General features: G+C 48.9%; 1 protein-coding gene and 1 pseudogene across 2 annotated transcripts; both read left to right on the forward strand.

The window, feature by feature from the left end:
- Positions 1–16012: 16012 nt before the first annotated feature.
- LOC139267580 (U2 spliceosomal RNA) lies at positions 16013–16246 on the forward strand (annotated as a pseudogene).
- An 11457-nt stretch (positions 16247–27703) lies between these two features.
- On the forward strand, positions 27704–54160 carry LOC139266948 (netrin-G1-like). Of its 2 annotated transcripts, XM_070884585.1 has the most exons (8): positions 27704–27946; positions 41236–41879; positions 43795–43971; positions 44537–44548; positions 45159–45172; positions 49697–49864; positions 51844–51978; positions 53931–54160. In XM_070884585.1, exons 1-8 carry the CDS (start codon positions 27704–27706, stop codon positions 54158–54160), a joined length of 1623 nt encoding a protein of 540 aa, XP_070740686.1. The 2 variants fall into 2 exon arrangements, with proteins under 2 accessions (XP_070740686.1, XP_070740687.1); XM_070884586.1 differs by lacking the exons at positions 44537–44548; positions 45159–45172 and adding an exon at positions 45065–45084.
- The last annotated feature ends 17929 nt before the right edge of the window (positions 54161–72089 follow it).

A 72089-nucleotide genomic window follows, 5' to 3' on the forward strand; every position in this document is an offset into this window, starting at 1 on the left:
ATGCGGTGAATGTTTATGGTGGAGGACCGGCGAGAGATTGTGGCGGAGGTGCGACAAATGATGGTACGGGGCCCAGAAGAGCCGAGGGCCCAGGGGCAGCACGGGCCAGCCCACACTGTGATATGTGCGCACTAGGTCCGTGCAGGAGAGCAGGTCTCCAGTCGTCTTGGTTAATCCTTGCCACTGGACTAAGATATAGCTCTGTCAAGCCCGTGTGGTGCCTGGTGTGCAACAGTCACAACATGTTTAAAAAATTCACGCACAGGCATCTTCCATCCCCTTAATTGGAGTTCAAGACTGGAATATCGGGTCCTTCATCGAAACACCTCTGAATTTGTGGAAGCAAGTCATCCTCGTTCGAGGGACTGCCTATGACGATGATGACTGAGGGAGTGCTGCACTGTCGGAGGGGCAGTACTGAGGGAGTGCTGCACTGTCAGGGGAGCAGTACTGAGGGAGTGCTGCACTGTCGGTTAGGTAATACTGAGGGAGTGCTGCACTTTCAGAGTGCCAGTACTGAGAGACTGCACATGCACACGCAGACTCACATGAATAACGACTCACACTAAAACAAACACACAAAGACGCTGCTCCATCTGACACACACACTCACTTACACACCCACACTCACACTCAGACACACAAACTCACACACACTCACACTCAGACACACACATTCACACACACCCACACCCACTCTCACACACCCACACTCAGACACACACCCACACTCAGACACACACACACATTCACACACACTCACACACACACACACACACTCACACACACACACACACTCACGTCCACTCACAACGACTGACACACTTATACAAACACACAAAGACACAAACACACACAAACAGCTATCTACAAATCGACACAGATACGCTCGCAGACACAATAAACTAACGGAGAATCAGGCTTAGTATTTCATGAATAAAGATGATTTGTCGCTCTCTGAACCTTCTGTGAACTCCCCGAAGCAGCTCATCCATCCCAGGAAATATTCATGAGGATCAGGTTGGGGTCCAGAAAGTCCATATCAGGTGGGATTGATTCTCACTTCAAATATCCTCTGTAAACAATTTTCCTTTTGCGATGCGCAGATTGAAATGTCACTCCCATCAATCTGTTTGTCTCAATATTGCTGCTGCTTTGATTTTGCTGATGTTGGGTTGTGGTGAGTTTGAGATGTCCCGGGGTAAAGATCGCCCCCTTTAGATGTGCCCGTGTCCCTCAGCTGGTCAGTAAACCCCAATACCTCAGGAAGATGATTGGGGAACACGGGAGGAGCAGGACGTGTGGAATGTCTCTATTCCCGTGTCGTGGTGTTCAGAGATACACAGAATCTCACAGAACAGAAGGAGGCCTTTCGGCCCATCGGGCCTGTGCATGCTCTTTGAAAGATCTATCCAATTAGTCCCACTCTCCTGCTCTTTCCCCATAGCCTGGAAATTTTTCCTTTTCAAATATTTATCAAATGCCCTTTTGAAAGTTACTATTAAATCTGCTCCCACCGCCCTTTCAGGCAGTGCATTCCAGATCACATCAACTCTCTGCATAAACAACATTCTCCTGATTTACTCTCCTATCAAAACCCCTCATGATTTTGAAAACCCCTATTAAATCACCTTTTTCTACTCTCAGGAGAACAATCCCAGCTTCTCCAGTCTTCACTTAACTGAAGTTTCTCATCCCTGATACCATTCCAGTAAATCTCCTGTGCACCCTCTCCAAGGCCTTGACATCCTCCCTAAAGTGTGGTGCCCAGAATTGGACACAATACTCCAGCTGGGGCCCAACCACTGATTAATGGTGTGTAACAGAAAGGCAGTGGATATTAACCCTGGATATTAACCCTGGATATTAATCCTGGATATTAAACCTGGATATTAACCCTGGATATTAACCCTGGATATTAACCCTGAATATTAACCCTGGATATTAACCTTGGATATTAACCTGGATAGTAACCCTGGATATTAACCCCTGGATGTTAACCCCTGGATATTAAGCCTGGAGCATCTGTGATGCTGACGATCTCGTGAATAGCATGTTTAGTGAGTTGGTCACACCGCAGGTAAAGTTTACACAGGCAGATAGGGAATGGGTGACCATCAGGAAGAGCACTGGAAGGAAGGTAGTGCAGGGGTCCCCATCGGGCATCTTCCTCCAAAACAGATACACCACCTTGGGTATTGTTGGGGGAGATGACTCATCAAGGGAAGGCAGCAGCAGCCAAGTCCATGGCACCAGGGGTAGCTCTGCTGCACAGGAGGGCAGGAAAACGACAGGGAGAGCTATAGTGATAGGAGATTCTACTGTAAGGGGAATAGATAGGCTGCAAACGAGACTCCACGATGGTATGTTGCCTCCCTGGTGCAAGGGTCAAGGATGTCTCGGAGCGGCTGCAGCACATTCTGCAGGGGGAGGATGAACAGCCATCTGTTGTAGTACGTATAGGTACCAACAATATAGGTAAAAAATGGGATGAGGTCCTACAATCTGAGTTTAGGGAGCTAGGAGATAAATTAAAAAGTAGGACCTCAAAGGTAGTAATCTCAGGATTGTTACCAGTGCCACGTGCTAGTCAGAGTAGGAAATGCAGGATAGCTCAGAAGATTACGCGGCTTGAGGAATTGTGCAAGGGGAGGGATTCAAATTTCTGGAATATTGGAAACGGATCTGGGGGAGGGGGGACCAGTACAAACCGGACGGTCTGCATCTGGGCAGGACCAGAACCGATGTCCTAGGCGGAGTGTTTGCTAGTGCTGTTGGGGAGGGTTTAATCTAAAATGGCAGGGGGATGGGAACCGATGTAAGGAGACAGAGGGAAGTAAAATGGGAGCAGAAGTAAAAGATAGAAACAACAAAAGTAAAAGTGGAGGGCAGAGATATCCAAAGCAAAAATCAAAAAGGGCCAAATGACAGCAAAATTCTAAAGGGGCCAAGAGTGTTAAAAAGACAAGCCTGACTCTGTGCCTCAATGCGAGGATTATTCGTAATAAGGTGGACGAATTAACTGCGCAGGCAGCTCTTAACGAATATGATATATTTGGGATTACAGAGACATGGCTCCAGGGTGGCCAAGGCTGGGAACTCTACATCCAGTGGTATTCAACATTCAGGAAGGATAGACAGAAAGGAAAAGGAGGTGGGGTAGCATTGCTGGTTAAAGAGGAAATTAACGCACTAATAAGGAAGGACATTAGCTTGGATGATGTGGAATCTGTATGGTACAGCTGCGGAATACCAAAGGACAGAAAACGCGAGTGGGAGTTGTGTACAGACCACCAAACAGTAGTAGTGAGGTTGGGGACAGCATCAAACAAGAAATTAGGGATTTGCGCAATAAAGGTACAGCAGTTATCATGGGCAACTTGAATCTACATATAGATTGGGCTAGCCAAACTGGTAGCAGTACGGTGGAGGAGGATTTCCTGGAGTGTATTAGGGATGGTTTTCTGGACAAATATGTCAAGGAACCAACTAGAGAGCTGGCCATCCTAGACTGGGTGATGTGCAATGAGAAAGGACTAATTAGCAATCTTGTTGTGCGAGGCCCCTTGGGGAAGAGTGACCATAATATGGTAGAATTCTTTATTAAGATGGAGAATGACACAGTTAATTCAGAGACAAGGGTCCTGAACTTAAGGAAAGGTAACTTCGATGGTATGAGACGTGAATTGGCTAGAATAAACTGGTGAATGATACTTAAAGAGTTGATGATGGATTGGCAATGGCAAACATTTCAAGATCACATGGATGAAATTCAACGATTGTACATCCCTGTCTGGAGTAAAAATAAAACGGGGAAGGTGATTCAACCGTGGCGAACAAGGGAAATTAGGGATAGTGTAAAATCCAAGGAAGAGGCATGTAAATTGGCCAGAGAAAGAAGCAACCCTGAGGCCTGGGAGAAATTTAGAATTCAGCAGAGGAGGACAAAGGGTTCAATTAGGAGGGGAAAATAGAATATGAGAGGAAGCTTGCTGGGAACATAAAAACCGACTGAAAAAGCTTCTATAGATATGTGAAGAGAAAAAGATTAATGAAGACAAATGTAGGTCCCTTGCAGTCAGAATCAGGTGAATTTATAATGGGGAAGAAAGAAACCGCAGACCAATTGAATGAATACTTTGGTTCTGTTTTCACGAAGTAAGAGACATATAACCTTTCCGAAATACGAGGGGACCGAAGGTCTGGTGAAAAGGAGGAACTGAAGGAAATCCTTATCAGTCAGGAAATTATGTTAGGGAAATTGAAGGCCAATAAATGCCCGTGGCCTTATAGTCTGCATCCCAGAGTACTTAAGGAAGTGGTCCTAGAAATAGTGGATGCATTGGTGATCATTTTCCAACAGCCTATCAACTCTGATCAGTTCCTATGGACTGGAGGGTAGCTAATGGAACACCACTTTTTAAAAAAGGAGGGAGAGAGAAAATGGCATTATAGACCGGTTAGCCTGACATCAGTAGTGGAGAAAATGTTGGAATCAATTATTAAAGATGAAATAGCAGCGCATTTGGAAAGCAGTGACAGGATCAGTCCAAGTCAGCATGCTTGACAAATCTTCTAGAATTTTTTGAGGATGTAACTAGTCGAGTGGACAAGGGAGAACCAGTGGATGTGGTGTATTTGGACTTTCAAAAGGCTTTTGACAAGGTCTCGCACAAGAGATTAGGGTGCAAAATTAAAGCACATAGTATTGGGGTAATGTATTGATGTGGTTAGAGAACTGCTTGGCAGACAGGCAGCAGAGAGTAGGGATAAACGGGTCCTTCTCAGAATGGTAGGCAGTGACTAGTGGGGTGCCGCAGGGCTCAGTGCTGGGACCCCAGCTATTTACAATATACATCAATGATTTAGATGAAGTAATATCTCCAAGTTTGCAGACGACACTAAGCTGGGTAGCGGTGTGAGCTGTGAGGAGGATGTTAAGAGGCTGCAGGGTGACTTGGACAGGTTAGGTGAGTGGGCAAATGCATGGCAAATGCAGTATAATGTGGATAAATGTGAGGTTATCCACTTTGGGGGCAAAAACATGAAGGCAGAATATTATCTGAATGACGGCAGATTTGGAAAAAGGGAGGTGCACTGAGACCTGGGTGTCATGGTATATCAGTCATTGAAAGTTGGCATGCAGGTACAGCAGGCGGTGAAGAAGGCAAATGGCATGTTGGCCTTCATTGCGAGGGTATTTGACTATAGGAGCTGGGAGGTCTTAATACAGTTGTACAGGCATTGCTGAGGCCTCACCTGAAATATTGTGTTCAGTTTTGGTCTCCTAATCTGAGGAAGGACGTTCTTGCTATTGAGGGAGTGCAGCGACGGTTCACCAGACTGATTCCAGGGATGGCAGGACTGACATATGAGGAGAGAAAGGATCGACTGGGCCGGTATTCACTGGAGTTAGTAAGAATGAGAGGGAATCTCATAGAAACATATAAAATTCAGACGGGACTGGACAGGTTAGAGGCAGGAAGAATGTTCACGATGGGGAAGTCCAGAACCAGGGGTAAGGGTAAGGGGTAAGCCATTTAGGACCGAGATGAGGAAAAACATCTTCACTCAGAGTTGTTAACTTGTGGAATTCTCTACCGCAGAGAGTTGTTGAAGCCAGTTCATTAGATATATTCAAGAGGGAGATAGATATGGCCCTGACGGCTAAAGGGATCAAGGGGTATGGAGAGAAAGCTGGAAAGGGGTACTGAGGTGAATGATCAGCCATGATCTTATTGATTGGTGGTGCAGGCTCGAAGGGCCGAATGGCCTACTCTTGCACCTATTTTCTATGTTTCTATGTTTCTATGGATATTAACCCTGGATATTAACACTGAATATTAACCTTGGATATTAACCCTAACTATAGCAGTGCAATCACACAACACACAGAAGCCAGATAAACACATGAGGGAAAAAGGAATGGAAGGATATGCTGATAGGGTGAGATGAAGAGGGGTGGGAGGAGACTGAGTGGAGCATAAAGACCGGCATGGGCCGAATGGGCTGTTTCAGTGCTGTACATTCTACGTATATTTGATTGATTCCAACACACGACTCATTCCCTCAGGTGCCTCCGATCAGCGGCGGAGGATGATTGGAAGTGGATTTATTCACAAAGCTGACTGGAGAATGTGATCAGTTCACACAAACAGCGACTGAATATGGAAATATATTCACTGAGGAATGTGGAATAATCGTCAGCTGGTGAAAGAGAGATTGCACTCAGTGTGTTCATTACAAACTCCAGACACACTCAACAGCCCATAATCAGTGCTCAGCGCGGTAACATTATCCTGTCAGTGTTATTACTTTATTACATGGTTTATTTTAATGGATAAAAGCAGCTTTTGAAACTGCGCTCCCTGACTTGCTCAGTAAGGGGACTCAGAGCCACATTGACTGGGCCAATAGGAGGCTTGTGTCCCTGATCTCAGTTCACCCGTAGCCCAGGCCCAAAGGCTGGGGGAGGCCCATCTTTTCCTGCTCCGTTTTCTGTCCAGAATCTTCGGGGAAGAAATTGCCCCCTGCCCAGAACCCCGATTCTGTGGTTTTTACCGCAGCTGCGATTCAGTTCGTCTGTTGAGCGACATTTGACTGGTTTTGTTTGTTTTGATCCGGAAGTCGGTCTTAGTGGGGGCAGTGATTACATCTGAGGGGCAAAGACATGGCGGTGACAGCAACTGAGGGGTGGAAGTTGGGGGCGGTGCGGAGTCACCACCGCGATGACATCATCATGGCGCTGCTTCACCACGATTTCAAAACTTCGACCCACTGGGCCACCAGGGAGGGTTTCAGCCGGGCCAGCGACCTGACACTCAAGAGGGTGTATCAGGCTGCCTGTTGGTGGCCCTGCTGAACCCGGGGACATAATTGTCGGGCCAACATGTTCGTCGGCTGACAAAAAAAACATGGTGGCAGTGCGCCCTCCCCTTTAACGGAAGCCGCACCGCCGCTGCAGAAGGCCACAGCCTCACTGGACCACTGGGAAAAGCTTGTTTTGTCACCATCAGGCAGGCCGAAGATTTTCCGAGGGGATTGTCGCTGTCGGGGAGGTTAGATCGGCGATGCACACGGTGATGACACGTTTAAGATGGATCGGCAGCAGTGGAGTGGTAAGTGGGGAATCGTGGCACCGCCAGGAAAACTCGGGAGGGCAATTGGGCTATCAGCGGCCATTCCACCAAAAGTCAGCGGACATTCCACTCCGCAGCCTGGCCGCTGATTTGCGGTGGTAACAGGCTTTAAGGAAAGGGGCAATTTCGTCCCCTTTGTGTTAAATCGATGGGCCTCAATCTCAGGCTTTGGGCCTGTGAAAAACAACAACTGACCCTCAATAGGAGCTGGTTGGAGCGAGCTGGAGACCAGGCCCACAGATAAAGGCAGCCACACTGAGATTTCATTCACTGAAATGTCAACAACATTGAGAAATATGAAATTACTCGGCCAGACGCATTTTCTGAGAGCGAGTAAGATCTCGGATTTCCTTCTAATGGTCGGATCAGTCACTTGCGGAAAGGAGAATCTGTTATTTAAGATTCTCCGTATCATTAACAGCGACTCTTATCTCCTTTTTGGCCTTTAGATTCGCTAGTTGGTGAAAAGTCTCGTAATAGAATTGTAATGTAATATAATTGTAATGTAATAGAATCATAGAATGATACAGCTCAGGAGGAGGCCATTCACCTTCAATCTGTGTCCAATGGTTACCAACTCTCCACCGTTTCCGGGAGCTTTCTTGCGTCTTCTTCCGTGAACACAGATACAAATTATTTGTTTAATTTCTCTGCCATTTCCTTAGTCCCCATTATAATTTCTCCTGTCTCAGCCTGCAAGGGACCCACATTAACTTTTGCTAATCTTTTAATTTTTACATACCTATAGAAGCTTTTACAGTCTGTTTTTTGTCTCTTGCCAGTTTACTCTCATATTCTATTTTCCCTTTCTTTATCAATTCCTTTGTAGTCCTTTGCTGAATCCTAAAATTCTCCCAATCGTCAGGCTGACTACTCTTTTTGGCAACATTATAAGCATTATAAGCCTCCTCCTTTGAGCTAATACTATATTTAATTTCTCTTGTTAGGCACGGTTGGACTACTTATCCTGTGGGGTTTTTGTGTTTTAAAGGAATGTATATTTGTTGTAAATTATATATTAATTCTTTAAATTCTATCCATTGCATGTCTACCATCATACATTTTAATATAGTTTCCCCATTTACCTGAGCCAACTCACCCCTCATACCTATGTAGTTGCTTTGTTTAGATTTAAGAGCCGAGTTTCGGATTTAACGACATCACTTTCAAACTTACATAAAATTCTATCATATTATGGTCACTCTTCCTGAAGAGCCCCATTAATACAAGGTTATTAATGAACCATTTCTCAATGCACTATACTAGATGTAAAATACCCTGTTCCCTAATTGGTTCCTCAAGATACTGATCTGGAAAACTATCTTGTACACATTCCATAAATTCGTCCTCCACATTATTACTACAGATTTGGTTTGCTCAGTCTGTATGTAGATTGAAGTCCCCCTTGATTACGGTATTACCCTTGTTACATGCGCCTCTAATTTCCTGATTTATACTCTGCCCTACATTACAACTACAGCATCGGGGCCTGTAAACAGCTCCCACCAATATTTTCTGCCCTTTGCTGTTTCTTAGCTCCACCCAAACTGATTCTACTTCTTGATTTTCCGAGCTAAGATCCTTTCTCTCTACTGTCTTTATCCCATCCTTTATTATCTTCGACAATTTTTTGAGGGTGTAACTGGTAGAGTGGACAAGGGAGAACCAGTGGATGTGGTGTATTTGGACTTTCAAAAGGCTTTTGACAAGGTCCCGCACAAGAGATTGTTGTGCAAAATTAAAGCACATGGTATTGGGGGTAATGTACTGACGTGGATAGAGAACTGGTTGGCAGACAGGAAGCAGAGAGTCGGGATAAATGGGTCCTTTTCAGAATGGCAGGCAGTGACTAGTGGGGTGCTGCAGGGCTCACTGCTGGCACCCCAGCTATTTATAATCTACATTAATGATTTAGATGAAGGAATTGAGTGTAATATCTCCAAGTTTGCAGCTGACACTAAGCTGGGTGGTAGTGTAAGCTCTGAGGAGGATGCTCAGAGGCTGCAGGGTGACTTGGACAAGTTAGATGAATGGGCAAACGCATGGCAGATGCAGTATAATATGGATAAATATGAGGTTATCCATTTTGGGGGCAAAAACACGAAGGCAGAATATTATCTGAATGGTGGCAGATTATGAAAAGGGGAGGTGCAACGAGATCTGGGTGTCACGATACATCAATCATTGAAAATTGGCATGCAGGTACAGCAGGTGGTGAAGAAGGCAAATGGTTTGTTGGCCTTCATAGCTAGGGGATTTGAGTATAGAAACAGGGAGGTCTTACTGCAGTTGTACAGGGACTTAGCGAGGCCTCACCTGGAATATTGTGTTCAGTTTTGTTCTCCTAATCTGAGGAAGGACATTCTTGATATTGAGGGAGTGCAGCGAAGGTTCACTAGAATGATCCCCGGGATGGCGGGACTGACATATGAGGAGAGACTGGATCGACTGGGTCTTTATTGACTGGAATTTAGAAGGATGAGAGGGGATCTCATAGAAACATATAAAGTTCTGATGGGACTGGACAGGTTAGATGCAGGAAGAATGTTCCCAATGTTGGGGAGGTCCAGAACCAGGGGACATAGTCTGAGGATAAGGGGTAGGCCATTTAGGACTGAGATGAGGAGAAACATCTTCACTCAGAGAGTTGTTAACCTGTGGAATTCCCTGCCGCAGAGAGTTGTTGATGCCAGTTCATTGTATATGTTCAAGAGGGAGTTAGATATGGCACTTATGGCTAAAGGGATCAAGGGGTATGGAGAGAAAGCAGGAAAGGAGTACTGAGGGAATGATCAGCCATGATCTTATTGAATGGTGGTGCAGGCTCGAAGGACCGAATGGCCTACTTCTGCACCTATTTTCTATGTATGATTCAATGTATGTTTCTATGTATTATCAGGGCTCTCCATCCTTCTTTTCCATTTTCCCTATCTCTTCTAAAAATTAAGTATCCTGGAATATTTAATTCCTAATTTAAGTATCCTGGAATATTTAATTCCAAATTTAAGTATCCTGGAATATTTAGTTCCCAATTTAAGTATCCTGGAATATCCATCATCACTTCCTTGGTTTTGTATTCTATGCATCTATTGATGAAGCCCAGGATCTCTTATGCTTTTTCAACGGCTTTCTCAACCTGCCCTGCCACCTTCAATGGTTTGTCGACATATACCCCCAGGTCTCTCCCATTTAGAATTGTACCCTATAGTTTATATTGCCTCTCATCGTTCTTCCTGCCAAAATGTATCACTCCGCACTTTTATGCATTAAATGTCATCAGCCATGTGTCCACACATTGCAATTTACACAGACCATATCTATTATGTATGCAACCCTATGTAACCAGCATTCTACTGCCACCAGAGGGCATATCTGTTGGAGTCCTAAGGGATCCCAGCATCCCTTGGGAGCACTGTATACAAACAGGCCTCCCATGCTGTACCAACAATTTGGAATTAGAATAAAGAGATTAAGGTCACACTTACTCACGTCTACAGTACTCAATCACATTACTCTATTCGGGACATAACAACTGGCGACAAGATAACGCACCATCATGCGAAAATGCGGAGAACTTTTGGTATCCTGGAGAAATTCTCAGAAGAGGACGATTGGGAGACCTTCGTGGAACAATTCGACCAATACTTCGTGGCCAATGAGCTGGAAGGGAATGAGAATGCTGCCAAACGAAGGGCGATACTCCTCACCGTCTGCGGGGCAACAATCTATGGCCTCATGAAGAATTTTCTTGCTGTGGTGAAACCAACAACCAAATTGTATGAAGAACTGTGCACGCTGGTCCGGGAGTATGTAAATCCGAAGGAGAGCATTCTGATGGCAAGGTATCGATTTGTCAACGGTCTGAAGGCCAGGAAGTGGTGAGCTACGTTGCCGAACTAAGGTGCCTTGCGGGACATTGCAAATTTGATGGATTCTTGGAGCAAATGCTAAGAGACTTTTTTGTGCTTGGCATTGGCCATCAGGTTATCCTTCGCAAACTATTGACTGTTCAAACACCGAACCTGAGCAAAGCCATAACAATAGCCCAGGCATTTATGTCCTCCAGACAGAACACCAAACAAATTTCGCAGCATGAAGATGTTTCGGCAAGTACTGTACACGAAGTAACGTCGTTTTCAGGCAGGAATGCATATGGCAGAATGTACACGCCTGCAGCTGCATGACCTCAGATGACTCAGACACCACTATCAAGCGTTAATGCGAGGCAGTTAACACCTGTGGAGGTGATCATCGAACCCATCAATGCCACTTCAAACACGATGCGTGCAAAGGCTGTGGAACAATGGGACACCTTCAGCGAATGTGCAGACGAGCTGCAAACTCTGCAAGCCACCACGTTGCAGAGGAAGACAGATCCATGGCGGATCAAACTGAACTAGAGACTCAAACCGAGGAGGCAGAAGTGTATGGGGTACATACCTTCACCACGAAATGTCCACCGATCATGTTAAAAGTTGAACTAAATGGAATTCCAGTATCCGTGGAAATGGACATGGGTGCTCGTCAGTCCATCATGAGCAAAAAGGCCTTCGACAGGCTGTGGTGCAACAAGGCACTCAGGCCCAAGCTGAGTCCCATTCACACCAAGCTGAGAACTTACACTAAAGAGCTGATCCCTGTTATTGGCAGTGCAGCAGTAAAAGTCTCCTATGATGTAGCAGTGCACGAACTACCACTCTGGATAGTACTGGGAGCTGGCCCCACACTATTCGGCAGAAGCTGGCTGGGAAAAATCTGTGGGAATTGGAATGACATCCGAGCACTTTCGTCCATCTACAACGCCTCATGTGCCCAGGTTCTGAGCAAGTTTTCGTCGTTGTTTGAGCCAGGCATCGGAAGTTTCTCGGGGCGAAGGTGCAGATCCACTTGATTCCCGGTACATGACCCATCCACCACAAGGCACGGACAGTGCCATCTGTGATGTGAGAGAAAGTGGAGATCGAGCTAGGCAGGCTGCAACGAGAGAGCATCATCACGCCGGTGGAGTTCAACGAGTGGGTCAGTCCGATTGTTCCGGTTCTCAAGGGCGATGGCACGGTCAGAATTTGCGGCGACTATAAATAAACGATTAACTGTTTTTCGCCGCAGGACCAGTACCCACTACCCAAGGCAGATGACCTATTTGCGACGCTGACAGGAGGAAAGGTGTTCACCAAGTTGGTCCTGACCTCGGCCTACATGACGCAGAAACTGGAGGAATCTTCGAAAGGCCTCACCTGCATCAACACGCACAAAAGTCTGTTCATCTACAATAGATGCCTGTTTGGAATTTGATTGGCAGCGGCTATTTTTCAAAGGAACATGGAGAATCTGCTAAAGTCGGTTCCGCGCACCGTGGTTTTTCAGGACAGCATATTGGTCACAGGTCGGGACACCATCGAGCACTTGCAGAACCTGGAAGAGGTTCTAATTCGGCTAGATCGTGTGGGACTCAGGTTTAAACGCTCGAAGTATGTTTTCCTGGTGACAGAGGTCGAGTTCTTAGGGAGAAGAATTGCGGTAGATGGCATCATACCCACTGACGCCAAGATGGAGGCCATCAAGAACACGCCGAGACCACAGAATGTGACGGAGTTGCAGTCGTTCCTGGGACTCCTCAATTATTTTGGTAATTTCCTAACCAGGTTAAGCATCTTGCTCGAACCTCGACACATGTTGCTACGCAAGGGACATGGCTGGGTATGGGGGAAATCACAAGAGACAGCCTTTGAGAAAGCCCGAAATCTGTTATGTTCAAACAAACTGCTTGTCCTGCATGATCCTTGTAAATGTTAATGCTAGCTTGAGATGTGTCTTCGTACAGGGTCGGGTGTGTGTTACAAGCAAACGAATTGGGAACATTGCAATCGGTCGCTAATGCATCCAGGAGCTTGTCCAAGGTCGAAACGGCCTGTAGCATGATTGAAAAAGAAGCTCCAGCATGCGTTTACGGGGTAAAAAAAATGCATCAGTATCTGGGTTTAAATTTGAGTTAAAAACTGACCATAAGCCACTCATATAGCTATTCTCAGAGAGCAAAGGTATCAATACCAATGCCTGTGCTAACATCCAAAGATGGGCACTCAAGCTGTCTGCATGTAGCTATATAATTCGTCACAGGCCAGGCACAGAGAACTGCGCTGACGCCCTCAGTCGGCTACCATTGCCCATCACCGGTGTGGAAATGGCACAGCCTGCAGACTTGCTCTTGGTGATCGATGCATTTGAAAATGAATAGTCACCCGTTACGGCCCACCAGATCAGGAGCTGGACCAGTCAGGATCCTTTCCTGTCCCTTGTCCATGGGAGCTGGTCCGGCGTCCCAGTGGAGATGCATGAAGAGATCAAGCCGTTCCAGCGGAGTAAAGACGAAATGTCCATACAGGCGGACTGTCTTTTGTGGGGTAATCGCGTGGTTTAGCCCAAGAAAGGCAGGGAAACATTTATACGCGACCTACACAGTACCCACCCTGGCATAGTAATGATGAAAACAATAGCCAGATCCCATGTGTGGTGGCCTGGCATTGACTCAGATTTGGAGTATTGCGTGCGCCAATGCAACACTTGCTCTCAACTGAGCAATGCACCCAGGGAGGCACCGCTAAGTTTGTGATCACGGCCCTCCAAACCGTGGTCTAGGATCCACGTTGACTTCGCTGGCCCGTTTCTAGGCAAAATGTTCCTGGTTGTTGTGGATGCTTATTCAAAGTGGATTGAGTGTGTAATAATATCTGAAAGCACGTCCACTGCCACCATCGAAAACCTACGAGCCATGTTTTCCACACACGGCCTGCCTGATGTCCTTGTCAGCGACAATGGGCCGTGCTTCACCAGCGCTGAATTCAAGGAATTCATGACCTGCAATGGGATCAAGCTTGTCACATCTGCCCCGTTCAAGCCCGCATCCAATCACCAGCCAGAACGGGCAGTCCAAACCATCAAGCAAAGCTTGAAACACGTGTCGGAAGGCTTCCTGCAGACCCGCCTGTCCCAAGTCCTGCTCAGCTACCAGACGCCACTCTCTCACCGGGGTTCCCCATGCCGAACTGCTCATGAAAAGAGCACTGAACACAAGGCTCTCTCTAGTCCACCCTGATCTCCATGATCATGTCGAGGGCAGGCGGCATCAACGAAGCATGTACCATGATCGCGCAAGTTTGTCATGCCATATTGAAGTCAATGACCCTGTATTTGTACTCAACTATGGACATGGTCCAAAATCGCTTGCTGGCACTCTCGTGGCCAAAGAAGGGAGTAGGGTGTTTCAGGTCAAAGTCGCAAATGGACTAACTTGCAGAAAGCACTTGGACTAAACCAAACTGCGATTCACAGAAAGCCATGAGCATCCTGAAGAGGACACCACCAATTTCGACCCTCCGACGCACACACAAGTGGCAACCGACATCGCAGTTGACCATGAAGCTGAACTCATCACCCTCTGCAGCCCAGAAAGATTAGCTATGCAGCAGCCCAGTGAAGAACCAACCAACTCACCTGCACCTGCATTTGTACCGAGGTGATTAACAAGAGAGCGAAAAGCCCCAGATCGTCTCACCCTGTAAATAAGTGTACTATTGACTTTGGGAGGGAGTGATGTTATATATGCAACCCTGTGTAACCAGCATTCTACCGCCACCAGAGGGCATGTCTGTTGGGGTTCCAAGGGATCCCAGCATCCCTTGGGAGCACTGTATATAAGCAGGCCTCCCATGCTGTTCCAACACTCTGAAGTTAGAATAAAGAGACTTTGGTCACACTTACTCACGTCGACAGTACTCAATCACATTACTCTATTCTGGACATAACAATCTCAACCCACTGAAATTGGCTTTCTTCCAATTAAGTATTTTTACTCCAGATTGCTCCCTATCTAAACCTTATGATACTATGATCACTGTTCCCTATATCCTCCCCTACTGCCACTTGCTCTACTTGACCCACCTCATTCCCAGAACCAGATCCAGCAATGTCTCCTTCCTCATTGGGCCAGAAACGTACTGTTCAAGAAAGTTCTCCTGAACACACTTCAGAAATTCTTCGCCCTCTCTGCCCTTTACACTATTACTATCCCACCTATATTAGGATAGTTGAAGTCCCCTACTATCAGTACTCTATAGTTCTTGCACCTCTCTGTAATTTCCCTGCAGATTTGCTGCTCTATATCCTTCCCACTAGTTGGTGACTTATAGAATACACCTAGTAGTTTAATGGCACCTCGATTGTTTCTCAACTCTAACCAAATAGATTCTGTCCTTGACCCCTTCAAGACATCCTCTCTTCCAGCACTGTAATAATCTCCTTAATCAATACTGCCACCCCACCTCCTTTCTTTCCTGAACACCTTATTTCCAGGAATATTTAATACCCAATCCAGCCCTTTATTGAGCCAGATCTCTGTTATCGCCACAACATCATATTCCCATCTGTCTATTTGTGCTTGCAGCTCACCAACGTCATTTACCACACTTCATGCATTCACACACATGCACTGTAAACCGCTCTTACACCTTCTTGTGTTCTTTCTTAGTCTGACCCTACCGAATATCGTACTATTTCTTACTCTAGTGCTATCTGTCTCCCCAATCCTTCGTGCACCTTGTTTCTCCTTTCTAATATAAGAAATAGGAGCAGGAGTAGGCCACTGGCCCCTCTTGCCTGCTCCGCCATTTAATAAGATCATGGCTGATCTGATCTTGGAATTAGCTCCACTTCCCTGCCCACTCCCCATAACCCTTCACTCCCTTGTCGTTCAAAATCTGTCTCTCTCCACCTTTAATATATTCAATGACCCGGCCTCCATGACTAATGATACATCCTGTTGCCCATCCCCAGCCTAATTAGTTGAAACCCTCCCCAACAGCGCTAGCAACCTGCCCCCTTCTCGGCCTTTTGGCTAAGATCATGCGTAACTGACCTGACAGGGGAGTAACCATGACCAGAAAGTGGTTCTCCCTGGATCAGGAAGGTGGTTCTCCTATGCTTTTTGGAAATAGGAGGTGGGTGGGGGGCTTGCCCCGTCCACCTCCATGGAGATGGGTGGGGGACGTCGCATTCAACTCCATGCACGAACCTGGTATTGCAGTACTTCCAGGAACGGTGCAGCCTTGGCTCTAGGCCTTTTGGCTAAGAGCAAAATCATTGGCGCAGAGTGATCTTTGTTTGGGCGTATGGTGACCTTTGGCGTTTATGATCTGACAAGTTGATCTGACAAAGAATTGGAAAGATTGGCAATGAATAAAACATTAAAAAAAAATTTTTACAATTAAACACCAACCTTTTAATTCAATGTAAACTGCGCTGTAGGAGCAGTGACTGATGTTGCTGGGATGCTGAGATCAGGGCAGTCATTTCATTCATTGACATTCTCTGCAATTGTGGAGAAAATCGATGGTTTGTTCCTGACACCCACAGCAGGACAGAGACAGAGGGCAGGCAGGAGGGAGAACCATTTCATTCATTCTCTGCATGTGGGCGTCGCTGGCAAGGCCGGCATTTATTGCCCATCCCAAGTCGCTCTTGAGAAGTTGGTGGTGAACCTTCTTAAACCACTGCGGTCCGTGTGGTGAAGGTTCTCTCACAGGGCTGTGAGGGAGGGAGTGTTTGAAGGGAAAAAGCCTTAGCGAGTTGCTGCAGTGCGTTTGTAGATGGTACACTCTGCAACCATGGTGCGCCGGTGGTGGAAATAGTGAGTTTGGCACTAATTAGATATCAGCCATGGCTCAGTGGGCAGCACCCTCGCCTCTGAGTCAGAAGGTCGTGGGTTAAAGTCCCACTCCAGATCCCATAATTAATGCTGACACTCCCAGTGCAATACTCCCAGCTGCACTATAGGAGGGTCAGTACTGAGGGAGTGCTGGATTCATAAGGGCAGTATTAAGGGAGCGCTGCACTGTCGGAGGGGCAGTACTAAGGGAGTGCTCGATTCAGCAGGGCAGTACTGCGGGAGCACTGCACTGTCAGAGGGGCAGTACCGAGGGAGAGCTGCACTGTCAGAGGAGCAGTACTGAAGGAGAGCTGCACTGTTGGAGGGGCAGTACTTAGGGAGCATTGTACTGTTGGAGGGGCAGTACTGAGGGAACGCTGCACTGTTGGAGAGGCAGTTTTGAGAGAATACTGAGAGGTGCCGTCATTGAGATAAGATGTTAAACCGAGGTCCCATCTGTCTTTTCAGTTAAATGTATAAGATCCCACTGCATTCTTGATGAAGATCTTACTGTGTGCAGATTGGCTGCCACGTTTCCTACATTACAACAGTGACTACACTTCAAAAATACTTCATTGTCTGTGAGGCACTTTTGGACGTCCTGAGGTGGTGAAAGGCGCTATAGAAATGCAAGTCCTTTCTTTCTTTACTGTCTGCGGCCCAGAGCTGGGGGGTTTCAGACCTGGTTCTCGCTCAGAGTGAAACGACTGCCTTTGTTCCCTGGGGACAGACAATAAATGACGGCAGATTTCAGATTCCGCTCTGCCCCCGAGTCTCGGCCTCAGCTGATGTTTCCCGTCGCGTTTCTCAATTCTCCTACTTTTTATTTTGATCGATCGGGCTGTCCATCGAGGATCGAATTCCATCGAGCTTTGCTCATTTATCTCGCCCTTTACACATTGGCCTTTATTGCAAGGGGGATGGAGTATAAAAGCAGAGATATCCTGCTACAACTATACAGGGTATTGGTGAGGTCACACCTGGAGTACTGCGTATAGTTTTGGTCTCCGTATTTAAGGAAGGATATACTTGCGTTGGAGGCAGTTCAGAGAAGGTTCACTAGGTTGATTCCAGAGATGAGGGGGTTCATTTATGAAGATAGGTTGAGTAGGTCAGGACTATGCTCATTGGAGTTCAGAAGAATGAGAGGTGATCTTAGCGAAACATATAAGATAATGAGGGGGCTCGACAAGGTGGATGCAGTGAGGATGTTTCCACTCATAGGGAAACTAAAACTAGGAGGCATATTTTCAGAATAAGGGGCCGCCCATTTAAAACTGAGATGAGGAGAAATTTCTTCTCTCAGAGGGTTGTAAATCTGTGGAATTCTCTGCCCCAGAGAGCAGTAGAGGCTGAATCATTGAATATATTTAAGGTGGAGATAGACAGACTTTTGACGATAAGGGAATAAAGGGTTATGGGGAGTGGGCAGGGAAGTGAGCTGAGTCCATGATCAATTCAGTCATGATCTTATTAAATGGCGGAGCAGGATCGAGGGGCCAAATGGCCTATTCCTGCTCCTATTTCTTTTGTTCTTATGTTCTTAGTGTAGTGCTGTAAATCATGTGAAATGAGCAGAGCTGGGAGTTGGGGAATTGGGACTAATATCACACGGTGTGATTCAGGGAAATCACGGTGTGTGTAGTGGGAAATCAACAGACAATCATCGTTAATTCATTCTCAGGATGTCGATGTCGCTGGCCAAGCTGGCATTACTGCCCATCCCTAGTTACATAGCAACAGGAGGAGGCCACTCAGCCCCTCGAGCCTGTTTCACCATACTCTCCATGTAACCCGTGCTGTACCTGCCCTGGGAGTGTTTGATGGGACAGTGTAGAGGAAGTTTTACTCTGTATCTATCTGTACTGTACTTTCCCTGGGAGTATTTGATGGGACAGTGTAGAGAGAGTTTTACTCTGTATCTATTCGTACTGTACTTTCCCTGGGAGTATTTGATGGGACAGTGTAGAGAGAGTTTTACTCTGTATCTATTCGTACTGTACTTTCCCTGGGAGTGTTTGATGGGACAGTGTAGAATGAGCTTTATTCTGTATCTAACCCGTGCTGTACCTGCCCTGTGAGTATTTAATGGGACAGTGTAGAGGGAACTTTACTCTGTATCTAACCCGTGCTGTACCTGCCCTGGGAGTGTTTAATGGGACAGTGTGGAGGGAACTTTACTCTGTATCTAACCCGTGCTGTACCTGCCCTGGGAATGTTTGATGCCGACACTGGGTAATGAAATGGGGATATATTTCTGTCCCAGCACCAACATCCTTCAACCTTCAGGAACATAAAATGAATGAAAAAAACTCCAGATTCTCATGTGATAAAAATGCAATGTGACTTTATTCAGTCCCAGACCATAAATAATTCATTCCTTTAACAGCAAATATTCATTGCTTGAGAGCTTGGTTTGTGACTGGAGCTCCGCAGATTGATGGTAACCTGGTTACTCTCGATCACTGACTGCAGATTGATGGTAACCTGGTTACTCTCGATCACTGACTGCAGATTGATGGTAACCTGGTTAATCTCGATCACTGACTGCAGATTGATGGTAACCTGGTTACTCTCGATCACTGACTGCAGATTGATGGAAACCTGGTTACTCTCGATCACTGACTGCAGATTGATGGTAACCTGGTTACTCTCGATCACTGACTGCAGATTGATGGTAACCTGGTTACTCTCGATCACTGACTGCAGATGGAGAATGGAACTGTCACTGTAAGTGTTTAATCCTCTCACACTGCATTCTCCTGTGGGACACAGCCCAGTATCCCAGCACAGTCCCCCATTCCCCTGTGGGACACAGCCCAGTATCCCAGCACAGTCTCCTAGTCCCCTGTGGGTCACAGCCCAGTATCCCAGCACAGTCTCCTCGTCCCCTGTGGGACACAGCCCAGTATCCCAGCATATTCCCCATTCCCCTGTGGGACACAGCCCAGTATCCCAGCACAGTCCCCCATTTCCCTGTGGGATACAGCCCAGTATCCCAGCACAGTCTCCCATTCCCCTGTGGGACACAGCCCAGTATCCCAGCACAGTCCCCCATTCCCCTGTGGGACACAGCCCAGTATCTCAGCACAGCCTTCCATTCCTCTGTGTGACACAGCCCAGTATCCTAGCACAGTCCCCCATTTCTCTATGGGACGCAGCCCAGTATCCCAGCACAGCCTCCCATTCCCCTGTGGGTCACAGCCCAGTATCCCAGCTCAGTCCCCCATTCCTCTGTGGGTCACAGCCCAGTATCCCAGCAAGTTCACCATTCCTCTGTGGGTCACAGCCCAGTATCTCAGCACAGTCCCCCATTCCCCTGTGGGACACAGCCCAGTATCCCAGCACAGTCCCACATTCCCCTGGAAGGTGCACGGCTGCACATGCACGGTATTTTGAAAAGGTCGCGCGACCCGGAATTTTTTTCACAGGTAACATGGAGGAGGTTACAGAGAAAGGGAGGGGTGTAGGGCTGGATGGGGTTACAGAGATAGGGAGGGGTGTATGATGGGAGTGGTTACAGAGATAGGGAGGGGTGTAGGGCTGGATGGGGTTACAGAGATAGGGAGGGGTGTATGATGGGAGTGGTTACAGAGATAGGGAGGGGTGCAGGGCTGGAGAGGGTTACAGAGATTGGGAGGGGCGTGGCCCTGGAAGGATGAGAATTTTAAAATCGAGGCGTTGCAGAGATCCCAGTTTTATTTCAGTGACAGCAGAGTATGGAATTTTGAAGCTCTGTTTATATTTGGATCGATTTCTTTGTCCTCAAATATCTTTTGAATCTAATCTAAGGATCAGTTTACCGAAGTCTCTCTAAATACCAATAAATCGCGAGCTATTGCTTGTGTTGTCCTGGGGTTTATCAAACGGACACATTGATTGTTGTACAGTGTTCCTTGGGGGAACAGTGTGGAGCAGAGTTTGGGAGAGAATTCCTTTCACTGTATCTAACCGCACGGCCGAGGGTCTGATCGAGTCGATGGTCCAGCCAGCGATCCGAAGCAGCTCGACCTGGGTGTGTGGCGACGCTCTGATCTGGATTGACGGGCTGAGGAGTTGCTGCTGCAACAATTGAGATGCCTGAAGGACAGAAGTTTATTCGGCGAGTCTCTGCGATCGGGGCACTGGGCGTGTTGGTCACTGAGGCTTCGGAGCGGGAAATCTGCGGATGTCCCAGATCAGGAGGGGTGGGTAATGGTTCAGAAGGTCCAAGGGCCCGGCACAGGGACATTATGGGATGGGGAATGGGCTGGACAGGGGCAGAGAGATATGGGATGGGGAATGGGCTGGACAGGGGCAGAGGTATATTATGGGATGGGGAATGGGCTGGACAGGGACAGAGGGATATTATAGGATGGGGAGTGGGCTGGACAGGGGCAGAGGTCTATTATGGGATGGGGAGTGGGCTGGACAGGGACAGTGGGATATTATGGGATGGGGAATGGGCTGGACAGGGACAGAGGGATATTATGGGATTGGGAATGGGCTGGACAGGGACAGAGGGATATTATGGGATGGGGATTGGGCCGGACAGGGGCAGGGGGATATTATGGGATGGGGAATGGGTTGGACAGGGGCAGAGATATATTATGGGATGGGGAATGGGCTGGACAGGGACAGAGGGATATTATGGGATGGGGAATGGGCCGAACAGCGGCAGGGGATATTATGGGATGGGGAGTGGGCTGGACAGGGATATTATGGGATGGGGAATGGGCTGGACAGGGATATTATGGGATGGGGAATGGGCTGGACAGGGGCAGAGAGATATTATGGGATGGGGAATGGGCTGGACAGGGACAGAGGGATATTATGGGATGAGGAATGGGCTGGACAGGGACAGGGGGATATTATGGGATGAGGAATGGGCTGGATAGGGGCAGTTCAAGCATTGTGTGCAGTATTGGGCTCCACACTATAGAGAGGAGAGTGAGGCTGTTGAGGGGGAACAGCACAGATTCACTCGGGTGCTGCCTGGTGTGGGAATACAAATATGGAGAGAGACTTGGAAAATGGATCTCTGTTTCTCTCTCCCTATGTCTCTGTCAGTCTCTCTGTATCTCTGTCTCTTTTCTCGCTCTCTCCTTGTCTGTCTCTGTCTCTGTTTCTCAGTCTCTCTGTATCTGTCTCTGACTGTCTCTGTCTGTCTACATCTCTCTTTCTCTCCATCTCTCCCTTTCTCTTTCCTTCCTTCTCACTCTCTCTCTGGGTTGAATGAGATGGGATTTTACAAAATTGTAGATGATACTAAGTGGATTGGAAAGGGTTAGTCCCCAGTCACTATTTGAAGTTAAGCGGTGACTGCAGGACAAGGAGACACAGGTACAGACTGGGAAAAGGCAGGTTCGAGCCTGGTGTAAGGAGACACTTCACACCCAGAGTGACCAATACGTGAAATGGGCCCGGGGCAGGGAGTGGGATTGAAATCTCTGGGGCCATTCCCAAGGGTCAGTGGGAGGCTGTGACAGGCGGGGCGGGGGATTTGCAGTTTTTTTTAAAATGTGAGGCTGGATGGGCTGAACGGCCTCCCTCTGCATCTCTCTTAAAGCTGCCAGACTTGCCTTCATTTCTCGAGTTAAATGCTGCAGACTGATGGGTCATGAACCCCCCACCCCAAGGTTTATGTGTTTAATCCTTCCATACAATCAGACAGCACAGGAGGGGGCCATTCGGCCTATCGGGTCTGTACCGGCTCTTTGAAAGAGCGATCCAATCAGTCCCACTCCCTGCTCTTTCCCCAGAGCCCTGTGTTGATGGGATATTAGTCAGCTCTCCCGGGAAGATTGTAAACAGCAACAGGACAGATCTCTGAAGCAGTGCAGACATCTGACCTCCACCCTGACTGTCAGCTCCCCTCCCCCATATTATTAAATCTCTCATTACCGCATTTCATGTGGATTTTTATATTTAAATAACAGCAGAACACTTTTCCCAGCTCACAACCGAGCTGAATATCCGATTCGTTTTGATTGGGGCAGCCAAGTAATTGGACAGTGGTACTTGGCGGGCTTTAGGACCGCGCGGAATGCTGAGCTGGGGCGACGTTCCCAGTCTGAGCCCCTGGATTGAGACTTCAGTTTTCTCTCTCTGTGAGTCTCGGGATCGCGATTTCTCTCTCTCTCTCGTTTTCTTTCCCCTTTTCTCTTTCTCTGTTTCTCTCTCTCTCAGTCAAATTTTCTCTTTCGATTTCTCACTCCCTTTCCTCACTTCTGTGTCTTTCTCTTTTGTTCCCATCCCTCTCTCCCCACTGCCGCTCTTTCTCCATCTCTCGCTCCTTCAATATCCCTCTCCCTCAATCTCTCTACTCTCTCTCCCTTTCTCACTCTCTTTCTCCCTCATCCTCTTTCCCTCCCCTCTCCCTTTCTCTCTCTCTCCCTCTCCCCTCTCCCTCAATCTCTCGCTTCCTCTCCATCAATCTCTCTCGTCTCTCTTTCCCTCCCTCTCTCTCCCTCTCTCCCTTTCTCTCTCCCTCAGTCTCTCCCTCAATCTCTCCTCTCTCTTTCCCTCCCTCTCTCGCTCCCTCTCTCTCCCGCTCTCTCCCTCTCTCTCCCTCCCTCTCGCTCAATCTCTCCTCTCTCTCTCTTTCCCTCCCTCTCTCTCTCTCAATCTCTCCCTCTCCCTCAATCTCTCCTCTCTCTTTCCCTCCCTCTCTCGCTCCCTCTCTCTCCCTCCCTCTCTTTCCATCCCTCTCCCTTTCTCTCCCTCTCCCGAACTCTCTCCCCCTCTCCCTCCCTCTTTCCCCCTCCCTCTCCCTCTTTCCCCCCTCCCTCTCCCTCTTTCCCCCTCCCTCTCCCTCTTTCGCCCCTCCCTCTCCCTCTTTCCCCCCTCCCTCTTTCCCCCCTCCCTCTCCCTCCCTCTTTCCCCCCTCCCTCTCCCTCCCTCTCCCTCCCTCTCTCTACCTCCCTCTGTTTCCCCCTCCCTCTCCCTCTCCCCTTCTCTTTCCCTCCCCTTGAGTGCGGATTCTGTGCGAAACTCCTCTGGTCCATTGAGGAGGCTCCTGGACTTGTTGCTGAGCAATGCGGAGCTGGCTCCGGGACCTCGCCGCGCCCGGAGCTCGCTGATCTCCCCCAGAGTGAGTCAGACTCTGTCCCGGGATCTCACGGGATCGCCTTGCTGTTTCCAGCAGCGATTGGCGGCTTGGCGCGGGGATCAGACAGGTTCCTGTGTGGATTGTATCGGAGGGCTGGAGAATTGGAGAGGACGATTCTGTGTGCATTCTAGAGCAGCAATCTTCCATTGGATAAGAGTGCATTGTAGCTGAGGATTGCAGGCATTGTACAGGAGAGCTGTGCATTGTATCGGAGCGCTGCAGCAATCTGTACAATGAAGGAACGCATTGTATAACAACTTGCATTTATATAGCGCCTCAACCCAGTAAAATATCTCAAGGCGCTTCACAGGAGCGTAAATCAGTGTGACTGGAGACGGTGAGTGTGTGTTGGGGGTGTGACTGGAGACGGTGAGTGTGTGTTGGGGGTGTGACTGGAGATGGTGAGTGTGTGTTGGGGGTGTGACTGGAGATGGTGAGTGTGTGTTGGGGGTGTGACTGGAGATGGTGAGTGTGTGTTGCGGGTGTGACTGGAGACGGTGAGTGTGTGTTGGGGGTGTGACTGGAGATGGTGAGTGTGTGTTGGGGGTGTGACTGGAGATGGTGAGTGTGTGTTGGGGGTGTGACTGGAGATGTTGAGCGTGTGTTGGGGTTTGAGCAGGAGGAGTGACGTCAGGCCCAGAAGGTGACTGTGGATTGTGATGCTCGAGCTGAAGTGGAACAGCATTACGGGGGAGGAAGTGAGACATTCAGAGACTATTCCTGCTCGCAGTGCAGCAGTTTGTAAAAGCTCATTGAATTCATTGTAGAAAAAAGATTATAAATATCCCCGTTACTAGTCTGTATATCAGTCACAGCCCAGAGTAACACCTTGTGTCATAAAACAGGCCGTGGGAGGGTCACCAAACACAGAATCTGTCAGTGTTTAAAGGGGCAACTTTTTAAAGTGTAAAAACATAACATAAGACTTAGGAACAGGAGTAGGCCATCTAGCCCCTCGAGCCTGCTCCGCCATTCAACAAGATCATGGCTGATCTGGCCGTGGACTCAGCTCCACTTACCCGCCCGCTCCCCGTAACCCTTAATTCCCTTATTGGTTAAAAATCTATCTATCTGTGACTTGAATACATTCAATGAGCTAGCCTCAACTGCTTCCTTGGGCAGAGAATTCCTCAGATTCACAACCCTCTGGGAGAAGAAATTCCTTCTCAACTCGGTTTTAAATTGGCTCCCCCGTATTTTGAGGCTGTGCCCCCTAGTTCTAGTCTCCCCGACCAGTGGAAACAACCTCTCTGCCTCTATCTTGTCTATCCCTTTCATTATTTTAAATGTTTCTATAAGATCACCCCTCATCCTTCTGAACTCCAACAAGTAAAGACCCAGTCTACTCAATCTATCATCATAAGGTAACCTCATCTCCGGAATCAGCCTAGTGAATTGTCTCTGTACCCCCTCCAAAGCCAGTATATCCTTCCTTAAGTAAGGTGACCAAAACTGCACGCAGTACTCCAGGTGCGGCCTCACCAATACCCTATACAGTTGCAGAAGGACCTCCCTGCTTTTGTACTCCATCCTTCTCGCAATGAAGGCCAACATTCCATTTGCTTTCCTGATTACCTGCTGCACCTGCAAACTAACTTTTTGGGATTCATGCACAAGAATCCCCAGGTCCCTCTGCACCGCAGCATGTTGTCATTTCTCCCCATTCAAATAATATTCCCTTATACTGTTTTTTTTCCCAAGGTGGATGACCTCGCACTTTCCGACATTGTATTCCATCTGCCAAACCTTAGCCCATTTGCTTAACCAATCTAAATCTCTTTGCAGCCTCTCTGTGTCCTCTACACAACCCACTTTCCCACTAATCTTAGTGCCATCTGCAAATTTTGTTACACTACACTCTGTCCCCTCTTCCAGGTCATCTATGTATATTTTAAACAGTTGTGGTCCCAACACCGATCCCTGTGGCACACCACTAACCATCGATTTCCAACCCGAAAAGGACCCATTTATCCCGACTCTCTGCTTTCTGTTAGCCAGCCAATTCTCTATCCATGCTGATACATTTCCTCTGACTCCGCGTACCTTTATCTTCTGCAGTAATCTTTTGTGTGGCACCTTATCGAATGCCTTTTGAAAATCTAAATACACCACATCCATCGGTACACCTCTATCCACCATGCTCGTTATATCCTCAAAGAATTCCGGTAAATTAGTTAAACATGATTTCCCCTTCATGAATCCATGCTGCGTCTGCTTGATTGCACTAAGAAGTAGAATAATTTTGCTTTTCCAGTGAGAGCTCTGAGATTGAGGTGCGATAATGGAGGAAGGAGAATAGATTTTGCTGAAGGAGCTGACTCAATCCCACTCCAGAGACTCGAGCCCAGCATCCAGGTTGACACTCCCAGTGCAGTACTGAGAGAGCGCTGCACAATCGAAGGGGCAGTACTGAGGGAGTGCTGCACTGTTGGAGGGGCAGTACTGAGGGAGCGCTGCAATGTCGGAGGGGCAGTACAGAGGGAGTGCACCACTGTTGGAGGGGCAGTACTGAGGGAATGCTGCAGTATCGGAGGGGCAGTACTGAAGGACTGAAGCAATGTCACAGAGGCAGTACTGAGAGAGTGCTGAACCCTTGGAGGGGCAGTACTGAGGGAGTGTTGCACTTTCGGAGGGACAGTACTGAGGGAATGCTGCACTTTCTGAGGGCAGTCTTGAGGGAGCACTGCACTGTCGAACAAGGCGGTAAATCGAGGCCCCGTCTGCCCTCTCAGCTTCACATCAAAGATCCCCCGGCTTTATTTCAAAGAAGAGCAGGGGAGTTCTCCCCAGTATTCTGAGCAATATTTATCCCTCAACCAACATCACTAAAATAGGATAATTGTTCATTTGTCTCATTTGGTATATTAACAAAAGTTAGCCACCTCCTATTTGCTGCAGTGATTCCCAACTGGTGATTATTTCTGTGTAACGCTGCAGCTAATGGAAGGTGGAGTTGGAGGGTGGGGGTCGAAGGTCAGGAGCAGCACCTGTTCCGAAATGCATTGATTTTATTTCTCTCCTCACAGGGAACTGATGGCAGAAGGAAGAGATGATCGATGGGAAACAGACTCTGGTCAGGAGATAATCATCACATTGGGTCCCAATACTGACTGATCAGCCTATCAGAGCATCTGTCTGATACAGCGGGCAGCTGGGGGGAAAACAGCTGTAATCCCAATACCCAGAACATCTGTACCAACACTGGGAAAACAGCTGTAATCCCAACACCCAGAACATCTGTACCAACACTGGGAAAACAGCTGGAATCCGACCACATGGAACATCTGTACCGACACTGGGAAACAGCTGGGATCCCAACACCTGGAACATCTGTACCAACACTGGGAAACAGCTGGGATCCCAACACCTGGAACATCTGTACCAACACTGGGAAAACAGCTGGAATCCGACCACATGGAACATTTGTACAACACTGGGAAAACAGTTGGAATCCTGACACCTGGAACATCTGCATCAACACCGGGAAAATAGCTGAAAGCTCAACACCTAAAAGATCTTCACCAACACTGGGAAAACAGCTGGAATCCCGACACCTGGAACACCGGCACCAACAGTGGGAAAACAGCTGGAATCCCGACACCTGGAACACCGGCACCAACACTGGGAAAACATCCGCAATCCCAACACCTGTAACATTTGCACGCACCGAGATCGCCCCTCTGTGAGCACGTCTAGTCGGAGCGGGGACTCACTGAATCATCCACAGACGGACTGAGATGGCCCCTCTCTGAGCGCGGTCCAGTCGGAGCGATGCGTCTGTCCAGTTTGTTGCCCCTTCAGGCCCTTTGGGCAGCCCTGTCTCTCGCCGCGCAGCACTTCCCGTCCTGGGGTCACTACGACCTGTGTAAGGCCCAGCTTCACTGGGACCAGGCGATGAGTTGGGATTACATGGCCTGCCAGCCCGAGGCCGCCCTGCTCACCAGGTCACTGAAGGTCAGCTTGGATCCCTCCGACAGTACGTGTGGAGAGACCCCCGAGATGTACTGCACGCTGGTGAGTAGAAGCCTTTCTGAGACAGCCTCTGTTGTGTGTCGCGCTGTGAATGGACGCTCACTGAACGGCCTTTATCAAAGTGAATTCCATCCAAACTCCTACATTTGCTTCATTAACAGAGGCATCGAGTGCAAAAGCAAGGGCGTCATGGTGAACCTTTATATATCATTGGTTAGGCCCCAGCTGGAGTATTGTGTCCAATTCTGGGCACCACACTTTAGGAAGGATGACAAGGCCTTGGAGAGGGTGCAGAGGAGATTTACTGGAATGTTTCCAGGGATGAGGGACTTCAGTTATGTGAAGAGACTGGAGAAGCTGGGATTGTTCTCCTCAGAGCAGAGAAGGTTAAGGGGAGATTTGATGAGGTGTTTAAAATCATGAAGGATTTTGAAAGAGTAAATAAGGAGACACTGTTTCATGTGGCAGGAGAGCCAGTAACCAGAGGACACAGATTTCAGATAATTGGCAAAAAAGCCAAGGGGGGAGATGAGGAGAATGTTTTAATGCAGCGAGTTTTTATGATCAGGAATGTGCTGCCTGAAAGGGAGGTGGAAGGAGATTCAAGAATAACATTCAAAAGGGAATTGGATAAATACTGGGAAAGGAGAAATGTACAGGGCTATGGGGAAGGAGTAGGAGAGTGGGACTAACTGGACAGCTCTGAGCCAGTGGCAGAGACAGACGATATCACGGAGGTGAAAGTAGGCGGGCTTGGTGAAGGAGGAGATATGGGGATGGAATAACAATCTGATAAGTTGCATTTCGTGGAACTGTGAGGAGATGTAAAACTGCTGGGCTGAACAGGAAAGGTCAGGACACGAAAACCACAAAACTCGCTGCTTCCCAGTGACTCACCATAAGGGGTGGCAGTGTTTGTAAAATTAGACACGGTAATAGATGTGAGGAGGGAGTTCGAATGTTTATAAACACTCTCTGGAGCTCCTGACCCCTGTGTCTGACCCCTGCCCAATATCTCCAGTGGGGAATATGTCCCATTGTGTCTGAGCCCTGCCCAATATCCCCAGTGTGGAATATGTCCCATTGTGTCTGAGCCCTGCCCAATATCTCCAGTGGGGAATATGTCCCATTGTGTCTGAGCCCTGCCCAATATCCCCAGTGGGGAATATGTTCCATTGTGTCTGAGCCCTGCCCAATATCCCCAGTGTGGAATATGTCCCATTGTGTCTGAGCCCTGCCCATTATCTCCAGTGTGGAATATGTCCCATTGTGCCTGAGCCCTGCCCAATATCCCCAGTGAGGAATATGTCCTTGAGATGTAAATTCAAGCCTGTTTCTAAATATTAATGATGCTCTTGTTGAGTGAATCATCTCCTCAGGATAATTGGTTCCTACATCATTGTTCGAGGGGAAACGCCTGGTTTAATAATCAGCCGTACGTTTCAGCAATAATTGAAAATGTATAATTTATTGCAGAACATGCAGTTCATCAGAGGGCATTATTCTCCAGCTCAATTAGTAATCTGTTGTAAAAATACTACGAGTCTTTGAGGTAAATCTTCCATCTGTCCCATATCCCACTGTGGGAGCTGTGTGTGAAACAGGGCCCGGACCCAGTGAGACCACACTAGATGTTACTGTCTCAGTTTTACATCTCAGGACGCCCCAAAGTGCTTCACAGACAATGAAGGACTTTTTGAAATCGCAATCATTTTTCTTTCACCGATAAAAACGCGGCTGAATTTATCGGCCGTTATCTCATAGTTTGCATTTTTTAATATGTAACAGTTTTTGACAGGTGTACTCGCTCCTTCTTTCCCGATGTGTCCCGACTCCTGAACTTGTGTTCCCTGATTGTGTGTTGACTGTGAGTGAGACGGAAAGACTCCAGGGTGAGAATGTATTCAGACTGTGGCTGTAACCTTGGTGCAAAGACACGAATTCCTGATCATAAACTGTTGTGATCGAATGTACCGGGGCACGGTGGTGCAGGGCTTCTGTGATTGGACCAGTAATCCACAGAACCGCACTTCCAATCCCTCCATGGGCTTTGAGACTGGGCAGAGGGAGATACTGCCGGTCCTGCTGGGAGACTCAGTCCCAGGCACATCCTTCAGTTTTTTATTTGTTCCTGGGATGTGGGCGTCGCTGGCAAGGCCGGCATTTATTGCCCATCCCTAATTGCCCTTGCGAAGGTGGTGATGAGCCATCTTCTTGAACCGCTGCAGTCCGTGTGGTGAAGGTACTCCCACAGTGCTGTTAGGGAGGGAGTTCAGGATTTTGACCCAGTGACAATGAAGGAACATTGAATATATTTCCCAATCAGGATGCGGTGTAACTTGGAGGGGAACGTGGAGATGGTGGTGTTCCCATGGAGGCCATGGGTTTGTGAGGTGCTGCCGAAGAAGTCTTGGTGAGTTGCTGCAGTGCATCTTGTAGATGGTAAACATTGCAGCCACGGTACACCGGTGGTGGAGGGAGAGAATGTTTAAGGTGGTGGATGGGCTGCTTTGTCCGGGATGGTGTGAAGCTTCTTGCGTATTGTTGGAGCTGCAGTCATCCAGGCAATTGGAGAGTATTCCATCACCCGCCTGACTTGTGCCTTGTAGGTGGTGGAAAGGCTTTGGGGAGTCAGGATGTGAGACACTCGCCGCAGAATACTCGCCTCTGACCTGCTCTTGTACCACAGTATTTATGTGGCTGGTCCAGTTAAGTTTCTGGTCAATGGTGATCCCCAGGATGCTGATAGTGGGGGATCCAACAATGGTAACGCCGTTGAATGTCATGGAGAGGTAGTTGGACTCTGGCTTATTGGAGATGATCATTGCCTTCCAGTTGTGGACCACAAATGTTACTTGCCACTTCGGTGTTGCTGGACTGGGAAACAACGTCGGTGAGTGAGCACAGGGGCGATGAGGGAACAGGACTTGTGTGTGTTAGGATACGGGCAGCACAGGTTTGGATGAGCTGAAATTTACGGAGAGTGGAAGATGGGAGTCCGGCCAGGAGAACATTGGAATGGTCGAGTCTGGAGGGAACAAAGTATGGGTGAGGGTTTCAGCAGCAGATGCGATGAGACTGGGGCAGAGACGGGCGATGTTACCGAGGTGGAAATAGGTGGTCTTGGTAAAGGAGCGGATACGATTGTTTGTTTTAGTTCTTCTCGAGCAAAAGGCACCAGTTAATGCTCATCGATCTCCGTGTCGGAAATAGAATCTCCCGCTGGTCTGTAATCCCCAATTTAATTCATCTCTGGCACCAGCTCAAAGTATTCGCCTCCAATTCCACTTCAGTGCTGATTTGTTCATTGATTTGAGTGTTTCTCGTGCTGCAAAGCAAAACTCACAATGTCTGAGCACAAACCGAGGGAGAGGCACATCTGGAATACTGCGGGCAGAGTGGGCTCCTCATTGTAGCGGAGAGATGGGACATGGGGCACAGGGACACAGTGCGACCGGGGGTGAGGGGAGAGAGAGATGGGACATGGGGCGCAGGGACACAGTGTGACCGGGGGTGAGGGGAGAGAGAGATGGGACACGGGACACAGTGACACAGTGTGACCAGGGGTGAGGGGAGAGAGAGATGGGACATGGGGCACAGGGACACAGTGTGACCGGGGGTGAGGGGAGAGAGAGATGGGACACGGGACACAGTGACACAGTGTGACCAGGGGTGAGGGGGTGAGGGACTGTGTTATGAGGTTAGCTCGAACAGTCGAATTAAAGGGAGAATCGTCACCACTTCTGTAGAAACACAGTCTGTGCCTTGCTCGGGTAAAAGTCTGACAGCTAATTATTTCTGAATGCGATCACCAATTCTGGCAATCCCAGCGAGTGGTGACAGCTGGTGAATGTTAACGTGGAGTTTCTGGGTAATTTCTGTAAGCTGAGTTTGAACTGATTGTAAACTGGTGCCTGGAGATTGTGTCTGATCAATGTGATTTTAGTGCCCAAAAAAAAAAACCAAAAAAAAGAAAAACACAAAAAAAAACACAAAAAAGAAAAAAAAGGGCCTTGTAAATGTCTGGTGTGTCATCCAGGTCGGGTGGCACGGTTTAATGTTTTATGTTTTTCAGATAAACTCCAAAAAGAGTTTCCTCTCGGGATTGTTAACATCTGTATCCGTTCCCCTGCCAGCTGCTCACACAATCTCACAGCACAGCAGGATGCTATTGGCCCATTGTGCCTGAGCCGGCTCGTTGAGAGAACGATCCAATTAGTCCCACTCCCTGCTCTTTCCCCATAGCTTTGCAAATTTATCCTTTTTCTCAAATTTATCAAGTATATTTTTCCCTGTTTTAAGGGAGTTTAGTTGAAGCAGGTTCAAACAGCTCCTCAAAGAGTGGGTACAGGCACGATGGGCCGAATGGCCTTCTGTGCTGTGAGATTCTGTGATATTTCCCCTGTTTTAAGGGAGTTTATTTTCAGCAGATGCGAGCAGCAGATGGGATTTCAGTCAGAACGAGCCAAACATTCTCTTTGTAATATCGCAGTCCATTCTATTGGGTCTGGGACTAAACCTTTAATACTCAGACGGGAAATTGAGGGTTTGGGAGAGGCCTACAGGAAGTGGATTAAACCTGAGGCCATAGACTTTATCCCCATGAATCCTCCCCCTGCCCAATATCTCACTCACTGCCCACTTTCCCCAGTAAACCGGCTGCCTATTAAACTTTCCCAGTCTCTTGATTCCTGGATCAGAGCTCCCTCACTGCGCTGCTCTCTGACAATGTTCCACTCACTTTAGCAGCTCAGACAGGAGAATGTTTGAAGAATGATTTACTGTTGTTGTGGCACTGACTGACTGACCCCTGACCCTGTCTATAAGGACCGATCGACACAGGCCGGTCAATAATGTGGGATGACACCACAGCTGGTTGAAGATTTGCTGCAGATTCTCAATCTTTCCCCAGTCTGGTTTCTTTCTCTGAAACCTCCCTCTGGTCTTCTCATTGCTGAAATGTTTAGACACAAACACCAGGTGCAGAGTTCTGGGTTTCATTAACTTGAACAAACATTCATTTCTGCTGGCTCACGTTCTTTATAATTAAATTCCAAAGTGTAGAATCCCATCGAGCTCCCTGGCAAGATGTTGACTTAAAACCGCCGTTCCTTTATTAAATTAATTCTGGGGATTTGGGCATCGCTGATACGGCCGGCATTTATTGCCCATCCCCAGGTGCCCTGAGAAGGTGGGGGTGGGCCGCCTTCTTGATCCGCTGGAAGCGGGTTTGATACAAACTGAGTGTCTCGCTCGGCCACTTCAGAGGGTCATTAATAGTCAACCACGTTGGTGTGGGCCTGGAGTCACATATAGGCCCGGGCAGGTTACAGAGGCAGGTTTCCTTCCCTAAAGGACATTACTGAACCAGTTGGATTTCACGGCAATCTCCCTGAGCTGTGGGCCGTGGGGGGATGGACCCTCTCCCTGACCCACTGTGGGCCGTGGGGAGAGGACACTCTCCCTGACCCACTGTGGGCCGTGGGGAGAGGAACCTCTCCCTGACCCACTGTGGGCCGTGGGGAGAGGAACCTCTCCCTGACCCACTGTGGGCCGTGGGGAGAGGAACCTCTCCCTGACCCACTGTGGGCCGTGGGGAGAGGAACCTCTCCCTGACCCACTGTGGGCCGTGGGGAGAGGAACCTCTCCCTGACCCATTGTGGGCCGTGGGGAGATGGACCCTCTCCCTGACCCACTGTGGGCCGTGGGGAGAGGACCCTCTCCCTGACCCACTGTGTGCCGTGGGGAGAGGACCCTCTCCCTGACCCACTGTGGGCCGTGGGGAGATGGACCCTCTCCCTGACCCACTGTGGGCCATGGGGAGAGGACCCTCTCCCTGAGCTGTGGGCCGTGGGGAGAGGACCCTCTCCCTGACCCACTGTGGGCCGTGGGGAGATGGACCCTCTCCCTGACCCACTGTGGGCCGTGGGGAGATGGACCCTCTCCCTGACCCACTGTGGGCCGTGGGGAGAGGACTCTCTCCCTGACCCACTGTGGGCCGTGGGGAAAGAACCCTCTCCCTGACCCAATGTGGGCCGTGGGGAGAGGACCCTCTCCCTGACCCGCACTGTGGGCCGTGGGGAGATGGACCCTCTCCCTGATCCACTGTGGGCCATGGGGAGAGGACCCTCTCCCTGACCCACTGTGGGCTGTGGGGAGATGGACCCTCTCCCTGACCCACTGTGGGCCGTGGGGAGATGGATGATACCAGAAATGAGAGGGTATACATATTAGGAAAGGATGACCAGGCTGGGTCACTTTTCTCTTGAAAGGAGAATGCTGAGGGGTGATCTAATGAAGATCTTTGAAATTATGAAAGGTTTTGATAGAAACATAGAAACATAGAAAATAGGTGCAGGAGTAGGCTATTCGGCCCTTCGAGCCTGCACTGCCATTCAATGAGTTCATGGCTGAACATGCAACTTCAGTACCCCATTCCTGCTTTCTTGCCATACCCCTTGATCCCTCTAGTAGTAAGGACTTCATCTAACTCCTTTTTGAATATATTTAGTGAATTGGCCTCAACATCTTTCTGTGGTTGAGAATTCCACAGGTTCACCACTCTCTGGGTGAAGAAGTTTCTCCTCATCTCGGTCCTAAATGGCTTACCTCTTATCCTTCGACTGTGACCCCTGGTTCTGGACTTCCCCAACATTGGGAACATTCTTCCTGCATCTAACCTGTCTAAACCCATCAGAATTTTAAACGTTTCTATGAGGTCCCCTCTCATTCTTCTGAACTCCAGTGAATACAAGCCCAGTTGATCCAGTCTTTCTTGATAGGTCAGTCCCCGCCATCCCGGGAATCAGTCTGGTGAACCTTCGCTGCACTCCCTCAATAGCAAGAATGTCCTTCCTCAAGTTAGGAGACCAAAACTGTGCACAATACTCTAGGTGTGGCCTCACCAAGGCCCTGTACAACTGTAGCAACACCTCCCTGCCCCTGTACTCAAATCTCCTCGCTATGCAGGCCAACATGCCATTTGCTTTCTTATCCGTACCTGCGTACCTGCATGCCAACCTTGATAGAGTTGATACAGAGAAAACCAAGAAATCCAATAGGGAATTCAGAAGAAACGTCTGTACCCAAAGAGTGGTGAGAATGCGGAACGCGCTACCACAGGGAGTGGTTAAAGCAAATAGTGTAGATGCATTAAGAGATGCTAGACAAGCGTATGAGGGAGACGGGAATAGAGGGTTGTGGATAGATTTAGATGAGGAAAGACGGGAGGAGGCTCGAGTGGAGCAGAAACACCAGCATGGACTGGTTGGGCCGAATGGCCTGTTTCCCTGCCGTATATTCTATGTAATCCTATATGTAATCCTATATGTAATCTGACGTAATCTTTCAGCTCAGTACTGGCCCACTAAATGCTGTTAACTGAGCAACTCTGCTCAAACATTAACTCCAACAAAGGGCCTGATTATTGGGTGATGGGAAGTGACAGCAATCTGCGGGATTACACTTTATGGAGCCACTAACTTCTGTGCTCAATAATACACTAATTAACATCATTAACCAGGGGACTGAACCGTGCTGATAGCGAGTGGTTTAGTTAGTGATAACGACAGGCTCTTCGTCACACCACACAGTGTAAATCCGAGACAGCAACACTTAAAGCCTGAAATAAATGTCAAGGAATGAGTGGATTTGTAGAAGGAACAATGATTCATAAGATGCTCCGTTTATGCTCCAGTGTTGCAGGAGCAGTTTCTGTAATACATAATCCTTATATTGAAGTATCTTCCCTTCCTGCGTTGATGCAGCCACACACAGCAGGAGCCCGTTGTGTCTCTCTCTCCCTGTGCTGTATGGTGAGGTTTAATTCTTCTCTTCTTCTTAGGCAGTCCCCCGGAGTTGAGGATGACTTGCTTCCACATTAAAATGAGTTCTCAGGTGACTGATGAGACCAATGTGGGATCCACAGTCTCTGTCACAGGTGGGGTAGATGGTGGTTAGAGGGACGGCTGGGTGGGGTGCTTGGGTTGTCGTACGCACCTTCTGCTGTTTGTACTTGGCTTCCGCATCCTCCCAGCAAAGAGACTCGATGTGTTCGTCGCCTTCTCGGATGCTTCTCCTCCATTTTGAGCGGTCTTGATCCAAAGATCCAAGATGCGGCCACTCACAACATCATCGAGCAGACAATAGGGGTGCTCAAGCAGCTTTTCCGAAGCCTGGACCACTCTGGAGGCAGCCTTCAATACTTCCCTCAACAGGTGTCGCTATTCATTGTGGTGTGCTGCATGTTGCACAACTTGGCCATCATGAGGGCCCAGGCCTTACCAGTGGGGAGTGCAGCCCCAACTCAGGAGGAGGAGAAAGAGGAACAGGAGCCTGGCGAGGCCCCGACTGGCCAGCCAGAGGAGGAGGTGCAGCAGCCACGGAGGAGACACCGTGGCACTGCTCCCGATACAAGGGCCACATGTCAGCGGCTCATCATACATCGGTTCTCCAACAACACATCACAACCCCTGACCAGCAACTAATAAACATTTAACAACGGCCCCTTGAAACACCATAACACACAATCAACCTCAACAATATCTGTACACAGGCCCCTGCCATTTGTCATTCCACAACAGTATCCATGTGCCATATTAGGCACATACACTTACAACAATAGCAGGCCTCAAAAACTGCAACCAGATCGTGACAAACATATTTACAGGATGAGGCCATCAGTCCATTGTGGCCAAAGTTTTTATTGAGACTAGCTCTGGCATTTGCTACCCCTTACCTTAACCCCCTCCCACACCTCCTGCTCCTCCTCAATGTTGCCTCAGTGCCTGCAGCAAGGCTGCTTGAGGGCTGCTGTGTGTTTAACACAGACACTACAGATGGCCGAGTAGGATACATTGGACCAGCTCTGGGCCTGGAAGGCCCGGCTGCAGACTGCACCACCTCAGCATCGGCGGCAGCAGTCTAGGTTGGCTGGTGTGTAGACCGCGGCAGGTGCAAAGGCAGAGTGGCAGCGGTGGGAGCCAGAATGCTGTCATCTTGTGCAAAGACAACACGTTCCATTTCCCACGGCCCACTGCCACTCCCCCAGGGCGGAGCCTCAACATCTGGAGCAATATGTGGGAGCGCAGATTACTGGCCTGCTTCGGCACCGTTACCTCCCCGTTGGACTGTGGGGAACAGAGAGGATGGCAGCAGTCAGTGTTTGCATGGCATCACTCTGTGACTGACTCAGGACAGCCTGAGTCTCAAATGCAGCATTCTGAGAGTTGTTGCCACAATCATTGACAGTATCACATCACAAAGGCCTTGCGTGGCTTGGGCCTGTGATGCGATAGCTGCTGCCACGTCAACCATGGCACGCGCTCTCCCCTCTGCAACTCCACTGTCGCTGGTTGAGTCCATCTCCCTCTGTAAATGGGCAAGGATGGGTTCATTGAACTGCTGAGAGGCAGGGACAATGCTTGAGGCGGTCTCCCCCAACCTCAGGGCAAGTGTATCCATGCTCTGCGGGACCTTCTCCAATACACCCATTGGCTCGCAGTGCATTTGCATGGACTCTCTGGACATAGCCTCCAAGTCCAGGTCCACGTCTGACTGTCTCTGAGCAGGATTGATGGGTCGACTCACTGTCCGGGGAGATGGCCCCCGAGCTTCCCCTCGCTCTGGGCGCTGCTACAGGCTACTGGATTCAGGAGCCTCAGGCTCTTCAAAGCCCAGGAATGTTGGCTCTTCCACCAAGGTGGTGTCCCCACTCGGTGCAACTGATGAGGGTCCCTCATAGGCACCACACTTTCCTCACCTTCCTCATCATCTTCCCCGTCAGTCGAAGTGGACGGCGTTTGCTGTCAAGGGTCAAGGATCTCACAGAAATGCCAAAGGGCATTCACATACCGTCACGGTCCACAGGGGGCACTGCTACTCCGGCCACTACCGCACCAACTGGTGTGCCCATGGGGATGGACACTCGCTCCTCCATGTCACTGAGGGCTTCTATGTCAGGCTCCCCTCCACCGGTGCACTGCTGCTCTCTCCTGTTTGAGCTAGTTTCACCTGCAGTAAGAAGCACAAGAAGGTGTGAGTGAGTGTGCAGCTCATCGTGTGCCACATGTGTCTTCCATAGTTGAATAGTTGCTGCTGTGTGGATGTGTGTAAACGTGCATTTGAATCTGCGTGGCTGCTCACAGTGCATGTGTGAACGGTGGGATGAGGTGAGAAGGACCTCAGATTAGGGATGAGGCTGAAGTCTTGTGAAAGGGTAGTGTGAGGAGGGGTGAGGCTGAGTAGGGAACCAGAAGGTGAGTGAGGTTTGGATGGGCCGGGCATGGCTGGTGACCTGAGCCTGAACATTTATGGTGCCTTCACCAACAAAGACCACGGCCTGGGACACACAGTGACGGAGCAGTCGGAGGTCAGTTGTAGCGCTGGGGCATGGTGCTGTTAATTATGTCCCGAGGACACGGCAATTCAGGAGCACGTCACATCTGCACCGTTCCTTTATTCATTACACAGCTTTAGGATTGTGGTACTAATGTTACCCCATTCCTTCTACATCGAGTATTAAAAATAACCAATCCAATATGCGGCTTTAGTCACTGCCTTTAGTCGATGCTGTGACGGTTGTAGATTCATTAATTTCTATGATCTCTGTATATTGCCGCGCTCTCCATCTTTATCACACACATTAGTTTTATTGATTGCTGCAACAGCCACTTGCTGGGGATGAGGATGTTACAGGTGAGCTGTCTGATTATTTGGAAAAGGATGTCGGGCTGATTCTGTGTTGCCGATGTCAGGTAGAGTCGCAGTGTGTCCGATCCACAGGATGCACTGCAGCAACTCGCCAAGGCTTCTTCAGCAGCACCTCCCAAACCCGCCACCTCCAGCATCTAGAAGGATGAGGGCAGCAGATGCCTGGGAACACCATCACCTCCAAGTTCCCCTCGAGTCACACAGTGTCCCGACTGAGAATCACAGCATCATAGAATGATACAGCACAGAAGGAGTCCATTCGGCCCATCGTGCCTGTGTCGGCTCTTTGAAAGTGTTACCCAATTAACCCCACTCCCCGCTCTTTCCCCACAGCCCTGTAAATCTTTCCCCTACAGGTATTTCTCCAATTCCCGATTGAATCTGCTGCCATCGCCCTTTCAGGCAGCGCATTCCAGATCACAACATGTGGAGCTGCCACTGTGTCCATCGCTGCTTCACCGCGGAAGGTCAATGACCTGAAGTGACCCCGAGGGAGCCCTGCCACCTCCGACTGCTCCCTCACAAACCAGCCTGAGGTAAAGCATCATTAGGCCCACAGGCTGGGCGAGGGTCCGACACACAGAGCCCAGGGGTAAGGCCTGAGCACAAATAAGGGATTGTTTTAACAATAGACGATAAAAAGACAAGTTCCCGTCAATCATTCCGCTCACAAAACTCTCGTCGTTTCTCTCTCTCTCTCTAACCCAAACAGACAGCTGCAGTGAGACTCATTTCCCATCTCTGAAGGTCAGAGGTCGGAGATTCTTTCACTGAACATGAACTTTGGAAAATCTAAACAAAGAAAACGTCCAAAATGTCGTCATGTCAGAAATCTGTCCAAATATCAGCTCCCTGGTCTCTTTACAGTCCATTTTATTTTGCTCATAACGATTCCCAAGAATGATTGGGAAACTGAGAGGATCTAATTTTGGGGAAAGGCTGAACAGGCTGGGGCTTGTTCCTGGTCCCAGGGATGGGGGTTTCAGTTCCAGGGAGAGACTGGAGAAGCTGGGATTGTTCTCCTTACAGCAGAGAAGGTTAAGGGGAGATTTAATACAGGTGTTCATGGTCATGAGGGGTTTAGACAGAGTAGATAGAGAGAAACTGTTCCCATTGACGGAAGGCTCGAGAACCAGAGGACACATATTTAAGGTGATTGACAAAAGAACCAAAGGCGACATGAGGAAAATTGTTTTTGCGCAGTGAGTGGTTAGGATCTGGAATGCACTGCCTGAAAGGGTGGTGGAGGCAGAGCCCAGCGGGAGAATTGTGTCTAATTCTGGGCACCACACTTTAGGAAGGATGTCAAGGCCTTGGAGAAGGAGCAGACGAGATTTACTGGAATGGTCCCAGGGATGAGGGACTTCAGTTATGTGGAGACTCTGGAGAAACTGCGATTTTCTCCTCAGAGCAGAAAAGGTGAAGGGGAGATTTAATACAGGTGTTCAAAATCATGAAGGGTTTTTGATTGAGTCAATAAGGAGACACTGTTTCCAGTGGCAGGAGGGTCGGTAACCAGAGGGCACAGATTGAAGGTGATTGGTGAAAGTACCAGAGGGGAGATGAGGAGATCCCACTTTCTACCTTCTGACATTCTGAATAGCTGCCCTTTACCCCTACTCTCTGCTTTATGTCCTGAAGCCAGCGAGCTATCCATTCTGCTACTGGCTCCCTGACTCTGCATTCTCTGACCTTATTCATTAGTCTATTATGTGGTCCCTTATCGAAGCTCTTTTGGAAATCTGGATAAATTATATCTACTGCATTACCCTTGTCTGCTCTCTCTGTTACCTCTTCAGAGAATGCAATGAGGTTGGTCAAGCAAGACTTTCCCTTTTGAACTCCATGCTGACTATTCATTATTATACTTTTGCTCTCTAAATGTTCTTCTATATTCTCCTTTAGTAAGGATTCCATTATTTCTCCTACCACCGATATTAAGTTGACAGGTTTACAGTTCTCTGGACATGTTCTATCTCCCTTCTTAAATATAAGTATTACGTTAGCTATCTTCCAGTCCTCGGGTATGACACCTTTTTCTAACTAATTAATAAATATGTGCCTCTGCTATTTCTTCCCCAGATTCATTTAAAAAGCACAAAGTGTTCCGTCCAGACCTGTGGTTTTATTTAACCCGTGCTGTACCTATCCTGGGAGTGTTTGATTGGACAGTGTAGAGGGAGCTTTACTCTGTATCTAACCTGTACTGTACCTGCCCTGGGAATGTTTGATGGGACAGTGTAGAGGGAGCTTTACTCTGTATCAAACCTGTACTGTACCTGCCCTGGGAGTGTTTGATGGGACAGTGCAGAGCTTTATTCTGTCTCTAACCCGTGTTGTACCTGCCCTGGGAGTGTTTGATGGGACAGTGTAGAGGGAGCTTTACTCTGTATCTAACCCGTGCTGTACCTGTCCTGGGAGTGTTTGATGGGACAGTGCAGAGCTTTATTCTGTCTCTAACCCGTGTTGTACCTGCCCTGGGAGTGTTTGATGGGACAGTGTAGAGGGAGCTTTACTCTGTATCTAACCCGTGCTGTACCTGCCCTGGGAGTGTTTGATGGGACAGTGTAGAGGGAGCTTTACTCTGTATCTAACCCATGTTGTTCCGTCTCTGTTTCCAGGAGAACCCGTACATGTGCAACAACGAGTGTGATGCTCACACGCGCGAGCTCGCACACCCGCCCGAGCTGATGCTGGATGACGAGGGGCGGATTCCCAACACCTTTTGGCAAAGCGTCTCCTGGAGGAGTTTCCCCGAGCCCCTCCTGATCAACATCACTCTGTCCTGGGGCAAGACCATTGAGCTGACCGAGGACATAGTCATCACCTTCGAGTCGGGCCGGCCGGAGCAGATGGTCCTGGAGAAGTCTCTGGACCACGGCCGGACGTGGCAACCCTACCAGTTCTACGCGGCCGACTGCCTCACCTCCTTCGGGATGGAGCCGAGAAGCGCCCGGGATCTGAGCCCGGCCTCGATGCTGGACATCATCTGCACGGAGGAGTATTCCAGGGGCTACGTGTGGAAGGTGGACAAGATGGTCCGCTTCGAGATCCAGGAGCGTTTTGCCCTGTTCGGGGGGCCCCGTCTCCAGGACATGGCCTCGCTGTACGGCCAGCTGGACACCACCAAGGAGCTGAGGGACTTCTTCACCCTGACCGACCTGCGGGTCAGGCTGCTCCGGCCGGCCACTGGGGCCACCAGTGTTAACCAGCACAACCTCTCCAAATACTTCTACGCCATCTCCAACCTGGACATTCGTGGCCGGTGAGAGCTCCTTGCCCCTTCTGGCCAGAGTCGCAGACCCCACACTTCACACCCGGGGGGTGCCGTGTCAGGCCAACATCTGGGGCACTCACAGGAACAACATCTGGGGCAATCACACGGCCACGTTCTGGGGGCACTCACAGGGACAACATCTGGGGGCACTCACACGGCCAACATCTGGGGTACTCACAGGGACAACATCTGGGGGCACTCACATGGCCAACATCTGGGGCACTCAGGACCAACATCTGGGGGTAACTCACAGGGACTACATCTGGGGTTAACTCATTGGGACAACATCTGGGGGGGCACTTACAGGGCCAACATCTGGGGCATTCATGGTCACCATCTGGGGGTAACTCACGCGACCAACATCTGGGAGGGCACTCACAGGGTCAACATCTGGGGGAGCTCAGTGTCAACATCTGGGGGCACTGTATCAGAACCAACATGTGGGAGCATTCGCAGGGCCACCATCTGGGGGATAGTCTATCAACTTGGTGATACTCCATCAGGGCAAATATCTGGTGTTCCCTATCAGAGCTTACATCTGGGATACTTTATCAGGGATAACATCTGGCATGGCACTCTTATCAGTTCTCATCTGGAGGGCACTATATCGGAGTTAACATCTGACACACAATCTCAATGAACACCTGAAGTGCAGTCCATCAGGGCCAACATCTAATTACGAGGAGCGATTACACAAACTAGGGTTCCTTCGTGTTGGATCTATATTCAGTCTGGGTTGGTGAGTTCCCATTTTCACATTACACAATCTCCAGGGCTCGGAGCCATTCCCTCATTATTCCACACTCAGCTTCTGGGAGGCTTGATCCAGCTTTTAGCCGAGGACAATCTTCAGACACTAATTGGAGAACAGGAGCAGTAAAATGTTTACACTGCCGTTAATGTGACTCCAAGGAACTGTCTGGGTATCTGCTTAGTTCAGCAAACAGTGCCCAGAACTGACAATTTGCTGAATGTGCAACGTACAATCTGCGGATTGTGAAGCTTCACCCTCGCAGTGAGTTAAACAGCGGCTCGATGCTGTTAGCACAGAGTCACCGAGACCAGCGTTCTCACGCTTCATGGCACAGAGACCGTCACAGCACTTTGGGCCTTTTCAAATCGCATTTACTGAACCACAACAACAACAAAATCTCATCCTTGTCTAAAAATCCCTCCATGGCCTCTCCCCCTCCCTATCTCTGTAACAACCTCCCACCCTACAGCCCTCCGAGATCTCTGCTCTCCTCCAACACCAGGAACAGCCCTCCGAGATCTCTGCTCTCCTCCACCACAGGCCTCTTGTCCATCCCCCACTCCCTTCGCCCCACCATTGGTGGCCATGCCTTCAGCTGCCTGGGCCCTGAGCTCTAGAATTCCCTCCCTGAACATCTCCCTCTCTACCTCTCTCTCCTCCTTTAAGACGCTCCTAAAACCGACCTCTTAGACTAAGCTTTTGGTCACCTGTCCAAATATCTCCTTTTGTCGCTCGTGTCAGTTTATCTGATTTATGCTCCTGTGAAGCACCTTGGGACGTTTTACTAGTTAAAGGCGCTTTATAAATGCAAGTTGTTGTTGCAGTTGCAGGTGCTGTTGTAAAGAAATAACTTGTGAGAGGCACTCTATAAATGCAAGCTCTTCCTTTGAGGGGCCTGGAAGGCTGGAGCTGATCAGAAACTCTCTCCTAACGTGTTCTTGTTGCTGCCCAGAATCTGATCGTCAATCAGCGGAAACACACCCAGAAACTGACCCGCCGCCTGGGTTGAAAGGCAATAAGTGGGAGAAAAATGTTGCTGTTTGCAGAGCGAAGCTGGGAAAGGGAGAGCGGACTCGCGGAGCGGCCAGTCCCCAGTCTAACCCGGCTGCTCAGCTTATTTGAAACCAGCTTGCTGTTGTTTTTTGCCAGGTGTAAGTGCAATCTTCACGCCAACAACTGTATCTGGGAGAAGAGGAAGCTGAGTTGCGAGTGTGAGCACAACACGACGGGGCCGGACTGCGGGAGATGCAAGAAAGGCTTTCAAGGCCGAGCGTGGAGAGCGGGCTCGTACCTCCCAATCCCCAAAGGGACGGCCAATGTCTGTGAGTAACCAGAGCTGCTCCGGCCCGGCCCAGTGCCGGCACCAGATTCCCTTCACATTTCATTCTCAGCCCAACTCCCGGCAATGTACCGACTCCAAAATACAACCCACCCATCTTTGTCATTGTGTTCATGTGGGAACAGAGACTCACAGCGGGAGATTGGACAGAGCCAGGGACAGAGATAGGGTCCGTGCCCACAGCTCCACACTGAGAGGGGCGGGGGAGGCGGGGTGGGGAGAGAGAGAGGGAGAGGGGAGAGAGGAAGAGGGGAGAGAGAGAGAGCAGGGCAGAGGGAGGGAGCGAAAAAGGGGGGAGAGAAAGAGAGACGGAGGGAGAGAGAGAGGGGTGTGTAGACAGAGAAAGAGAGAAATAAAGAATGAAAGAGAACAAACAAAAAGTGAGAAAGTGGGAAACAGAGAAATAGAGAATGTGAGAAAGAGGGAGAGAGAGAAGCAGAGTAAGTAACTGAGAATGAGAGATGGAAAGTAAGGGAGAAGAAAAGAGAGAGAAAAGGAAAGTGAGAAAGAGAATGGAAGAAATCTAGAAAAGGAAATAAAAATGAAAGAAAGATTATCCAATTAGTCCCACTCCCCGCTCTTTCCCCATGGACCTGCAAATGTTGCCTTTTCAAGTATTTATCCTACTCCCTTTTGAAAGTTATGATTGAATCTGCTCCCACCGCCCTTTCAGGCAGCGCATCCAGACCACAACAACTCGCTGCGTAAAAATAATCCTCATCTCCCTCTGGGTCTTTGGCCAATCACCTTCAATCTGTGTCCTTGGGTTCCCCACCCTCCTGCCCCTGCAAACAGTTTCTCCTTATTCACTCCATCAAAACCCTTCCTCATTTTGAAGCCCTCTATCAATGTAATGTCGGGGTCAGTGAGCGAGGGGGATCGCTGGCATTATGTAGAGGGTGAGGTTGTAATAGCAGGGGTTGAATTTGCTGAAACCTCACTCCGGACACCCACACATACAGAGCCAGCAGTGAGGTGCAGACTGATGTGAGAATGGAATGTTCACAGCTGGGTGAACATCTGGGGAACAGCTGGGGAGGGTGAGAGGAGAATAAGCCTCTGTGTAATCAATATCTGAAGCAGATCAGGAAGTGAAGGTTGTGAGGGACATCTGTGGCCTGCTGTGTGTGGAATGTCCCGAGATCAATATCCAGATAGTGAGCTGACTGGGCAGTGGGGGAGGGGTGTGTGTGACCACTGATGGCCTTACGTATTAACCCTGCGTACTTACACACTAATCGCACGTAGTGGGAGCGTCCCCATGTACTACCTTCCGGGAGCACTTTTGCAACTCCACCTGGTCTCACACAGGGCTGGTGTGAGCTCTCAGAGGATGCAGCACGCCAATCCCCCATCAGTTCCTTGTTCGTGAGTTTGAGTGACGTCGATCTGATGAACACTCCGTGTGATGGGTTGTGGTAATGTGTTTATCGATAAAGATTGTTAATCAGACGTCTCTATAATTCTGTTTCCGTTTCCCTCTCCAGGCCTCCCTGACCCCGTGGCGAGTGGCCGTAAGTAGGACCTATGCTCTCTGACCTGTGACCTGCTGACCCAGAGCCCATTTCTGTATCGGGAATGATCCGCTTCCCTCAAACCTCCCTCATCACTCACTGAGCGAGGAACAGGTGTAGGTGTGAGCAGAGGCCGAGTGTGAGCGGGGGCTGGGTATGAGCAGGGGCTGAGTGTGAGCAGGTGAAGGTGTGAACAGGTGAAGGTGTGAGGAGGTGTATGTGTGAGCAGGGCTGGGATCAGGAGTCTGCTTGTCCGTGCATCTATGGAGTAAAGTATAATCTCCTCGAGCGGTGCAGCAGATATGAAGCAGGGAAGATGTAATATATATGACCCACATCTCAGCTGAGATGAAAATGCTTCTTAACACTGTCTCAGTGAGAATGTTCAGTGAGAAGTGGAGGGAAGATTTGTAGAAAGCCATATGGTGGCTGAGGCCGAGATCAATGGGGACCTGTTGTAATCCCGTTATCCCAGATACAGGAATGGGAACTGGGTGAGTGTCTCGGCCTCAATCTGTTCCCCTTTGTTCCTGGATCTTACATCAACTTGTTCCCATTTATTTAACCCTTCGCATGCTGCCCATGTCATTCCAAACCATCCGCCATATCGCAACCCCGAACCAACACCCAGACTGACCGGGAGCAGAGTGACCATAACTCCCCATACTGACTGGGAGTGAACATAACTCCCCACACTGACCGGGAGTGACCATAACTCCCCACACTGACCGGGAGTGACCATAACTCTCCACACTGACCGGGAGTGACCATAACTCCCCACACTGACTGGGAGTGACCATAACTCCCACACTGACCAGGAGCAGAGTGACCATAACACCCCACACTGACCGGGAGCAACCATAACTCCCCACACTGAAAGGGAGTGACCATAACTCTCCACACTGACCGGAAGTGACCATAACCCACCACACTGACCGGGAGTGACCATAACCCACCACACTGACCGGGAGTGACCATAACCCACCACACTGACCGGGAGTGACCATAACTCTCCACACTGACCGAGAGTGACCATAACTCTCCACACTGACCAGGAGTGACCATAACCCACCACACTGACCGGGAGTGACCATAACTCTCCACACTGACCGGGAGTGACCATAACTCCCCACACTGACCGGGAGTGACCATAACTCTCCACACTGACCGGGAGTGACCATAACTCCCCACACTGACCGGGAGTGACCATAACCCACCACAGTGACCGGGAGTGACCATAACTTCCCACACTGACCGGGAGTGACCATAACCCACCACACTGACCGGGAGTGACCATAACTCTCCACACTGACCGGGAGTGACCATAACTCTCCACACTGACCGGGAGTGACCATAACCCACCACACTGACCGAGAGTGACCATAACTCTCCACACTGACCGGGAATGACCATAACTCCCCACACTGACCGGGAGTGACCATAACTCTCCATACTGACCTGGAGTGACCATAACTCTCCACACTGACCGGGAGTGACCATAACTCCCCACACTGCCGGGAGTGACCATAACCCACCACACTGACCGGGAGTGACCATAACTCCCCACACTGACCGGGAGTGACCATAACTCCCCACACTGACCAGGAGTGACCATAACTCTCCACACTGACCGGGAGTGACCATAACTCCCCACACTGACCAGGAGTGACCATAACTCTCCACACTGACCGGGAGTGACCATAACTCTCCACACTGACCGGGAGTGACCATAACCCACCACACTGACCGGGAGTGACCATAACTCCCCACACTGACCGGGAGTGACCATAACTCCCCACACTGGCCGGGAGTGACCATAACTCCCCACACTGACCGGGTGTGACCATAACCCACCACACTGACCGGGAGTGACCATAACTCTCCACAATGACCAGGAGTGACCATAACTCCCCACACTGACCAAGAGTGACCATAACTCCCCACACTGACCGGGAGTGAGCATAACTCTCCACACTGACCGGGAGTGACCATAACCCACCACACTGACCGAGACTGGGGGTCTATGAAACGTTACACTTTGACATAGAAACATATAAAATTCTGACGGGGTTAGACAGGTTAGATGCAGGAAGAATGTTCCCAATGTTGGGGAAGTCCAGAACCAGGGGTCACAGTCTAAGGATAAGGGGTAAGCCATTTAGGACCGAGATGCGGAGGAACTTCTTCACCCAGAGAGTGGTGAACCTGTGGAATTCCATACCACAGAAAGTTGTTGAGGCCAATTCACTAAATATATTCAAAAAGGAGTTAGATGAGGTCCTTACTGCTAGGGGGATCAAGGGGTATGGCGAGAAAGCAGGAATGGGGTACTGAAGTTGAATGTTCAGCCATGAACTCATTGAATGGCGGTGCAGGCTAGAAGGGCCGAATGGCCTACTCCTGCACCTATTTTCTATGTTTCTATGTTTCTATGACCCCAAACCTGCTCCTTTCCTGCCCAGGTACAGCCAGAACCGATACTCAAAACCTTAATCACCGACACAAACTGAACTAAAGACAAACTAGTTCCAATGTCTGGCGATGAATCTCCATTTTCTGCTGAATTATTGAGTGAGTTGTGGCTGGATTCAGTTACACTGAATAATAACAGGGAGACTCCATCACATCCGGCATTACACAGTTTGCCTTTCAAACCCTCAACCCACTCGAATGTACCGAAATCCCACAATAACAGCCTGTCACGGCCTCACCCCATTTAATCATCTCTCCGCGGACCAGATTCCCACTAATTATCCATCGATCCACTTCGAGCGACAGCCCGGGCAGTGAGTAGACCCGGGGGAGTGATTGATTGATCCGACATTGGTTCCCGGTCCAGCAACGCCTCCAATTTATAATTCTCATCCTCGCGTTCAAATCCCTCCGTGGCCCCACCCCTTCCTATCTCAGTCAACCCTTCCCACCCTACACCCCTCCCTCTCAGTAAACACTCCCACCCTGCAGCCCTCCCTATCTCAATAAATCCCTCTCACCCTACACCCCTCCCTATCTCTATAACCTCCCTCCAGCCCTACACCCCTCCCTATCTAGTAACCCCCTCCCACCCTACAACCCTCCCTATCTCTATAACCCCCTCCCACCCTACAACCCTCCCTATCTCTGTAACCTCCTCCATCCCTACCGCCTTCCCAAGCCTCCAGCTGCCTGGGCCCGAAGCTCTGGAATTCCCTCCCTAAACCTCTCCACACCACCTCTCTCTGCTCCTTTAAGAATCTCCTTAAAACCTATCACTTTGACCGAGCTTTTGGTCACCTGTCCTAATATCTCCTCCCGAGTCTCGGTGTGAGTTTCTGTCTGATTGGCGGTGTAGCGGAGATGGAAATGTCTGTTTGCTTGTCTCTCGGACACTCCTGCCATCCCGGACAGTGTCCACTCGATGTGTGTGCACACAGTACAGATGTTCTCCAGCTGGGATTAATAATTGCTGATTTCTCCTGACACATGCAGCTGACCCAAAGCTCGGTCGCACACGGCCAAGAATCTCATCACTAGAGGTCACGACCCCAGAGCAAGGTAGGAACTCTCAAACACCGCGACTGGCTCAGAGCACAGCAGAAAGCAAGGATTTGCATTTATATATTGTTCCTTCAGGACAGCCCCTCCGGCAGGGCAGTAATCCCTCAGTACTGCCCCTCAAACAGTGCAGTACTCCCTCAGTTCTGCCCCTCTGGCAGTGCAGCATTCCCTTAGTACAGCCCCCCCCACAGTGCAGCACTCCTTCAGTACTGCCCCTCCAACAGTGCAGTGCTCCCTCGGAACTGCCCCTCCGACACTGCAGCGCTCCCTCAGTACTGCACTGGGAGCGTCAGTCTGGATTATGGGCTCAAATCTCTGGAATGGGACTTGAACCGATGACCTTCGGACTCAGAGGCACGCGTGCTGCCAACTGAACCACTGTTGAAAGGCCCCTAACTTGGCAGTGCTGTGTAAAACCCGGCACAGACTCTATAAACCTGGGATTGGGACCATCCATTGCCATCTGCCTGATTCAATGCAAACCGTAACTAGCCAGGAGTCTGATGTTTTCCCCTCACTGCTAAAAGCCTCAGTGTTCCCTCCCTCCCTCCCTCCCATTCCAGCCATTTCCTCCCCACCTCTCATTCCTGCAGCATGTGACCCTCTCACAGTCTGCAAACTGTCTGTGTCCCGTCTACACTCTCTGTCTTTTCCCTGCAAGCCTGCGAATGCTTCGGCCATTCGAACCGGTGCAGTTACCTCGAGCTGCTCACCACCACCATTTGCGTGAGCTGTAAGCACAACACTAGAGGCCGACACTGCCAGTTATGTCGGCTGGGCTACCACCGAAACCCTTCAGCACAGCTGGACCACCACAACGTTTGCCTAGGTCAGTTCCTGTTACAATCTCTGCTCTCTCCTTTCACCCTTCTGCTTTCAGCCCAAAACAAGATAAAGAAACAAAGAAAATACCTTCGATAGGGCTGAGCAAAGCGCGTCGGAAATCAGCTCCTCTTTCCCCAGTGACCAGCCTCAATCCAACCTTTCCCCAGTGACTAGACCCTGACCCAACCTTTCCCCAGTGACCAGCCTCAATCCAACCTTTCCCCAGTGACTAGACCCCGACCCAACCTTTCCCCAGTGACTAGACCCCAACCCAACCTATCCCCAGCGACTAGACCCCGACCCAATCTTTCCCTAGTGACCAGCCTCAATCCAACCTTTCCCCAGCGACCAGGCCCCAACCCAATCTTTCCCCAGTGACTAGACCCCAACCCAACCTTTCCCCAGCGACTAGGCCCCGACCCAACCTTTCCCCAGTGACTAGGCCCCAACCCAACCTTTCCCCAGTGTCTAGGCCCCAACCCAACCTTTCCCCAGTGACTAGGCCCCAACCCAACCTTTCCCCAGTGACTAGGCCCCAACCCAACCTTTCCCCAGTGACCAGGCCCCAACCCAACCTTTCCCCAGTGACTAGGCCCCAACCCAACCTTTGCCCAGCGACCAGGCCCCGACCCAACCTTTCTCCAGTAACCAGGCCCCGACCCAACCTTTCTCCAGCGACCAGGCCCCGACCCAACCTTTCCCCAGTGACTAGGCCCCAACCCAACCTTTCCCCAGTGACTCGGCCCTGAACCAACCTTTTCCCAGCAACTCGGCCTCAACCCACCCTTTCCCCAGCAATGAGGCCCTGATCCAACCCATCAATGAGGGTTTGGTGTAGGCTTTCCCTAGCGATGAGGCCTGGCCAAGGCTTTCCGTAGCGATGAGGCCTGTCCCAGGCTTTGTTGAGTTATAGCGAAAGCTCTGTGTTTTGACGATATACTTATCGTCTCCCTGTCTCCATTGTTTTTCAGGAATTTGTATGTTGTTTGTACTCTCAGTAAACGACCATCCTGCATTGTAGCAGCGTCGCTTCCCTCTGCTCAATGTTACCCCTCCCCCCCAGTGTCCACCAACAATCCTCTCTCTCCATTTCCTCATCTCCTCCCATTCTCCACACACACAATTACACAGAATGTGCAGCACTGAAACAGGCCATTCGGCCCAACCGCTCCATGCCGGTGTTTATGCTCCACACGAGCCTCCTTCCACACCTCTTCATCTCACCCAATCAGCATATCCTTCTATTCCTTTTGCCCTCATGTGTTTATCTCGCTTCCCCTTAAATGCATCGATACTATTCGCCTCAATCACTCCCTGTGGTAGTGAGTTCCATTCTCTGGATAAAGAAGTTTCTCCTCCATTCCCTATCGGATTTATTAGTGACTAGCTTATATTTTTGACCCAAGTTTTTGACTCCCTACAAGTGGAATCATCTTCTCTACGTCCACCCTATCAAACCTCTTCACAATTTTAAAGACCTCGATCAGGTCACCCCTCAGTCTTCTCTTTCCCAGCAAAGAGCCCCAGCCTGGTCAGCCTTTCCTGATAGGTACAACATCTCAGTTCTGGTATCATCCTTGTAAATCTACTTTGTACCTTCTCCAGTGCCTCTATGTCCTTTTTATAATACGGAGACCAGAACTGTGCACAGTGCTCCAAGTGCGGTCTAACCAAGGTTCGATACAAGTTTAACATCACTTCTGTGCTTGTGCATTCTATCCTCTATTGATGAACCTGGCTTGTTTTTTCTGGCCTTGTTAACCTGCGTTAATTCTGTGCAGTTGCCCCAGGGAGTGGAACACGGGCCGTGTGCAGTCAGTGTGTGGAGGATTGAAGCTGTTTGTAAAGTGTTGGAGACTTGTTTCACCCCCACAGTCTGAGCCTCCCTTGTCCCGGCTCGCACTCATTCCTGTCGCTGAGATTGTGTCGTTGTGTTTATTGGGAACAGCCGTGTGCAGTGTGTGTGTTGTCTTGTTTCTGCAGACTGTGAGTGTCACCCTGATGGCTCGCTCCACCATCGCTGTAATGACACGGAATATTGTGACTGTAAGGAGGGGGCGACAGGGCCCAAGTGTGACAGGTGCCTGCCTGGATACTACTGGCACAGGGGCTGTCGAGGTAAGTAACCGTTCCAGCACCAGCCCCTCCCCTCACTCCGCCCCGGCTTCTGGGTGTCAGGGTCAGCAGAGTATCCGATAGCAGAGGTAACGTGGGGGGAAACACAGAGGCTTTTAGTGAGTGAATCCCCCTGGACTCTCCCATCACCTGCCACACAATTAGTGGCACAGCTCCTCGCAAAGGGAGGCCTGGAGTTCAGTGAGGGCGGGTCATAGAATCAGACAGCACAGAAGGAGGCCATTCGGCCCATCGGGCCTGTGCTGGCTCTTTGAAAGAGCGATCCAATTACTCCCACTCCCTGCTCTTTCCCAATAGACCTGCACATCTTTCCTTTTCAAATATTTATCCAATTCCCTTTTGAAAGTTACGATTGAATCTGCTCTCACCGCCCTTTCAGGCAGCGCATTCCAGATCACAACAACTCGCTGCATAAATAAACTCTTCCCATCTCCCCTCTGGTCCTTTGCCAGTTACCTTCAACCTGTGACCTCTGGTCCCTGACCCTCCTGCTCCTGGAAACATCTTCTACTTATTTACTCGATCAAAAACCTTTCACAATTGTGAACACCACTATTAAATCTCCCTTTAACCTTCTCTGCTCGAAGGAGAAGAATCCCAGCTTTTCCAGTCTCTCCACATAACTGAAGTCCCACATCCCCAGTATCATTCCTGTAAATCTTCTCTGCTCCCTCTCTAAGGCCTTGACATCCTTCCTAATGTGCCCAGAATTAGACAGAATAATTGGACACAGAATTTAATCCTCAGTCTCTGCCTCAATATTTAATCCCATCCTAACTTGCACCAAGTCCCGTTCACCCATCCCCCCTGTGCTCGCTGATCCTCATTGGCTCCCAGTCTGGCAATACCTCAAATTTAAAATTATCATGTTTGTGTTCAAATCCTTCCATGGCCTCATACCTACCTATCTCTGTAACCTCCCTCCAGCCCTACACCCCTCCCTATCTCTGTAACCCCCTCCAGCCCGACACCCCTCCCTATCTCTGTAACCTGCTCCAACCCTACACCCCTCCCTATCTCTGTAACCCCCCCTCCAGCTCTACACCCCTCCCGATCTCTGTAACCTCCTCCAGCCCTACATCCCTCCCTATCTCTGTAATCCCCTCCAGCCCTACACCCCTCCCTATCTCTGTAACCCCCTCCAGCCCCACATCCTTCCCTATCTCTGTAACCCCCTCCAGCCCTACACCCCTCCCTATTTCTGTAACCTCCTCCAGCCCGACACCCTTCCCTATCTCTGTAACCCCTTGCAGCCCTACACCCCTCCCTATCTCTGTAACCTGCTCCAGCCCTACACCCCTCCCTATCTCTGTAACCCCCTCCAGCTCTACACCCCTCCCTATCTCTGTTACCTCCTCCAGCCCTACACCCCTCCCTATCTCTGTAACCCCCTCCAGCCCTACATCCCTCCCTATCTCTGTAACCCCCTCCAGCCTTACACCCCTCCCTATCTCTGTAACCCCCTCCAGCCCTACACCCCTCCCTATCTCTGTAACCCCCTCCAGCCCTACACCCCTCCCTATCTCTATAACCCCTCCAGCTGCATAACCCTCCACGATCTCTGTGCTCCTCCAGTTCTGGCCTCTTGCATATCCCCGACTCTAATCACTCAACCATTGGGGGCCATGCCTTCAGCTGCCTGGGCCCGAAGCTCCGGATTTCACTCCCTAAATCTCTCCACCTCTCGCTCCTCCTATACGACAATCCTTAAACCCGACTTCTTGGGCCAAGCTTTTGGTCCCCTGTCCTAATATCTCCTTTTGTGTCTCGGTGTTAAATTTTGTCTGATAACCTGTGAAGCACCTTGGGACGTTTTAGTACATTTAAGATGCTATATAAATGCAAGTTGTTGTAAAAGTGAGAGAGAGTTGGAACAATCTGTAACGTGGGAGAGTTTCTATGACCTGACCTTTCTTTTCTCTGACCTCTTGCAGCGGGCGTGTGCGATAACTTTCTGACGCGGTGTGAGAACGGAGGAGTTTGTGAGGACAATGGGAGGTGTGTGTGCCCCACTCCCTACACCGGGCTCCTGTGTGAGAAAGGCCAGTGTGGGGAGGAAGTGGGAGGGTGTGTCTCCCAATCCCCGCGGGACCCCACCTTACACCGGGTGCTGCTGTCGCTGACTGCGCTGCTAACCACCGCTAACGGCCGCCCGCCGCTCTGACCGGCTTCCAGCGCCATGGCCGCTCACGGGAAGGTGCGAAGAGCGCAGGAGAATCCAGCGTTTACTGCGTCGCCGGTAAAACACGCTCCCCTCCCCCGCTCCCACCCCTGGGAAAGGCAAAGTGGAACCGAGGCCGGAGCCCACCCAGCCCGACTGGATGTGAGAGGCCGGAAGGAATGGGCAGTCAGTGGGGACTGGACTCTCGGACTCCCCGCGGGGCCCAGGCAGCTGCTAATATTCATTCTGTAATCGCCAGCCGCTCGGCCCATGTCCAGCTTTGGGACAAAGAAAGAAAGAAAGGACTTGCATTTCTACATCGCCTTTCACCCTCTCAGGATGGCCCAAAGCACCTAACAGACAATGAAGGACTTTCTCAACAAACAGCAATGTGATAATGACCAGACAACCTGTTTTCGTGATGTTGGTCAAGGGATAAATATTGGCCAGGACACCGGGGATAATTCACCCGCTCTTCTTCAAAATCTTGAAATGGGATATTTTACACCCACCTGAGAGGGCAGACGGAGCCTCTGTTTAATGTTTCATCCTAAAGATGGTACCTCCGATAGTGCAGCACTCACTCATACTTGTTAATGTTTTGTCTATAATGCACTTATAAATGACTCCACAAGGCAATGTGTTGTACTCAAACTGTAGTGACCTTGGTCCTTTATTTGTAACTCTAGAGTCAGGCACAAGCTTGGTGGGCAGCCTTTTATACTGGGCCCTGCACACCTATGCAGGTGACCCTCAGTTCTCCCACTGCAGTGCCCTCTGGTGGACAGCCTCTGCCACAGGAGCAGGAAACCCCGGTCTCCACCAGTTGCACCCTCTGGTGGCGCCAGCATAGTTTATACACAGTATAAACCTTATTGCTGGTACATCAGTTAACAAGTCTCCATCTTATGTAACTATATAGTGACTACACAGAGAGTATATCTATGGTCTGCATATATAACAGTTACACTCCATCACTCTCAGTCCATCCACTCCCTCCTTTCCTCACTCCCTCCCTCACTCCATTTGGCAGTGCAGCACTCCCTCAGTACTTCCCCCTCTGACAGTGCATGGATGAGATGACATCACTCACTCGGTACTGCACTGGGAGTATCTGCCTGGATTATGGGCTCAATTCTTTTGGGGCCAACTTGAACCCACGACCTTCTGACTCAGAGGTGAAGTGCTGCCACTGAACCACAGCTCATACCTAAAGTTCAACTTTCCTTTAAAAAAAACTCTGAAATTTCTCCGAACCTGTTTCTCATCGACTGTCAGGAAGAAACCTGAGCAAACAATGATATCAACAGACTTCCTCAATGAAATATTTACTGCCTCTGTTGACAGGATGTCGAATGAGAGTTAAAACAAGTTGAAATATACAGGTTGGAAAGATCAATAATTCAAAGATGTGTTTCTTATTTCTGACTGAAGTCAGCTGAAATATAAATCTCAGGCACGGACACACGGGACAGGGAGAGTCTGTGGAAAGTATTTGGGTTTCTGTATGTTCACTTTCCAGCGACCTTTTTATCAGTGTCGATGTTTATTTGTAAACTTCTCACTTCTTCCTCCTTCATTGTTACAACCATTCCATCTTCCCTTTCCCTCCCTCTCACTGCCCAACATTGACTGGATGGGAGGGTGAGCTTGTAACTCCCTCCCAGGTCTCTGACACAGCTGCTGCAACATCTGGGGAAGGGCCTTAGACTCAAACACCAACATCCTTGCAAGAAAGACCTTGCCTTGATATAAATGGTGCTCAGGAGATAGAAAGTCCTTGAATATAGAAATATTTCTCGAACCTCCAATTGGGATTTAAACTAATGGAGGGTGGATGGGAGATTTCAGGAAAGAGTAAATTTAAAAGCAGCAAGAGAAATGTCAAGGCACTGGAGCAGAATAGAGTTTTGGGTAAAAATAAGCAGACTGGGTCAGGAAGAGACGGAGAAAGTAACAAAGTTAATAAGGCATCAGTGACTAAGGTGACATCAGGGAAGAATATAAATAAGTCAAAGCTAAAGGCACTATATCTGAATGCGTGAAGCATTCACCATAAAATAGATGAATTAATAGCGCAGATAGAAATTAATAGTTTTGAACTAATAGCCATTCCAGAGACGTGGTTGCAAAGTGGCGAAGGTTGGGAACTAAATATTACAGGATACTTACCTTTTAAAAGAGATAGGCAACATGGAAAAGGTGGAGGGGTAGCCCTGATAATAAAGGATGGGATAAAGACAGTCGAGAGAAAGGACCTTAGCTCCGAAAATCCAGAAATAGAATCAGTTTGATTGGAGCTAAGAAATAGCATGGGGCTGAAAACTTTGGTGGGAGTTGTTTTTTGGCCCCCGAACAGGAGTTGTAATGTAGGGCAGAGTATAAATCATGAGAATTTGGAAGCACATGTAATAAGGGTAATACAGTAATCATGGGGAACTTTAATCTACATATAGACTGGGCAAACCAAATTTTCAGTAATAGTGTAGAGGACAAATTCATGGAATGTATACAAAATATGTTGAGGAACCTACTGGAGAACAGGCTATTTTAGATCTAGTATTGTGCAATGAGGAAAGGTTCATTAATAAGCTGTAGTAAAGGGGCCTTTAGGGAAGAGTGACCCTAATATGATAGAATTTTACCTAAGTTTGAAAGTGATTTAGTTAAATCCGAAACTAGGGTCTTAAATCTAAATAAAGCAAACTACGCAGGTATGTGGGGTGAATTGGCTAAGTTGGAAATTACATTAAAAGGTATGATGGTGGACAGGCAATGGATAGCATTTAAAGAATTAATACATAATTTATAACAAAAATACATTCCTTTAAGGTACCAAAACCCCACAGGAAATATGGTTCAACCGTGGCTAATGAGAATAGTAAAAATAGTATTAGATCAAAGGAAGAGGCTTATAATGTTGCCATAAAAAGTAGCAAGCCAGAGGATTGGGAGGATTTTAGAATTCAGCAAAGGAGGACCAAGAAATTGATAAAGAAAGAGAAATTAGAATATGAGAGTACAAACAGACTAAAAGCTTCTATAGATATGTAAAATGGTATAGGTATAGAAACAGGAAAAAATTAGTGAAAGTAAATGTGACTCCCTGACAGGCTGAAATAGGAGATATTATAATGTGGAATATGGAAATAGCAGAGAAATTAAACAGATATTTTGTGTTTGTCTGTCTTCACCGAAGAAGACGCAAACAACTTAGCAGAAATAGTAGAGAATGAGGAACTGAAAGAAATTAATATTAGTCAAAAAATGGTACTGGAGAAATTAATGGCACTGAAAGCCTATAAATCCCCTGGACCTGATGGCCTACATCCTTGGGTTTTGAAAGAGGTGGCTATAGAAATAGTGGATGCATTGGTTATCATCTTCCAAAATTCTATAGATTATAGGATGGTTCCCGCAGATTGGAAGATAGCAAATGTAACCCCACTATTTAAGAAAGGAGGGAGAGAGAAAACTGGGAACTACAGTCCAGTTAGCCTGGCATCAGTTGCAGGGAGAATTCTAGAATCTATTATTAAGGGCACATAGAAAATAATAATAAGATTGGATTTATGAAAGGGCAATCTGTCTGTACAATACAAGGGACATAGGTTGAGAATACTAATCCTCAAATAATTAAATCTTGTTCACTCTTGTTAACTATCTATCATTTCTTGCAAATTAACGTAATTCCTTATGAAAATGACTGATCCAATCCCCCTCCAATATCTAATCCTTTCTGATATCACCATTATAAAAACCTGATCCTCTTTCCACAAATATGAAATCTCAGTAATAGGTTCAGTCTCGAAGGCCGCAATCTTTACTCTTTTGTCTCCTGTCTGAGCTCAGATGCTGCAATGTGGTTTCTGTTTCATTTCTCCTGGTATTTGTCAAAGAAAGATTTCTCCCCTCACTAAACTAATGATGTGCCTGAGATCAGACAGCTCCAGCATTCAAACCCAGCGACCTTTCCCCCATATCCACCTCACATCACAGCGGCTCCCACACTTTCTCATTTTACTCCTTGGGTTTTGCAGCTTGTGACCTCCTTCCACCAATCTCCCGTCATTAGAAAATGGTTACATTGCTCCCTGCAGTTACAGAAATCAGAGTTCAGGATTCCGCCACTCTCTAAATGTAAAAAGAAATCAGATTCTAATCGTGGGATCAGTATCCAGGGTCAGTGTGAGCAAAGTATAAATCAGGACATTGCTGGCACAGGATAATAAGCAGCAATCATCCAAATCCCAACCCCAACCAGACCCCAAACCCCAATAATAATATAATATAATCCCTGAAAAGTCCACACCCATTAGTTCAAGGGTCAATCTGATGGTCACCACTTGGTCCAAGGGTCAGTCTGAGGTCACACTCGGTCCAAGGGTCAGTCTGACAGACACCACTCGGTCCAGGGATCAAGGGTCAGTCTGATGGACATCACTTGGCTCAGGGGTCAAGGGTCTGTGATGGACCCCAGGGTCAATCAAGTTGATTGGACCGGGAATTGTTGAAAGGAAAGTTGTTGTTGTATCACAGTTTAATAACGGGAGTGAAATAAAATTGAAATCCAGAGACTAGAAGCAGGATGAGAATCTCAATACCCCATCAGATTGCAAACACTGAAATCTCTGATCCTTTGTGTGTAGGAAGCACTTTATAGAATAATCCCAGGGTTTACAGAAATTAAACGGACATGATCCCAGCCCGGCTACATTTCTTTCTTCAATCTCCACACTGACCTCGTTTCCTCATTCGATGCATCAGCGAAAAAACAATTTCAACCAACAGCTCAGTGTCAGGCGTAGCTCAGTGGGCAGCACTCTCGCCTCTGGGTCAGAAGGTCGTGGGTTCAAATCTCACTCCAGAGACTCAAGCACAGAATCCAGGCTGACACTTCCAGTGCAGTACTGAGGGAGCGCTGCACTGTTGGAGGGTCAATACTGAGGGAGTGCTGCAATGTTGGAGGTGCAGTACTGAGGGAGTGTTGCACTGTCAGAGGTTCAGTACTGAGGGAGCGCTGCACTGTTGGAGGGTCAATACTGAGGGAGTGCTGCAGTGTCGGAGGCACAGTACTGAGGGAGTTTTGCATGGTTTATATCGCTCATTATACAGCACAGTGTGTGGGATATGCTGTAATTGGGAATAATTGTCTAGTACTTGGGATAATATAAATAAAAGATTTGTCATGGAATTCTGGGAAACAGTGAGGATTATCCGATGGTTAATGATTGTAATAAATCGAGGCCAACACACACTATAACTGAACGTTACTGCTGGAAATTCTCGATCTGCACCAGGCCATTACTGCGAGAGATGGGACTAGACCACTCAGTGAGAGCATTGAGCTAGACTTAACCTTGTCTTAATCCAGTAATTCTCTGTAATTTTATTGCCTGTGTAATGTTACTGATGTTCTCAGTATTGATATTGTGTTAACACAATCTGTAAGGGTTATGGGTCAGGTTATTGATACTATTAGCGCTCCCAGTAATACCAGGAGATCTGAGTATCAATATAATCACAGGAAGAGTCACAGAGAGCCCGCCCTCAACACACTGCCTCAATCCACGAGGCCAGGAGGCACTCACTGATTCCTGGAGAGTTTGGGCTCAATTCAGGCCATCGTTAATTAACTCTGCGCTCTCTCACAATTAATTCTTCATTCATCACTATGGTAACAGTATCATGGGATGTATCAGAGGGGTACGGTTGGTGTAGTGGCCATCCTATAACATCATCAATTTGCATTTATATAGCACCTTTAATGTAGTAAAACGTCTCAAGGCACTTCACAGGAGCGTAAATCTGACAAAATATGACACCGAGCCACATAACGATATATTAGGGCAGGTGACCAAAAGCTTGGTCAAAGAGGTAGGTTTTAAGGAGCATCTTAAAGGAGGAGAGAGATAGAGAGATGGATTGGTTTCGGGAGGGAATTCCAGAGCTTAGGGCCCAGGCAGCTGAAGGCACGACCACCAATGGCAGGGTGATATAATTTAGAGATTCACAAGAGGCCAGAATTGGAGGAACACAGAGAGCTCAGAGGATTGGAGGGTGGGAGGAGCTAACAGAAATAGGGAGGGGCAATGCCATGGAGGGATGTGAAAATAAGGATGAGAAGTTAACATTGAGGTGTTGCCAATGTAAGTCAGCGAGCATAGGTGTGATGGATGAACGGGACTTGGTGCGAGTTAGGACTCGGGCAGCAGAGTTTTTGATGAGCTGTAGTTTACGGAGGGTGAAAGATGGAAGGCCGACCAGGGGAGCTTTGGAATAGTGGAGTCCAGAGATAACAAAGGCAAGGATGAGGGTTTCAGCAGCAGATGAGCTGAGTCAGGTGCGGAGACGGGTGATGTTACGGGGATGGATATAGACGGTCTTGGTGGGAAGGATTTGGGGTGGGAAGCTCAGCTCACGGTTAAACAGGATTCCAAGGGTGTGGACAGTCTGGTTCAGCCTTAGACAGTGGTCAGCGATGGGGTCGGTGGTCAGGGAATTGAGTTTGTGGTGGTGACTGAAGACAATGGCTCTGGGCTTCTCAATATGTAAAGGTCTTGTTTCAGTGTAAATTCTGTTCTCCAACAACGGACCTGGTGCTGGGATATTTACCACTCACACAAAATAACAATCGGAAAAATCCCAATGGATATTCAACAGAAATTATCCTTCACAAACCTTGTGAATATTTGCCGGTACTCTGCCAGTTTCTGAGCTAGACCTTTAACTCTTTCCCAGTTCACAGTGGGAATCCCGAGACAGACGGTCCCTGGGCTGTGAGTCTGTTCCAGCAAATTATCACATTGTTCACAATAATGATCCATGTACATCCCAACCTTGTTTCTGAAATGAACAAATGTGTGAAGCACAAAAAACAAAAGTAATATGTCCTTACTATACAGTATAAATGCACATGAGGCCCATACTTGAGAGAAGGTCACTCTGTGAACAGTAACTTTTATTAGCCAGCACTGACGTGATGAAGGTGGGTGGAGCTTCCCCTTTTGTACCTGAAAGTCCAGGTTAGGAGTGTTTCCCACAGGTTCACCACCTAGTGGTCAATGTTCTCACGGTGTACAACTTGGGTCAGTTTATCCATGGGTTACAATGGCAGTTGAATACATGACATCACCTCCCCCAAAGTCTTATTGGGATCACAGGTTAAGTCTCTCTTGTGGTTTATGCTCCCTTGCAGAGCACCTGAGTTGGGGCTCTGGTTGTTGGGCGCTGAACTGAGTGTCTGCTGTTTGTGGTGCCTCAGCCTGTTCAGTCACCGGTGGTGGAGTGAAGTCTACATCGTGTTCTTCCTCTGCTTCTTCTTTGGTATTGCTGAACCTCCTTTTTGTTTGATCCACGTGTTTGCGGCAGATTTGTCCATTGGTAAGTTTAATTACTAGATTCCTATTCCCCTCTTTGGCAATCACAGTGCCTGTGAGCCATTTGGGCCCTGCAGCGTAGTTGAGGAGAAAGACAGGGTCATTGACATCAATACATCGCACCCGTGCATCCTGTCATGGTAGTCACATTGTGGCTAGTGCCTGCTCTCAACAATTTCTTTCATGCTGGTGTGTATAAGGGATAACCCGGTTTTGAGTATCCTTTTCATTAGCAGCTCTGCGGGTGGAACCCCTGTGAGCGAGTGTGGTCGGGATCTATTGGCCAACAGGAGGCGTGATAAGCGGCTTTGTAGGGAACCCACTTGGATTCTGAGCATCCCCGTTTGATTATCTACTGCTCATTCCGCCTGGCCTTTGAGGCCAGCTTGAACAGTGCCGTTCTGACATGGTTGATACCATTGCCTGCCATGAAGTCCTGGAATTCAATGCTTGTAAAGCACGGGCCATTGTCACTGACCAAGACGTCCAGTAGACCATGGGCGGTAAACGTTACCCGTAGACGTTTTACCGTGGCAGAAGATGTGCTTGAATTGAGAATGTCACACTTGATCCATTTGGAGTAGGCGTCTACTACAACCAAAAACATTTTTTCATGAAAGAACCTGCATAGTCCACATGGATGCGTGACCATGGCTTGACGGGCCAGGACCAGGGGCTAAGGGGGGCTTCCCTGGGCGCATTGCCCAGCTGGGCACACGTGTTGCACCTGCGAACACAAAGTTCCACGTCTGCATCTATCCCTGGCCACCAAACGTGTGACTTGGCAATTGCCATCATCATGACAATGCCCGGGTGCCCATTGTGGAGTTCTCTGATGAACACCTCTCTGCCCATCTGGGGCATGACTACTCAGTTTTCCCATAGTAGGCAATCGGCCTGAATCGAGAGTTCATCCTTGTGCCTGTGAAATGGTTTAAATTCCTCAGGGCATGCTCTGTACGTGGCTGCCCAGTCCCCATTGAGGACACATTTCTTGACTAAAGATAGTAGCGGGTCTCTATTTATCCAGACTTTGATCTGACGGGCTGTCATGGGTGAGCCTTCGCTTTCAAAAGCTTCAACAGCCATGACCATCTCAGCAGCATGCTCAGTTGGTGGCTAGTGGGAGCCTGCTAAGTGCATCGGCGCAGATTTCTGTGCCGAATGGTATAGTCATAGGCGGCTACCGTGAGTGCCCACCTCTGTATGCGGGCCGATGCATTAGCATTTATGGCCTTGTTGTTGGCCAAAAGGGACGTGAGGAGTTTGTGATCTGTTTCCAGCTCAAATTTCCTGCCAAACAGGTAATGGTGCATTTTTTTTTTACTGCATATATACATGCAAGCGCTACCTTTTCTACCATCCCGTAGCCCCTTTCTGCCTGGGACAGACCTCTGGAGGCATAAGCTACTGGCTGTAACTGACCCTTGGCATTAACATGCTGCAACACACACCCGACCCCATAGGACGACGCATCGCACGTTAAAACAAGTTTCTTACATGGATCATATAGCGTTAACAGATTGTTGGAACATAATAAATTGCGTACTCTATCAAAAGCCCTTTCCTGGCTATCCCCCCAGACCCAATCGCGACCTTTGCATAGGAGCACGTGAAGCGGCTCTAAAAGCGTGTTCAATTTGGGAAGAAAGTTACCAAAATAGTTCAGGAACCCCAGGAATGAACGCAGCTCCGTCTTGTTGCAGGGTCTGGGTGCTCTCTGGATCACTTCCATTTTGGACGCAGTAGATCTGATCCCATCTGCTGCTACCCTCACCCCCAGGAATTCTAACTCTGGAGCTAGGAAGACACACTTCGCCTTTTTCAGTCGCAGCCCTACACGGTCCAGTCTGTGCAGCACCTCCTCCAGGTTGTGGAGGTGTTCTTCAGTGTTGCAACCTGTGATGAGGATGTCGTCTTGAAAATCCACTGTCCTTGGAATTGACTTGAGGAGGCTTTCCCTATTTCGCTGATAGATCGCGGCGGCCGAACGAATCCCGAACGGACATCTGTTGTACTCAAACAACCCCTTGTGTGTCATGATGGTGGTCAGCTTCTTTGACTCACTCGCCAGCTCCTGGGTCATGTAAGCTGAGGTCAGGTCCAATTTTGAAAAAAATTTGCCACCGGATAGCGTCGCAAAGAGGTCCTCCACTCTCGGTAGCAGGTACTGGTCTCGGAGTGACACACGATTGATGGTGGCCTTGTAATCACCACATATCCTGACCGACCCATCCGCCTTGAGCACCGGCACAATCGGGCTTGCCCAGTCACTGAATTCGACTGGTGAGATGATGCCTTCCCTCAACAGGCGGTCCAATTCGCCTTCTATCTTTTCCCGCGTCATGTACGGCACTGCTCTGGCCTTGTGGTGTACTGGCATGGCATCCGGGTTTATGTGAATCACTACCTTTGTCCCCATGAAAGTGCCAATGCCGGGTTGAAAGAATGAGTTAAACTTGTCCAGGATCTGTGAGCATGATACTCACTGCACAGAAGAAATTGCATTGACATCGCCCCATTTCCAGTTCATGACAGCGAGCCAACTCCTCCCTTGTAGTGCGGGACCGTCCCCGGGGACAATCCAGAGTGGCAATCTGTTCTCCGAACCTTTGTAGGTGATGACTACCGTGGCGCTGCCTAGCACCGGAATCATCTCCTTTGTATATGTCCGTATCTGTGCGTCAATGGGCAATAATTTTGGCCTCCTGGCGTTGGACAACCAAAACTTGTCGAACTGTTTGATACTCATCAGGGACTGGCTGGCCCCTGTGTCTAGCTCCATTGATACTGGTATGACATTGAAGAGCACTTTCATCATTATCGGTAGCGTCCTGGTGTATGAACTGTATATGTGCTACACATGAACTCGCTGAACTTCAGCTTCCAGCGATTTCCCCCAGTGTTCATCTGGCCTCATCGGGCTTACATCGGGCCCATCCACCTTGTACTTCAACCTGGCTACAGGCTTCGTGCACATACGTACCAAGTGACCAGAGATGTTGCCGTTTCTGCAGGTATATTGCTGATACCTGCAAGCTCTGGCTGTGTGTTTGCCTCCACCCTCCATGAGCCGTTGTTGGAAACAAAAGATCCATTACCAGTCGATCGTCTCTGACTGTCTCTGTAACTGTTCTTAAGCACACCATTGACAGGTGTTAATGGCCCCATTCGTGGCCGCATTGTCCCTTGCGATGGCATGAATCGCTGTTCAGCTAGCCATTGTCTCTGTTGAATTCCCCCTTTGGATTCGCCTACATGCTGGGGCATGTCTGATTACCACTGCCTGCCTGGAGAACTGTGTCCCATGTTAACAATGTTGACTCCCTATCCATTTGCTGCATTTAAACCAAGATTTTTGTCAAACATCATTCTGGTCTCTTCCTCCCCTGAGATAAATGTCTGGGCTATCAGAGCCACCGCTTCCAAGGTCAAGTCTTTGGTCTCAATCAGTTTCCTGAAAACCCCAGCGTGCCCGATGCCTTCAATAAAAACGTCTCGCAGCATTGCCGCTCTGCATGCATCTGTGAACTTACATAGGCTCGCCAGTCACCGGAGGTCTGCCATGAAGTCTGGAACGATTTGCCCTTCTCGCTGCCAGTGCGTGTCAACCCGATATCTTGCCATGTGCATGCTGCTTGCCGGTTTAAAGTGTTCCCTGATCAACTTACTGAGCTCTTCAAAAGTTTTGACTGCCGGCTTCTCTGGCGCTAGAAGGTCCTTCATCAGGGAGTACGTCCCGGATCCACAAACTGTCAGGAGATGAGTCCAGTGTTTGTCGGCCGAATCCTGTCCCAACCATTCCTTGGTGACGAAACTTTGCTGGAGTCTCTCAATAGAATCGTCCCAATCATCACCAACACAGTACCTCTGGTCTGTGCTGCTAGTGGCCATGCTCACGTGGTTTAAATCCCAGTTTCGCGTCGCCAATAATATGTCCTTACTATACAGTATAAATGCACACGAGGCCCATACTTGAGAGAAGGTCACTCTGTGACCAGTAACCTTTATTAGCCAGCACTGAAGAGATGAAGGTGGGTGGAGCTTCTCCTTTTGTACCTGCAAGAACAGGTTAGGAGTGTCTCCCACAGGTTCACCACCTAGTGGTCAATGTTCTCACAGTGTACAACCTGGGTCAGTTTATACATGGGTTACAATGGCAGTTGAATACATGACAAAAAGGATCATCAGGAGAAAAAGCAATCTTATTTCAAGTAAAGCTGGTCATTGATAATGGGAATGGTTGGAATGTCTCCCAGGCTGGTTGTCCCCTCTCAGAATCTGGGTCCTGTTCATGGTTATGGTTACACAGGGAGGGGCAGTGGGCCCAGACACTTCCTTTGGGATTCTGGGGGAGAGATTTTCTGGAAGGAGGATGTGGTAGAATCAATTAGAAATGGGATTGGCACCAACACTCTGAGCCATGACTCTCCCTCTGGGAATGAGCAGTGAAGTTTAAAGCTTGGGGAGGAGGGCTGATGGGAGCCAATTGAGGACTGAATCTCCGTCTTTAAAGAGTCTCGGGAGAGACAGTCTGAAGATGAAGTTATAAAGCACAGAATAGGGAGAGATTCCTCGGAGGAGCAGTTTCAGTTGAATGAGACTCTGACAGAGATCCTGGAGTAATATGGGAGTAAAGGCCGATGTAAAACAGGACACAGGGACAGGCTCCCAGTGCAGGCACAGTGTGGGAATACTGGAGACAAATATGGGAGTAAAGGCCAATGTAAAACAGGACACAGGGTCAGGCTCCCAGTGCAGGCACAGTGTGGGAACACTGGAGTAATATGGGAGTAAAGGCCGATGTAAAACAGGATACAGGGACAGGCTCCCAGTGCAGGTACAGTGTGGGAACACTGGAGTAATATGGGAGTAAAGGCCGATGTAAAACAGGACACAAGGACAGGCTCCCAGTGCAGGCACAGTGTGAGAACACTGGAGCCTTGTCTCAATTTAAAGGGTTGGGATTTACTGGCGACCAGAATCTACCTGCTCTAGGATTCCAATCCCAAGGAGATTGGGAAGAAGTGAGAAGAATTATATTTTTAAATGAACTTAAAACTTGTGACAGAGATTTGCAAAATTCACAGGAGGATATGTCACAGTCATCAGGAACCGCTGCACTATTAGAGGGGCCATACTGAGGGAGTGCTGCACTGTCAGAAGAGCAGTACTGAGCGAGTGCTGCACAATCGGAGGGGCAGTACTGAGGGAGCACTGCACTGTCAGAGGGACAGTACTGAGGGAGTGCTGCACTGTCGGAGGGGCAGTACTGAGGGTGCGCTGCACTGTTGGAGGGGCAATACTGAGGGAGCGCTGCACTGTCAGAGGGGCAGTACTGAGGGAGTGCTGCACTGTCAGGGGGACAGTACTGAGGGAGCTGTTAGGGACGGTGTTGCAGGATTTTGACCCAGCGACGATGAAGGAATGGCCGATATATTTCCAAGTCAGGATGATGTATGTGACTCAAAGGAGAACTTGCAGGTGGTGATGTCCCATGGGCCCGCTGCCCTTGTCCTTCTAGATGGTGGAGTTGGTGGGTTGGGAGGTCCTGTTGAAGAAACCTTGGCGAGTTGCTGCAGTGCATCCTGTGGATGGTACACACTGCAGCCACGATGCGGTGCGGGTGGAGGGAGTGGGTTTGGGAGGTGCTGTTGAAGAAGCCTTGGCGAGTTGCTGCAGACACTAAGGTAGAGAAGAGCAGCAGTGAGGAGCCGGCTGCAGGGAGATCGGGGGTTAAATACGTTCACCCCCATTTCTGGTCACGATGCGATCTACTGCTCCCGCTGTATCCGCCCCTCCAGTGAAATGAAATGCCCGTGTTCACCAGCTGATATATCACAGCTCCCACACACTTCAATGTTATTAGATTGTTTCATCTGAGACCCGCTGAGCCTCAATAATCTGTTTAAAGATTCTGGTTAAACGCATCAACACTGAACATCTGAACATTGTCTTTAAGTGCGATCTTTCACAAAGATTTCTGCCTCTGGCAGCGAATGAAAGCTGACCTCCCAAACAGCCCATAGTCCGGGGGCTCCGCTCTCTCGTTTTGATGCTCAGTTCTGATTCTGGGCCACATTTGAATAATAGTGATCTGTTCATCGCTCTAATTAATGTCTCATTATGTTAACCCGGGTCCCACAGTCCATGGGATTTAGTGCAACACTCGCTCATATCTCCGATCCTCAAACACAGCTCAGTGTGTGAACGGGAACATCTGAGAGAACATTTAACTGCACAGAAATCCAACCCCCTATTACTGCCTCCTTCTGGCCTTCTCCCTCCGCCTGATATTTCTGGTGATCAATCGATGTGATTAACACCAGGGCAGGTCAGGAGACTAAGGACACAATTGGGGCCAACAATCTATCAATCAGCCTCGCTAATTGATATCAAACGGCTCACTGTTAGAATAGAATAGAAGAGAATAGTAAAAATATTGATATATCACTCCCCCTCCCCACCTCAGAGTAAACACACTGACATATCACTCCCCCTCCGCACATCAGAGTACAAACATTGATATATCGGATCTCACAGCTCTCTGTATAATTATTACCTCAGGGGTATAATCAAGCCTGAAGGCTCTGTGCCTCAATGCGAGGAGTATTCGGAATAAAGTGGATGAATTAACTGCGTAGATAGCAGTTAACGGATATGATGTGATTGGCATCACAGAGACATGGCTTCAGGGAGACCAAGGCTGGGAACTCAACATCCAAGGGGAGTCAGCATTTAGGAAGGACAGACAGAAAGGAAAAGGAGGCAGGGTGGTGTTGCTGGTTAGAGATGAAATCAGTGCAATTGTAAGGAAGGACATTAGCCTGGATGATGTGGAATCGGTATGGGTGGAGCTACTTAATTCCAAAGGGCAGAAAACGCTAGTGGGAGTTGTGTACAGACCACCAAATAGTAGTAGTGAGGTCGGGGACAGCATCTAACATGAAATAAGGGATGTGTGCAATAAAGGTACAGCAGTAATAATGGGCGACTTTAATCTTCACATTGATTGGGCTAACCTTACTGGTAGCAATGCGGTGGAGGAGGATTTCCTGGAGTGTATTCGGGATGGTTTTCTAGACCAATACATAGAGGAACCAACCAGAGAGCTGGCCATCCTTGACTGGGTGATGTGTAATGAGAAGGGACTAATTAGCAATCTTGTTGTGTGAGGCCCCTTGGGGAAAAGTGACCATAACATGGTAGAATTCCTTATTAAGATGGAGAGTGACAAAGTTAATTCGGAAACTAGGGTCCTGAACTTAAGGAAAGGTAACTTCGACGGTATGAGGCGTGAATTGGTTAGAATAGACTGGCAAATGATACTCAAAGGGTTGACGGTGGATAAGCAATGGCAAACATTTAAAGATCACATGGATGAATTTCAGCAAATGTGCATCCCTGTCTGGAGTAAAAATAAAACTGGGAAGGTGGCTCAACCATGGCTAACAAAGGAAATTAAGGATAGTGTTAAAGCCAAGGAAGAGGCATATAAATTGGCTAGAAAAAGCAACAAACCTGAGGACTGGGAGAAATTTAGGATTCAACAGAGGAGGACGAAGGGTTTAATTAAGAGGAGGAAAATAGAGTATGAGACGGGGCTTGCAGGAAATATAAAAACTGACTGCAAAAGCTTTTATAAATATGTGAAGAGAAAAAGATTAGTAAAGACAAACGTAGGTCCCTTGCAGTCGGACTCAGGTGAATTTATAATGGGGAACAAAGAAATGGCAGAACAATTGAACAAATACTTTGGTTCTGTCTTCACGAAGGAAGATACAAATAACCTTCTGAAGGTATTAGTTGACAGTGGGTCTCGTGAGAAGGAGGAACTGAAGGATATCCTTATTAGGCGGGAAATTGTGTTCGGGAAATTGATGGGATTGAAGGCCGATAAATCCCCGGGGCCTGATAGCACAAGGAAGTGGCCCTAGAAATAGTGGATGCATTGGTGATCATTTTCCAACAGTCTATCGACTCTGGATCAGTTCCCATGGACTGGAGGGTAGCTAATGTAACACCACTTTTTTAAAAAGGAGGGAGAGATAAAACGGGTAATTATAGACCGGTTAGCCTGACATCGGTAGGGGGAAAAAGTTGGAATCGATCATGAAGGATGAAATAGCAGCGCATTTGGAAAGCGGTGACAGGATCGGACCAAGTCAGTGTGGATTTATGAAAGGGAAATCATGCTTGACGAATCTTCTGAAATTTTTTGAGGATGTAACTAGCAGAGTGGACAAGGGAGAACCAGTGGATGTGATGTATTTGGATTTTCAGAAGGCTTTTGACAAGGTCCCGCACAAGACATTGTTGTGCAAAATCAAAGCACATGGTATTGGGGGTAATATACGTGGATAGGGAACTGGTTGGCAGACAGGAAGCAGAGAGTCGGGATAAACGGGTCCTTTTCAGAATGGCAGGCAGTGACTAGTGGAGTGCCGCAGAGCTCAGTGCTGGGACCCCAGCTCTTTACAATATACATTAACGATTTGGATGAAGGGATAGAGTGTAATATCTCCAAGTTTGCAGATGACACTAAACTGGGTGGTGGTGTGAGCTGTGAGGAGGACGCTAAGAGGCTGCAGGGTGACTTGGACAGGTTTGGTGAGTGGGTAAATGCATGGAAGATGCAGTATAATGTGGATAATTGTGAGGTTATCCATTTTGGGGGAAAATACACAAAGGCAGAATATTATCTGAATGGCGGCAGACTAGGAAAAGGGGAGGTGCAACAAGACCGAGGTGTCATGGTTCATCAATCACTGCAGGTACAGCAGGCGGTAAAGAAGGCAAATGGTATGTTGGCCTTCATAGCTAGGAAATTTGAATATAGAAATAGGGAGGTCTTACTGCAGTTGTACAGGGCCTTAGTGAGGCCTCACCTGGAATATTGTGTTCAGTTTTGGTCTCCTAGTCTGAGGAAAGACGTTCTTGCTATTGAGGGAGTGCAGCGAAGGTTCACCAGACTGATTCCAGGGATGGCTGGACTGCCATATGAGGAGAGACTGGATCAACTGGGCCTTTATTCACTGGAGTTGAGAAGGATGTGAGGGGATCTCACAGAAACGTATAAGATTCTGACGGGACTGGACAGGTTAGGTGCGGGAAGAATTTTCCCGATGTTGGAGAAGTCCAGAACCAGGGGACATAGTCTTACGATAAGGGGTAGGCCATTTAGGACTGAGATTAGGAGAAACTTCTTCACTCAGAGAGTTGTTAACCTGTGGAATTCCCTGCCGCAGAGTGTTGTTGATGCCAGTTGGCTGGATATATTCAAGAGGGAGTTAGATATGGCTCTTGCGGTTAAGGGGATCAAGGGGTATGGAGAGAAAGCAGGAATGGGGTACTGAAGGAATGATCAGTCATGATCTTATTGAATGGTGGTGCAGGCTTGAAGGGCTGAATGGCCTACTCATGCACCTATTTTCCATGTTTCTATGTTTCTATGCCACGACATAGCTATTTGTACTACAAAATGCTCTGATTGGCTCTCCTTGATCACATGGCCTGATTGTTGATTGGTCCCCTTGCAGTGTAAGACACACCCAGACGTTTCTCTGTAATGTGTAATTGGAACTGCCCAGCCCAAGTTCTGAGTGAATTTGAAAAATGTAATTCAAACCATTCTGACTTCAGAGCCCAGACAGGATAAAGCTCCCCATCCCAGCCCAAATTCCCGCTCCATCCAAGCCCAAGTTCCTGCCCCATCCTAGCCCAAGTTTCCGCTCCATCCCAGTCCAATTTCCTGCCCCATCCCAGCCCAAGGTCCTTCCCCATCCCAGCCCAAGTTCCTGCCCCATCCCCACCATAGATGGGGCATTGTGTGTATGTAGTATATAACCATCATGCAACAGTAACCTTCATGTAACTGGACACTTTATGCAACTCCTCTACACTGTACTTATACCCTAGAAATGCACACCCTGACCACAGGGGGTGAACTTGTGGGAGACACTCCTCATCTGGGTTTCCAGGTATAAAAGGGGAGGTCCCACCCAGGTTTAAAACTCCTTGGTCCTGGGAATAAAGATTAAGGTAACGCAGTGACTGTGTCTGCAGTACATGCCTCGTGTGATTTTGTAGCAAGGTGCAGGGACACCACATTGGGCAACGAGAAACGGGAATCACCGAACCACGAGGATGACCACTGATAGCACAGGAACGTTACTGTGTAGCTGAGGACTGGGACGACTTCATGGAGAGACTCCAGCAGAGCATTGTCACGAAGGACTGGCTGGGAGCGGCAGTGGTTGACAAGCGGAGGGCGCATCTACTGACCAGCTGCGGACCACAGACGTATGTGCTGATGAAAGACCTGCTCGCACCCCAAAAGCCAGCGGACAAGTCCTTCAAAGAGCTCAGCCAGCTGATCAGTGAGCATCTCAAGCCGGCGAGTAGCATACACATGGCCCGGGACCGGTTGTACACACACCGGCGTCGGGAAGGGCAAAACATCTCGGACTTTGTTGCGGACCTGCGACGCTTGGCCTGTCTCTGTAAGTCCACAGATGCTTGCAGAGGGGAGGTGTTAAGGGATTTCTTCATTG

The sequence above is a fragment of the Pristiophorus japonicus genome, chromosome 7, assembly GCF_044704955.1.
Source record: "Pristiophorus japonicus isolate sPriJap1 chromosome 7, sPriJap1.hap1, whole genome shotgun sequence".
NCBI lineage: Eukaryota > Metazoa > Chordata > Chondrichthyes > Pristiophoridae > Pristiophorus > Pristiophorus japonicus.

Bases quoted from the DNA above. Each gene is read 5' to 3' on its own strand.
- LOC139266948 (XM_070884585.1), top strand. From the start codon at position 27,704: ATGCGTCTGTCCAGTTTGTTGCCCCTTCAGGCCCTTTGGGCAGCCCTG. The intron at 27,947-41,235 runs GTGAGTAGAAGC...CTCTGTTTCCAG, and splicing joins CCGAGATGTACTGCACGCTG to GAGAACCCGTACATGTGCAA. The intron at 49,865-51,843 runs GTCAGTTCCTGT...TTGTTTCTGCAG, and splicing joins CCACCACAACGTTTGCCTAG to ACTGTGAGTGTCACCCTGAT.